The sequence below is a fragment of the Numida meleagris genome, chromosome 2, assembly GCF_002078875.1.
Source record: "Numida meleagris isolate 19003 breed g44 Domestic line chromosome 2, NumMel1.0, whole genome shotgun sequence".
Taxonomy (NCBI): domain Eukaryota; kingdom Metazoa; phylum Chordata; class Aves; order Galliformes; family Numididae; genus Numida; species Numida meleagris.
This window is the reverse complement of record NC_034410.1, coordinates 73,466,322-73,538,410: the sequence shown is the minus strand read 5'-3', so window position 1 is coordinate 73,538,410 and position 72,089 is coordinate 73,466,322. Positions and strand designations below refer to the sequence as shown.

The 72,089-nt window shown below is 42.6% G+C and overlaps 1 protein-coding gene across 4 annotated transcripts; it reads left to right on the top strand.

Annotated features, from left to right (window-relative positions):
• BASP1 (brain abundant membrane attached signal protein 1) lies at positions 12,452-61,197 on the top strand. 4 transcript variants are annotated; one of them, XM_021387308.1, is made up of 2 exons: positions 12,452-12,632; positions 59,588-61,197. In XM_021387308.1, the coding sequence occupies exon 2, from the start codon at positions 59,597-59,599 to the stop codon at positions 60,329-60,331; it is 735 nt and encodes a 244-aa protein (XP_021242983.1). In that variant the 5' UTR covers positions 12,452-12,632; positions 59,588-59,596; the 3' UTR covers positions 60,332-61,197. The 4 variants fall into 4 exon arrangements, with proteins under 4 accessions (XP_021242983.1, XP_021242981.1, XP_021242982.1 ...); XM_021387306.1 differs by lacking the exon at positions 12,452-12,632 and adding an exon at positions 17,661-17,717; XM_021387307.1 differs by lacking the exon at positions 12,452-12,632 and adding an exon at positions 49,363-49,381.

Genomic DNA, 72,089 nt, shown 5'->3' with positions numbered 1-72,089 from the left:
GAATCAGTGAATGTCAGTGGGTGCAATTTTTTCTGCATGGAAGAATTTGATGACACACCTTTGCTTCATATGCACTTCCATGTCAGGTGCCATTCTATCAGACTGCTCCTCTGCTGCCGTGCATCACATGGCAACAAAATGTAATGGAATGTTGGTGGGAAGGTTCAACCTCTACTTCCATACCACCAACATCTGCCTCTGACGTTATGGGCCAAGGCAATAAAACAGGAGGCATTACTTTTGGAGCAGCCCTTGCAAGATATACAATATTTTGATATATCAGTAACAAAACATTTTTAATTTTAAACATTTTTCTAAAACATTAAAGAGGAACAAAAACATAAAACTAGTGGGATGTTTGAGCTTGTTTTTGTGAAACTAACACATCGGTCTGATTTGATGACAGTGGTTGCAATTCTTAGTGAGGTCTCAAGGTGTTCATTGATTTTTGATGAAATTTTACTCTTTCTGTACTTCATCCTTGACAGCAATTGTTCAAGATGTCTGTACATTTTGAAACACGGAGCTCTGTGAGCAATCGGAGTTATTGTAACAAGTGGAAACTTGTTTCCCTGATCCCTGTGGCTGATGTTCAGTGTCTACCACACGTTATGCTACATGTGCACACAGCAACTGCAAAACATGTGTGTAGTAAAATCACACCATCCAACATCTGTGCAGTTCATCTGGCCTCATTCATGTGAAATTTTGATTTAGTATGTACATGTGCCACAAGAAAGACATTCTCAATATGCCCTTCGTAACTTTTTGCCTCATGGTTCCTCACTCTACCTAAAGATGTGGGCAGTGTCCAAAGTTTTTTCCTAAAACCAAAGCATTCATAATGCTTATGCAAGCATTATCTAACATCCCCAGCGTGCAAGCTCACATTGCAACCTTTTCCTAGAGTGATGCAAAAATTGAATCCTTCTACAAAATAGGTCACTTCCTTAATGGACCCACGCACATTTTTCACGTAAGATCTCTATCACTGTTGGGTAAAGCTGCCCAGTAGGTTTAGAGCCGTGGATGAGGTGGAGGGAAGTATTGGAAATGCTGCATTTTCCATGCAAACTTTAATGTGTGCAGAGCATCAGCAGTGACACAGACAATGTTGTCCTGTACCCTAGAGTCCAGAAAGCTGTTTTTATTGTCCCTGTATGAGTTCTTGGGCTTGCCATTGAATAGCACGCACAGAAAACCTGCATTCTCCACAGCTGTCATTCACCCAAAGATTGAGACAATAGTTCCAAGTCATCTAAAATGTATCTTTATTGACATTAGTGATTCTTGTCTGCTCAGGGAAGATGTGCTTTTTCACACAAATATTTGAACATTTTCTACAAGGATGCTGCGTTCTTTTTTGTGGTACTGAGGAAACTGGATGGCGTTCAAGACTGTGTCATCGCAAATTCAAGGGAGATCCAGAAGCCACATACTCCATGACTTGGAGTTTATTGCATAAATAAAAGTATAATTTTCCATGCTTGTAGCTGAAACATACTTTAAACTAGCTTCTTTTGAAATATAACGAAAGCCACATGTGTGCTAACCTGAAAGTGGCTCAAGGGTATCTGGATTCCCTCTCAGAAGCTCTACAGTCCAAAACTACTAAACTTCCCATGTAAGGGGGGATAGTTAGCCCTTCCAAAGGATGTTTTGCCCTTTTTGAGTGCATAGCAATGCACTGGGTTATGAAGAACTGATTCGTTTTGTTCATTAGCATTTCAAACGCATTTAGCAGGGCTGAAGCTCTACATAAGTTTGCTGTGAGCTGTATTGCTATATATATATATGGCCATTACCCATATAAAATAAAATACAATAGGAAATGAGATATATTTACATTTTATTAAGAATTTTTGGAGTTAAAGGAACATGCTCACTACTTGGAAGTTCAGAGCAACGGTTTTTCTGCTCTCCCTCAACCTAAACAGTCCTGTGTGCAATACAGATGTAGCATCCCAGTGCAGGCAAAGTCTTTGCTGTTCTACACCACTCCTGTATTTTCCATGAGTGCAAATGCCTGTGTAGGCAGAAAACTGAATTTGGGTGTTGGGAGTTGTCTGGTGGTTCATTTCACATCCTGATCTGTGCTTTCACAGAATCATAGAATGGCTTGGGCTGGAAGGGACCTCAAGGATCATCAATAGACATAAAGACTGGGCACACTGAGTGAGGATCTTTGATTCTCATATAATATGAGCTCCTGGTGAACAGTCACAGTAGCCTGTGGCCAGGAATTGTACAAAAGGTGTTTAATTAAGGACAAGCAGAGAAGAGGAGGAGGGCTCCTGAAGAATCTGCCTTGTCCTTCAGTATAAACCTGGGTGATGTGCTCATTAAGCACGTACCTGGGTCAAGATTAGAAGGCAGAGGTACAGTGAGGAGGATCTGTAAGAGTGCCCAGCCAGGAGGACACAGTGGATGAGGCCTTCTAGAAACAAGTAAAGATTTTCTGTTTTTAGACTCGTCCCCATGTGGTTTCAACCCACTAGACATTGACAACATAGCATTTTGCAAGAAATCAAGGAAAATCCTCGGTAGTGATGGTGATAATTTCCTAACATAGAAACGTTAGGGCTGCCCATAGATAATGCTCTATTGCTCACAGTGAATTTCTAGTGGAAAGTGTAGTCACTGCTGGCAGCTTGGGTTGCAGTAACTACAGGATGAATGAGCTCAGGTTCTCAAGGATGCTTGGGAGGTAAAGCAGCAGGGTTAGCACTCTGGATTTCAGGAGAGCAGACTTCTAGGTTTATTTTTAGGGAATTGTTAGGCAGAGTGCCCTGGGAAGCAGCCATTAAGGGAAAGAGTGCCCAGGAAAGCTGGCTAATTTTTAAAGAAAACTTTTTGAGAGCTCAGGAACAAACCATCCCATTGTGCAGGAAGACTGGGAATTTTGGCAGAAGGTTTGCTTGACTAAGCCAGGAGCTTGTCAATGAACTAAAATACACTCCAAAAAAAGGAGTGTACATGAGGGGTAAAAAAGAGAGCCCATGAAATAACAGTAAAACAATATTGCTCAGCATAAGGACAAATGCAGTAAGGATGAAGTCAGGATGGTCAAAAGATAAGGTGGGGCTGGAGCTACCACTGCCTAGGGACACAGAGGGTAATGAGAATTCACAAGTATGTTTGCTGGAGAAGGAAGTTTGGGAAAAACTTCCCCCAAAAAAATGTAGTCAGTGGATGAACGAGAACACGGTGTAGTAAAAAGCATGAAAATGGCTGAAGTACTCAAGTTTTGGTTTTTTTTTCTTCAACCTTCACAGACAAATTCAGCTCCTAGAACTCAGTATGGACCAGCACAAATCAAGAAGGAAGGGGAGTAGCAACAGTTTAGGTTCTACCTAGCAAAGCTGGAAGTATTCAGTCCATGGGAAGAGATGGGTGTTGAGAGTTAGCTGATGCGATTGACTTGCCTCTGCCTATGAAAAAGGCAGGAGAGGCTGCTGAGAAGCATGTTCTCTAGTTATCTGCAAACCCCCACAGGAAAAGCAGGTAATGAGAACTATTCAGCACAGACATACAAAGAGCAAGCTGTCCTTGGTGAAATGGATTACCTTCTCTGGCAAAATGGTTATGCAGGCAATGGGAAAGTGGTGAGTATAACATACATGGATTTTAATAAAGCATTTGACACCATTTCCTATCATATCCCAAAGCTCACTCAAAAGCTAAGGAAGTTTGGGCTTGAGAAACAGACAGCTGAGCAGAACAGAAATTGGGGCTCCAAGGGTAGAAATTGATGTCTTGAGGTCTGACTGGTAGGGAGTGGAGTCCCTTGGGGATCAACATTTTGTAATAGTAGTATTTGTATAGTCCAGTGTTTCATTTGCATGACGTGGCAGCATGCATCCTCCACAAATCATCCTACAGATGATGCTAAATCAGGGTGAGGAACAGACACAACAAATAGCAGAATTTTAGCTCACAGTGACCTCAGAAACTTGAGGACTGGGACAACAGAAAACCCATGGGACTCAGTAGGAAGATGTGCAGCTGGGGCAGAACAACCCCATGCACCAGAACTGGCTGCAAAGTGGTTGTCAGAGCAGCAGCCCTACTGGAAAAGACCCAAGTGCTACAGTAGATGTCAAGTGGATGTCAGTGGTGTGCTCCCACCCTGAAAAAATAAACTCATGGTTTACTGTAGGGGTATTCATGCCAGCAGAATGAGGGAGGTTATTTTGTTTTGACCTGTTGCTGAGGGGGCAAAAGTTGATTTCTGTGCTCACTTATGGGAACTCTCCAACTCACCTTTTGAAGAGGATGATAAAATCTGGACAAAGGCCTGTGGAAAGCTGTAAAGATGTCTGGGGACACAGAGCATAAGAGCTATAAGGAGAAGCTATGTGAGCACAGTTTATTTAGCCTGGAAAAAAAGAGGCTGACAGGAGATTGAACAGCAGCCTATGACTACACAGACGAGAGTTACAGAGATGACAGGGCCAGATTTCTCTTCACAGTTCCAAACAAAAAGCGGACAGGAGTAATGAATGTAAGTTGTGACTTGGAAGGTTCATGTTAGACATTAGGAATACATTTTCACTGAGATGGTATTGCAGCACTGCAGGAAGGTATGAGAGACACTGTAGATTTTCCAACCTCAGAAGTTTTCAAGACAACTTGATGAAGCCATGGTGGGCCTAATTTAGTATTAATTACTGCCTTTTTTAAGAAGAAAATTGGACTATAGGCCTCCCAAAGTTCTCTCAAAAAGGCACTCCCTGCAAAACTACCCTCTTGTGGACTCAATATTCCTGTTTTTTACTGATTAACAGAGGTAAATCTAGTTCTGTTTTTTTTTGGTACAGGAAGGCTGAAAGAAGTGGAGGTAAACACTGAGCATCTTTCATGTAGCTCATAGCATCAGGTATGTGTTGTATCAACTAAAAGTGTCTTTGCAGTTTATGTTGAAAGCAGCTTTAAGAATGTGGATGGTTACAGGAAACAGGAGCAGAAGACAACCGTCCTTCATGCTTCCCATTTCTTTACACAGTCGGAGCATTTGGTGGCTCTTGAGAATAAATTACTACATTGCTATGAAATAAATTGCTAGCTATGGGTTAGTTCCTCTTTAAGAAGAGTTTGTGCTGTAGCTGGTAACTTTGGCAAAGGTTTTCAAAACTATGCTATAGAAAAGGTGTTTTTCTATAGAAAACCCTGTTTTTCAACACAGTCGCCACCATTAGCTATGCATTTTTGCCAGCCATGAACAAGAGCCTGCATATCACGCTCAAAATGGGGGCAACAGCACTCAGAATATTTATACTCCTTGTCTGCTAAACACTTTTACTCCCACTATATGGATCTGGTTCATCCTTACAATTTTTGTGATCCTTACACTGCAACAGGAGTCTAGCCAGCACTGTGGTCCTACCAATCTATTTGATTTGGCAAAGACCTACAATGCAGAGGTGTCAGTTTGCTTTAAATGTTTCTGTCCTTCTAAGCCAACATTGCAGCAAGACAGAACACACAGATGGAAATCATATGAAAGACCAAAAAGCAAGGAGACCGTGGCAATTTTGTGTTTTGATTATGACTTGATTTTACTTACATCACAAATTTCTGCAGTTTTCTTGCACAATCCCTTCACTTTGGTGAAATACAGTATGAACCCCTACCATAGCTCTTCTGAGTACTGCAGCTTGTCTGGCTAAGAAACCAAAGGGATGGTATGGAAGGGAGGAAAGGGGAGGATGAGAAGGGAGAATACAAAAAAGAGTGGAAGCATCTCCTAAATTCTAAAACATTCACTTGCAACTGTTTTGTACTATGCCATTGCTGGGTTTACTTTCACAGAATAATGAAATAGCTATTTGAAAGCCCTTCTGCTGGTGTGGTGGCTTTTGTTATTTGCAACAAAAGCTATTTAGTAATTTCTCTTGTAGTCTTTGCATATTGGTATCTCAGTTTCAGGCTTATGGAGCTCACAGAATTCAGGATGCACTTACTAAAGCCTGACTTACCACCAGCTGTGGTATTAGACTTGTTTTCCAGAGTGGTGAATTAAACACACATTTGGTGAGTACAAAATAGCAGCTATCCTGTACTATGACCTTTGCTGATCAGCAGTAACCCATATGCCTCTTCATAGGAGTCCTATGGGACATTTGGGATGTCCCAGCTGTAATGTCGCACCATGGGCTGCTGGTCACAACTCTTCTGTAAGGGGCAAGAGACTTTGACTGTTTTAGGAACTGGGATGTTCCAGAGGCCCTGGAGCATGCCCAGAAAAGGGAAAGGAAGCAGGTGAAGAGCCTCTAGTACAAGCCTAATGGGGAGCAGCTGAGGGAACTGTGATTGTTTAGTCTGGATAAGAGGGGGGGTCAAGGGAAACTGTATTGCTCGCTACAACTCCCTGAGAGGAGGTTCTGGTGAGGTGGGGCTTGGCTTCTTCTCCCAGGTAACCAATGATAGGATGAGAGGGAACGGCCTCAAGTTGCACCGGGGAGGTTCAGGTTGGATATTAGGAAACATTTCTTCTCAGAAAGAGTGGTGAGGCATTGGGCTGCCCAGGGAGGTGGTGGAGTCACCGTCCCCAGAAGTATTCAAGAAACATGGAGATGTGGCACTGAGGGACATGGTTAGTGGGCAGTATTGGTGGGGATAGGTTGACAGTTGGTCTAGATGTTCTTAGTGGCCTTTTCCAACCCCAATGATTCTATGACTTGGGAACGACTCCTTACGCAAAGTTACAACTCCCCAGTCAAGCAGGCTGCTTGTCCTGGGAGCTGTGAGTCATCCCTACTGGCAATGGAGCTTCAATTAGTGATTTTGATGTGAAAAAGAGTATGTTCTGCTTGTCCCACTGGAAGGTTATTCCTCAAACGTTTGAGCTCACTAAATCGAAACCAGAGATGCTTTTTTCACAACTAGATATCAGTTGTTACTGCAATCAACCGATACTCACTGAAGGACAGATTGGTGGTGAGGTGACAGTAGCAGCCTGTGCCCGTCCCCAAGGCTGTCAGCTATCTCTGAACAAATATGAACTGCTGGATAAGTAAAGCAGTGCCTGACTCCATTGCATGAAGTCATCTAGTTTCACCAGTCAGTGACCTGCAGGCAATAAGGCAAGAGGTGTCTGACACTTCTGTGCTGGAGCACAACTTGTTATCAGCTTCTGGATCACCACAGATCTCACTGGCCTTTATCTTTTTCTTTCTAAGTTTTTCAGTAAAGCTTGAATCATTCTCTGTATGTAAGCATTTGATTTATGCACTGTAACAGCCCTGATCTGGCCATATGTCAGGGATCTCTTGAGGTCCTTCCCAACCTCTGCAGTTCTGTGATTCTGTGATATGTCCCCATATGATCTTTTATTAGCATTAGCCACAAAATTCACCCAATAAAGGCAAAAGGTATAACTTGGCTGCAGACCCTCTGTCATTCAGCCATGAACAGCTGGTAGCGCACATTACAAAGCTTATTTAAAGCTCCAGCACTCTCACACTCTGATACTGAAACTCGGTTGGGCACGTAAAAATACAAAAATAAAAATATCAGAGTAGTGTAGTGTTTCAAAGAAGCGTTCAGGAAGCAGACAGCATGTCTTGCTCCAACACAGAGAATCCTGTGGCTAAATCTGTGGTACATGCCTTGAGAACGTGCCCAGTTCTGGTATGGAAGGACAGGTCATCGAAGTGCAGCCACAGAGCGTACCTACATTGCCTGGTCCGAAGCACCGGGTCCCTTCTGCTGCTAACACTTCCATTTCAAAGGAATCGTCATCACTGACTGTAGCTTGGAAGCAGTTGAGTGTTGTGAGCTCAATGGCTCATGCTATTGACATGTCCGGTGGTCTGCTGAGGAGTAATGGTTTTGAGGTATGAGTGCTATCTGGCTCTTATTTTCTGAGAGAGCCACTTCTGTCCAAATGTTTACAAATACTAACAGTTTTAACCACCTCAGATGTACTTATAGAATTTGACTCTCACAAGGCATCTGCAGCTTGTGCTTAGCACAAGCAGTGAGGCACAAGAGGCAGACAGCTTTAAACTTACTGCCACGAAGTGAAAGGCATACAGGGACTAAGAAACATGGCTGTGCAGGACCAAAGCTGCTGTAGTGCATGCAGGTTTAAACTCCCTTCTGTGACAAGAACAGGGCTGCCAGGAAGCATCTGTGACAACCTGGATGCCAGAAACTGCTCCACAACGGAGGAGGACTCAAAGCTAAGGGTGACAAGAGGTGAACCAGGTCTAGGGTCTGTCCACAAGGTCTGGCTGGAAGCAGCAGAAGATGAAGTCAGAGAAAGGGCTGGGAACAAACAGCTATGGCATTGCTGGGGAACGGACTGATGACCCAGCCTGAGCTGAAAAGAGGCCCTGGGCAGGGCTAGGGAGGCAAGCAGGGACAGCGTGGGCAATGTGTCCCCTAGGGCCTTGACCCTCTACTTGCAGCCAGTGGCTCCTTCCCCAGGCAGGAGTCCAGCTTTCATTTCAAACAGAACATGTCCAGTCAGTAACATACCTAAGTCATCCTCAGCACAGAGATTAGACACCAAGTTCTGGAGCAGAGCTTTTCTTTGCTCAATGTATTTAGCATCTGTAGCAATCAGAAAGATTGACACAATGGAAAAGGCATTACAAAATAGGTGGAAGGAGCAGCACAATAGAAAGGTGCTAGAAAGGAAGGGAAGAAGATCACTCACCCGTATCAGAAGATTCTGAGCTCCCAGGGAAAAGCTTCCACTAAGGAGGGATCTCCAGAAAGAGATCCTTCCTCAGGGGCAGTCAGCCTCTAAATGAGGCCTAAGAGGGGTGGTGCCAGGTTTCCAGTCATACAGGTGAATTGCCTTCACCTGTGCTCCCAGGGCTGACTGGGTCTTTCCTCCAGGTGCTCAATCACTGGTTCAGGCCGTGACTCAGCAGTTCCCATATAGCATCCTTTTCCATGCACCCGACTTCTTCTACTTCATGAGTACCCAACAGTGCATTGTAGCTGTCACACTGGTGCATTCAGCCAGTGTGATTTGATTACTGACATTCTGAGTGAGAACAGAAGAAATATTGCACAAAGAAGCCAATTCTGGTCACTATTGTGACACTGATATACTCACTGTAGCTGTGAAATGAAAGATGTTTTTTGGCCATAGAAGCCAAACAGAGAAGCCCTGATTCAGCTGTTGCTGCAGTGAAAAGTGCGCATGAAAGTGGAGAACAGGCTTCAAGATCTGACTTATAGATGGTCATGGAGGGGTCTGGAACACGTAAGTCATAAGGGATGCACACTTGCTTCTTTTGTCCATAAGCAGCTCCAAGGCTTGAGGGTAATTGGGGTAGGAGACAAAAATAACCCAGATAAGCACAAATAAATGGTACTGTCAGAACAGCAACTATATCCATCTTTGGGAAAACTTGCACACGGACTTCTGAGGAGGAGGGAAGCCTCTTAAATCGATGGCTGGAGCAGGACCTCCTGGGAAGCACATGTGCTCCACATTACGGGCTGAGCCGGAGCCAGGAACACTGGGGTAAGGCAGGCTTCAGGGCCCGCACGTCCCACCTGGCTGCGGGTAGGGAGTGCCTCTTTCTGTGCTGCATGCAGCAATGCCCAGGCCAGCAGGGCCAGGCGGAGCAGTGCCTGCCACTACAGAGCTTTGGGCTGGTGTTAAAACTGTTACCAGAGGCTTTCAGCTGTCTTCACTTCCGGACTTACATTTGGATTGAGATGTGCCAGTTGTGGTTTATCAGCGTTGTTATTTTATGCTTTTTTTTTTGTGTCAAAGCTGTTTATTTCACAGGCTCTGCCTGCAAATCTGTGAAACAAAACCTTGTGTCGTGTCTCCCTATACTGCTGCAATCAGCTTTCAGCTACACGCTGTTGGGAGCTGCACTCCTAAGATGAACGATACCCACTGCTACCAGAAAGGGCTGCCTATGCCTCGTGCCAGCACCTGTCATCTTCTCCGGAAAAAAAGCTGCCGTAACCAGGAGGATCAGCAGGGGATTAGACTCGAATTGCATTTTAAACGCTCGTTAAAAACTTACCATAAACGAGCGACACTCTTATGAAATTAAAAAACTGCATCGCACAGTAAAATAAAACCCGCTGTTACGCACATGCCTATCGAGCAAATGGGCTCCGGAAAAACCCTCCGCAGGTGAAGCCGAGCTTCTCCCTTCCCCTCTCGACACGGGGAAGTTGGACTGCGCGGAAAGTGAGCGCGGCGCTCCCTCCCGCGGTGCCCGTGCGAAACGCAGCAGCGGGAGGAGCCGGGCCGCTCAGGCGGCTCCGGGAGCGGCGGTGGCTCCGGGTTTGCTCTCGTTGTGATGGCAGCGAGAGGAGGGAGCGCTTTCTCTCCTGGGCTGGTCGTGAAAGAACAGTGCCGATGGGGTTTTCAGAGTGGGTTTTTTTTTTTTTTTTTGTCAGCGCTCTTGTTTCCTAGAGCACAATGGGGAAGCGATGCTTTCCAGGAGCAGATGCTCCCTGCTGAGGCTCGGGGAGCGGTGGGTGCGGGGAGCGGGGTGTGCGCATCTGGGTTCGTGCCGTGGGGATGGGAGGTGAGGGGCGGTGGCCCCGTGTCACACCGAGCGCACTGCAAGGAGCTGTCGGTCAGAACCTGCTGCGTCCGGATGAAAGAGTCGGGGGATGCTCGGGTTGGGTTTGTTCCCCGGTGGTAAAGATGGAAATGTGACAATCGGTGCCGCCTGGGAGTCAGGGGGGGCTGAAAGGCTGCAGGGAGAGAGAGGTGATGAGAGGTGGCGGGGCTGGGTGAGAGGAGAAGGCTGGGGTTTGCCGTAGTGGCACCGTGGGTTCGGGACACGCAGCTGTGCCACGCGAGAAGACCGCGACAGAGCTACGCGGCCAGAGCTCTCCATCCTTTGTCAGATGTTCCGTGCTTTCCCCCCCTTCCTGATACCGACCTCCTCCTTCATTCCTTGCACACGGGAGGAGAAGCTGCTGATACCCCACACCTTTCCGGTTAGGATAAAGGAATGTCCGAAGGCCGCTTTAAATCCCCGTAGTTTAGTGGGGAAATATTGGTGATAGGTGGACAGTTGGACTGGATGATCTTGGAGGTCTTTTCCAACGTTGGTGGCTCTACGATTCTACGATTTGGGGACCCACATTTGTCTAAATTCAAGGTCAGGCTGGACGGGGCTCTGAGCGACCTGATCTATCGGTGCATGTCCCTGTTCCTCACAGAGGGGTCGGTCTAGAGGACCTTTAAGGGTCCCTTCCAACTCAAACGATTCTCTGATTCTGTGCAATCGATCACGTTCACAGGGTGTGTGAGATACGTTCATGCAGCAAAAGGACCGAAGGGAGCATTGGATGAGTTCTGCATTTGGGCTGTGTGCAATTCAGAGATCGCCGAACCCGCATGTCGCTGTTCCCAGAGGAAACCCCATGTCCCGGAGCCCACGGCCCCGCAGCACAGGAGCACCGCCCGCTTCCCCCCCCGCCTCTGCCGCATTGTTCCACGCCGCTCTCATGGCAGTGGGGCGATGGCACGGCCCCGCCCGCCGGAGCCGGCACGCCTCGGGGCGCTGCTGCCTTTTTTTTTGGTGTGTGTGTGCGCGTCTCCCGTTTCTTCTTTCCTCGATTACCCAACGTCACTCGGCGGAGCACGGGCAGGTGTGGCACACTGCAGGGCAGCGATGCAAAAAAAAAAAACAAGGTTTCGTAACTCCTTTTAATCCCCACCAAGGTTTTTGGAAACTATTTGTGAAAAAAAAAAAAAAAAAAAAAAAAAAAAAAACCACAAAAAAAAGCGCCCCCAAATAAAAATAATTAAAAAAATTTAAAAACATAAAAAGGGATAAAAAGGGCGTGCCGAACCGCACCGCACCGCAAAGCAGCGCAGCGCAGGCGGTGCCGCCCCGACGCCGAGCAGGGGGCGCCCCAGCTCCGCGCATCGCCATACGGGCGGGGGACCGGGGGGGTTAGCGAGGGCGTGTGGGGGGAGCGGTGCGGAGATGCTGCGGTCCCGGGGAGGCTGGGGGCAGCGCACCTCGAGCCTCGGAGAGCTCCGTGCCCCGATACCCGGGCTGCTTCCCTCTGCGTCCTGTCTTTTGTTCTACGGCACACAACCTCTTGTATGGGCTCTCCCTGGAGGGGGGGNCCCGCCGCGGCTCCCAGCTCCGTAGGGGCGGGAGGCCAGCGGAGAGCCCCCGCACCGCCGCGCCGCTCAGGAGAGGAAGAACGGCCGCTCCCTGCCCTTCCTCGACGGCACCCTCCTCCCCGAGATCGCTTTATTTTTTGGGGAGGTGGGATATATAAGGCTGCGAGATGCGTGTGCGGCCCCCCCCGGTGTTTCGCATCCCGGCCCCGTGCGCCCCCTACGCGCGAGCGCGGCGCGGCGCACCCCTCTCTCCCCTACCCCCGCCCGCCGGGCCGGGAAATAAATAAATAAGTGCGTGTGGCTTTTGAACTGCCCACAGACTGTCACAGGGAAGGGGGGAGGGAGCAGAGAGAGGGAGGGGGGAGAGTGAGCGAGAGCGAGAAATGCAGAGGCAGCAGCCGCGGTAGCGGCGGCAGTGCTCCAGCAGCAGCGCGAGGCACTCCGCGCCCGGCGAGCGAGCGGCAGCCGCAGCGCACAGCGGCTCCGGGCTGCGCGGGGCGGGCGGCAGCGCGGCACAGGCACAGCGAGAGCGGCAGCGGCAGCACGCGGGGTAAGGAGCGGCGCGACCCGCGCGTGGCGATGGGCAGCGGCTCGGGGGGCTCCGCGCCCGCCGTGCTTTATCCCTCCCGCGCGGTGCGGGGATGTGGGGAGAGCTGTTCCTCGAGAGAGGGACGGCGCCCGGGAGAGGCTTCGAGGCACAAAGCGGAGCGAGGGCGATGCCGTGGGGTTTAAATGCCCGACGGCGCTTTCTCGAGGGGGGGCAGGAAGAGATGGGTGTGGTGGGAACGAGCGGATTTTGCGCCCCGTTTCTTAACAATGAGCGGAGAAAACCACAGCGCAGCCCCGAACCCCTCGGTGGGAGCGGGGCGCGGGGCGGGGGGGCTCGTTGTGGGGGAGGCAGCGCGACGGTTCCCGGCCGGGCGGGCCCCCCCGGCACCGAGTGCTGGACGCGGTAGCGGGTGGGTGGATGCCCGCGGGGTATCGGGGTGCGGGGGGCTGCGCTGCCCCAGCGCCCGGCTCCCATCCTCGCGTACCATGAATATTCATCGAGCGCCTTCTTCTCCTTCCCCCAGTAGATCCCTTCCCACCGTTTTTCACCCCTCTTCCCCCATCTCGCCCCCCGGGAAGCCGCACACCCCCAGCAGCCCGCTGCCTTCTCCCCTCCATCTCTCCCCACGAACACGCGAGTCCTCGCCCCGCCGCCGGGCACACGCACGACATCCCCCCCCCAGCCTCGACCCACTGCCGCGCGGGGGGGCCGCCAGCGCCCGCTCCTTTGTCTCTGCCCAGCGCATGCGCGGGGCGGGGGCGCGGGGCCCGCCCCGTCGGGGATCGGGCCCGGGGAGGAACAAAGCCGCCCCCCATCGCCCCCCGCCCCTCCTCGAGGGACCTCAGGGGAGCCCCCCGGCCCCTCGCCGCGCAGTGGAGAGATGATGGAGCTCCGCCGCACCCCCCAGCGCGCTCCCCACACGCGGTGCGCATCTCGCGCGGTGCTATTTCTAAAGCAGCGCCGCCCCTTCTCTTCCCCCCGACCCCGCGAAATGGCCCCTCGGCGCCGATGGAAAATGGGGAAGGCCCCCCTCCCTGGACCGAGGGAGCCTGTGTCGTCCGCACTCGGGTCCTTTCGGCGGTGATTTCCGCGCTGCGGTTCCACCCCGCGCAGCGATGCGGCCGCGCCAGGGGGAGCCACCCGTGTGCCCGCAGCCCCCGAGCATCCCCCGCTGCTGGGGGGGAGCTCTCCGCAGGAAGATTTTCTCAGTGCGACATCTTGGAATCTCTTTTGTTCGAATGGTTGCGTCTCGCTATCGGCGCTGCTGCTCGTCCTTCCTCCACCCCACTGGGTGCCCCTGCCCCAAATTGCGACGCGTGTTTCTGTGTGTGGTGGGCACTCTGCAGCCTGCTGTAATGGGTTGATTTTGTCAGCAAATGACTTGTCTGTTTCCGACGAGAGAAGTGATGTGCTCGTCAAGCGCAGAGATGACAAAAGAATGGTGCGAGTGGGATCCTCGTGAGGGTGGCCATGGGTTTGACTGCTTCCCCCATGAGCAGTAGTCAGGTTCTATAGATGCCTGAAGTGCAGAGCAATGAACTACCGGTTCACAGCCCAGCCCTCAGCCTTCCAGGTGGCCATCTGGGTTACCTGCCCTGGGGAACCTGCTTTAGAAGGCTGTTGGACTCTGTGATCGCCGGAGGTCCCTTCCAACTCCCATGGTTCTGTGATTCTCTGATTAGCTGGAATGCACCTGCCCCAAGGCCTCGGGTCACGATCCCTCTGTGTTCCCAGCTGAGGCCACTTCTGGAGCCCTCACACATTCCAGTGCCACCTCTCTGCCTTCCAGGTGCCGCCCAAACTCCGGACACGGGGTTGGGGTTAGGAATGCCATGTGGCAGAGATGCGGCACCAACTGCTGCTGTGGGGCGGTCCCCAGGAGACGCTGCCCTGCAGCCCCTTTGTGTCCAGGGGTGTTGGGTGTTGGGGTGCTGCCCCGAGCTTTCACTGGGGTGGAAGGGAGAGGCAGAGGCGGGGGTGACCAAAGGGCTCGGCACCGCTGTTCCTACTCATTGTCTTGCGGAGTGCCACGCGAGTGAGCAGCGTTGCTTTGTGATCTTTGTGGCGGTGGGATTGTGTGCCATGAGTATTTTCTTTAGCGGGGCTGTTCAGGTTTCACTGAAGAGCACTGATGTTCTCTGGATGGAACAAACCCAAAGAGATGGGAAATTCATGGTGGCTCTGCCTGTTCCTGTGTGCTCCATGTATGAGACAGCCGATTGTGTAATTTTGGGGATTTGCTACACGCCGCTGCCAAGAAGCAATCACGCAGCCCTTTCTTCTGCTGATAGGAATCTCTGAGAGTATCACATCCAGTTAAATGGAATCGGCGTTAGAATGGTTCATCTACCGGTGCTGTTGTTACATGAAGCAATGATTTGGTGTTGGCTTTTCTTTTTTCTTCCTCCTCTCTTTCCATCCTTATTTGCATTTGAAGTACAATAGCCGCTGCTATAGGAACACAGTAGTAAGAGATGGGTTTGTCTCAGAGCGGGCACACCTTTGGAGCACACTCCTCCATGAGATTCCAGAATCTCTCCATAATTTCAAAGCTGCCTCCAGACCTGTCCTTAAACATTTGTCTGTTTTGATCCTTCCACATGAGGTCTCTGCAATAAATTGTATTTTCCGAGTGAGCCCTCTTGTGTGTGTGCTGTGTTCCACTGAGAGCTTTGCCCAATGCAGTGAACCACAAACCATGAAAGGGCATCTTGATGCTGAACGAGGCTCAGTCCTTGCCTTGTGCTGGCATCCGCACGTGGATGGGGCACTCGGAGCTGGCACAGCGAAGGGGCTGCAGGGCAGAACCAGGCATTGCCATGGCATCGTGGGAGAACTCTTGTGTGGCTGCATTTGCAAGAGTCTGGCTACCATTCAGCTGCTAATGATTCGGAAACTTGATGGAAACAGAAATTGTGGAGTATTTCTTTCTGGGAATGCTGTGTCTGTATGTACAGATTTGTATTAAAACCCCCGGTGTAGACTTAGGTCTGTAGGTGTGAGTGTAGTGTCCTTGGGCACGCTACAGATTTGATGGTTAATGCCTCAGTTCTGCAAGTAAGAAAAATGGATGCTATTCAAATGTAACAGATTTATCGACCCATAATTGAGGCCCCACCTTCCTTCCTACAAAGGCCATTTTGAACTTCTACATCTATCAAGACAGCTTCATAAGTAAAGAGACAAAGCTTAGGAGGGGCTCGGGTTGTTGCTTCTGTGTCAATCAGGAATGACAAGAATGAGGTAACAACTAGAGAAATCAAAGAAATTCCTGAAATCATTAGAGACTTGAAAATAGAAACCATATGTGGCATAATAGAGGTTTCATGCATTAGTAGGAAATGCTTTCAAGATTAACAAAAGTGCAGGGGGAAGGAGGGGGGAAACACCTCGTGCAGAATGGAGAGAGCTTCAAAGTCTTCTCTGCAGCATCTCGCATCCCACAGCTGTCCTTAAAGCGTGATGCCAGCTAAGCTTCTTACTTCAAGATGGAGGGATGTGGTTATTATAAAAATGTAACCATTGGTTATGTGATATGAAAATTCCCAAGTTCAAAATAGAAACCCGTTGATAACAACATGATTCCTCAGACATGAAAGATTCCCAACTTGCCACAGTCTGAAAAAGAAATCCTTTGACTTTTTTTCAACACACCAATAAATGTAAAGAGATACTGATTTTTACCACATGTGGAATGGTCAGGTTTCGCCTGGGGGCAAGATGTGTAGTAACTCCCTCTTAAGTTCGGTTAATGGAATTTAAGTCTGAGGAAACAGTTTTATTAATAAAACCCTTCTGTCTTAGGATATAAATCGGAGGCAGATCTCTTTTGATGTGCTTGGCGTTGTGTTCTGCAGAGAAGAACTGAAGCAGCCTGCATTGCTGACCCAGCTTGCGGGGTGTTGGCTGCCAAGCACAATGTGGTAGTGCTGGGAAAGACACATGCTTTGGGGTCATGTGTTGCATAGTTTTGGGTTTAGCCTGGTAATAGTGCCACAGGGATTTATTTTATTTTATTTTTTACCCTGTAAGAATTTGAATGTATTTTCAAAAGATACAATTTTATGAGCAATTCCCTAACTGCTCTTCAGAGTGGCATCCACTTGGCACTTGGTGTAAATTGCTGGGCTGATGGTAAGAGCTTCGCTTTGATGAACGACTTGCTGAACGTGCAATAAGACTGGGCGTTAACCTGCTACCTTTTACTGCTTGCAGAAGTATGTTGATGCAGGCTTGCTCATGAGGTCATGGTGCTGGTTGTAGTACCTACTATGCAATGCCGTCAAGAGGTCATGAACACAACATTGAAACGTAACTTTTTACTCCAGGCAAAAACGAAACAACTGCTGTGGCAAACCTTCCCATAGGGTTACTTTTAATGGCAGAAGTGTCTGCCCTCATGACTTTTTATAACAAAGGGAAGCTGCTCCTGTTCAAGTAGTAAAAAGAGAAAGCTGCTGGCCATCTTCTGTTCCAGTGGTCCTGAAGTGTTCAATGGGATACAAAGGCTAAAGCCTGTTTTGTCAGATTATTTTCTTCCCTTACTGTTTTCCTTAAGGGATTGGCTGCTGAAGGAGGGGCTTACACTCAAAATTACAGCATGCCTTTATTAACTGTTTTAGGATAAAGCTGATGGTCGCATAGCAGAATGCCGTACAAATGCATCTGCCAGACATTTAAGATGGTTGCCGAACTGTGGAGAAGAAACGAAGCAGTGTTAGACAAAACAAAGAACACATCAACAATAATAGAAATGCTACATGTCTCGCTATCTTACTACCTTAGAGAAGCACGCACAAAACAAGACCAAATAACCATGGGGAAACTAGTGAGAACCCACAGTTACAAAAGAACATGGGAGAGTAGAGTCATGACAAAACACTTTGGTACAGCTGTTTATCCAAGATAGGCTGGAGCCTGAGAAATGCTGCATCAGCTTCCTGTAATCACAATTACTCAAATCAGTTAAGCATGTCATCCTAGGAGAAAACCAAAACAAGTGAAAAAACAGGCTGAAGGTGGTACAAAACCAGGAGTCTGCAAATGGAGAGGGTGAATCTTGTCACTGCTAGACATGGTGCTCAGGTAACGGTGGCGTTCCTCACCAGTATGCAGTTTCCTGTTGGTTGTACTTTGGCCAGCACTGGTAAGTGCATGACTGACTGCTATTACCGGTTGCACTAAGCTGGTCGGAGGAAGCAAATTCAGTGAGCTCTGGTATGGCGAATGCAGCTCTTCTGGGTTTCTTGCCTTCACAGCAAAGAGAAATAAGGAGGACTTTCTAGCTGCTCTAAACAACAGGTTTCTCCAGCAGATAGGCCAATAAAGTGGAGCAGTACCATTCAGCTTGGTGTGCGTGCTGTGAACCCCTGAGTGTGCGGCCCACTGGGAGCAGCTGGTCTCACTGAGGGGTTTGCAGGAGAGCTGCTTGCTGACTTCTGCTTTCCTTTCCAGATCTATGAGTCCTGTGAGGGGAGGGACACAACAGGTTCCCAGAGAGTGAAAATGAAAATCTGGCCAGATTTCCCAGTTTCTTCCATTCCATCCTTTGCTTGAGTGGGAGTAGAACACAGTGGGGTTCATAGCTTTATTTCGCTTGGAGCTTTCACTAGGAGCACGTATAGTCAGTGAGGACTCCACAGTGTACCTGAGTACTTGGGATAATCTCTGAGCCTCTACTTCAAGTACATAAATTAATGGAGTGAAGAGAATGTGGTGACTTTTCCCTTATCTGATGCAGCTGGTATATACTCTGCATAACTCCAGCATTCGTAGCCAAGAGCATCCTGATGTCTATAGGATGTAAGAGGTCAAGGAATGTGTGAAGGTTTTCTGTTGGATCTGATGCTGTTGATGGGTACAGATTTTGGTAGGAACGATGTATTCGTTTTCTGTTCCTGTACTGTGCATTTCTCCTTTCCTGCCCTCAGAGATACTCATCTTGAAGAAAACCATTCTACAGTGCAGATGTATTAGCAGAACCCTTTTTAAGCTGCTTGTGGATATGTGATGTTCCATCAGTATCCTAATTGCTAAAATAACCATTTTAGTGTTAGACTCCGTGCCCATCTCCCTAGGTGATGTTTAGTAGAGCATTCAGCTTTCTGTGTAGTGGCCCAAGCTTTACCTCCAGTTGCTTTGAACTGATGACACTGCCTTTGTGAATGGCACTTTCAGAACCAAACTAAGCCAGTGCTGCCCTATGCACTTAAGTACAATAGCTCACCTGCATGTACTCTTTACTGGTGTGTGTAATATTAAAATCTACAACAATGCTCAAGAAAGTGAACATTACAGTAGTTTTTCTGTAAGCACAAGAATAATTAGTATGTCACTGGAAGTTCAACTCTCATCCTCTTCTCTGGACAAGCCAGCTAAGGATGGATTCACGAACAAACTATTGACAGCAATGGCAACAAAAGAGTGGCACTCCTCGTGGCCTCTCATTCCTGGCCAAACAGTGCAGTGTATTGGCAAACCACAAAGCCATAATGTCTTGAAAGTGTCTTCAGTTCTGAGGTAGTTCCTGTTACTAAGGGTTCAAACTACACTGCAAATCACCTACAGGTATTTGTTCCTGTAAACATCTCTTGAAACAATGCTGTTACCAAGGCGTTATGGAGAAAAGCAAACATATCGAATCAACAAATGACGAATATAATGGATCCCCCTTGCTCGAAACAGGCTAAACATTATGACATTTTAGACTTGCCACCTCCATTCTGCTATGGAGCTGGTGCATGGAGGATGGTATTGAGGGAAATGAAGTGGCTTTGTGTGCCCTCTCGCAGCCATTGACTACGTGAGCCCTTCACAATCTAAAACACAGATATAAGAGGGAGAAAAGAAGGAGTGAAACATCTCACCGGTCCTGTACTAACAGATTTGTGGTTAAGAAAAAAGTGAATCCAAGACTTTGCTTTGAAACAATGGCAGCAAATTTAGGGTCTGAGAACAGAAATATTTATCTAGCAGCTTTTATTTCTACTTCAAATAAGAAGCTCTTTTGCACACTTGCTTCTGGTCAAAGAAGCTACTCCATATATTTTCTTATAGAAACATTGCATTATCCCTTATGTATCTCAGTGCATACCACATCCTTCTAAGTGTGTTGCAGTAAAAAAAAATCAAATGTCTTCAAGCTAGTACTTCTAATTAATATTTTTTTCAGCAAACTTTGTCTCTGTCCTTCCTTGTATTCTTGGGGTAGATAACGTTTTTTTTCTATTATTTCAGTTAATCATCATTCCAGTTATGTCGGTGTTTCCCTTGACTGTCCTCTCTAGAAGTCCGTATTTTCAGCTGTGAACTAACACAACGTGCTTCACAGAACATCTTGTTAATCACACGCTAACATGAAACATGTGCATTAGCAGGTGTACAGAATGCAGTATGATCTATGCCGTAAGATTAAGTGTAGTCTCATTCCCTGTCATAAGCAGGAATATGTGTACAGAATGACTTATTGAAAACTTTAATTTTAAACTCTTAAACTCATAATGTTAGCAGACCCCAACTTTTTGCATGGATATGGCTGCTAAATGTAGATTTCCAGTAGAATGAGATCATATCAACATGAGAACTTGATCTTAAACAACGCTTTATGCAAATCTTATGGAATATAGACAGCTTGGAGCTCTTCCAGCCCAAAGCATTCAACGCTTTTAACTTTTTATCACTTGAAAAACATATTCATGTGGTTTCTCCTGCTGACTGGAAGGGAATTAGATTCTTTTTTTTCTTTTTACTTGATACTTTAGTTTTAAGCAAAATGGGCTCAAGACTAAATGAAAAAAAATCTGTTGGCTTGCCTTGTCGGTCTTGTTTTCTAGAGGAACTAGACTTGTTTGATTCCTGTAGGACATTAAACAAATTGCCGCAAGATCACAATTAAACTACATTAGTGAGTTGCAAAACCTTCCAAAGCACATATTCAGGGGAAATGTTTGCTATTACAATAGGCAAAACTCATCTGTCAAGTTGTGGCTTTGCTGGGCTACATATTGCGTGAAGGCCAGTAGCTGGCCTGAGTTTCTTACATAGAGAAACCTTTCTTTGGATCCACTTCTTATTGCTGGAAATTTCCATTGTGCCTCGATAAAGCATCACATCTATAAATAATAGAGACAACAACACAATTGCTGTGCAAATTCATTATGAATGCCATCAAGATGAGTACCATGTTCAGGCCAAATGAATTAATGATGGCAAATGTATACACCTGTTTTTTCCTAAAGTATAGCTTTGGTTACAAGGACCCTGGTTTTTTTGGGTTGGTTTGCTGGTTTTTTTTTTTTTTTTTTTTTTTTTTTTTTTTTTTTTTTTTTTTTTGAGTCATAGCAAATTTCTGCAGTACTTCCTGATCCTGAAGTTCCTTTCCAACACCTCTGGGGTCTGGCTGCAGGCCCACAGCGGGTCCCTCACAGCATTATGGCCATTCTGCTCCTGAACTGCAGGATCTCTTGCCTGTCCCACCCTGCTTGTCCAGAAACCCCTCCTCTGAGTAGCCTCAGGGACTCCCCCAGGGAAGAAAGACCTCTGGCCAATTGAGTTGCCTTCTTAAAGCAAACACATGGAATGAGACTCATTTGGAGTTTTCTGTGCTGTGTTGCAAACACAGTGGCTTTGGTGGGACTATCTCTAGGGCACACTTGGTCTGAAGTACCAGCTGTCGGCTGCTGTGCTTGCAATGATCATTGTCTCTCTACACTGGAAAGGAGACCGAACACCTAACTTAATTATTACAAATGCCCTGTTTCATCTTAATTAATCTAGTGGTATGATTCTGCTTCCCCGATCTAATTAGCTAGGGAGACAGTTAAATATAACTTCGTGTCTCTCTGAACATTTAGCTGTTCATGGTTAAATCTGCCCACAGTTCCTAAGAGACTGTTCACACAGCTGGGAATACCTCCCGGTCACCCTTCATCTGAAATGAAAAATAGAAGGAGCTCATCTTAATTAATATGGGGGAATAAGTTTTTATGTTAACAGTACATCTCATAACTTCCAGTCACCTTCAAATCTCTCATGAAGACAAGGAGGCATCTCTCTGTTCTACCACAAAGGACTGGCAAGCGATTGTGCTCTATGTAAGAAATGTGGTAACCGATGTTCAAGCAGATAAACATGACTTTAGGCTGTGTGTGGAAAATATTTGTCCTTTGCTCTGTAACAGATGGAAGATGGCCAGTAACCTAGATTAAAATGACAAGAATAATTTGAAATTAATAAATCACTGTAAAAATAATTTTCTATGGAAACATTTCTAAGAAATACTAGTCTGTAGCCACATGGTTAGAATAACCATAAAGAAGATTTTGTTGACCAGTGATATGCAAAAATACTTCATGTTGTGCTAAATGTTTGCTACCAAAGTAAGAATAAATTGATTTGTCACTATCCAAAAATGGACAGTTAAGAATTTCCTTTCATGTACTATGCATTGGACATTTAAACATATTACTTTCATGGGTCATGTGCAACATAAAAGACACCATTCAAATGAGTGTCCGTGTAAACAATGTGAATGATCAATGGAATCTGTGAAAGGAAAAAATGAACAGGTTGGCTTTGAGCGGTGTAAAGAAGATAATAATTATTTTAAGACCAGGTAAGTTTCACCAGCAAAACATCACTTCAGTGTAAGTCATTGTGCCCTGAGGTAAGAAGGGGGATTGTTCACACTGCTTTTGAGGTCCCTGCCAGCCCTGCAGTTTGTGGGATGAGGCACATGAGGGACCTTTGGAGTGAGCTTGTTCTGGAGTGCAGGGAAATTAGTTCCATTGAAAGAAAGCCATTCCCAAATGTACCAATTCATTAGCAATCTGTCTGAGCTCTCTTAAAATAGAGATCAAAGATAAACTGCTAATATGAAATGCACAAATAAAGCTTTTCTGAAGCTGGTACAAAGAAATTTAATTTATTGATTCTGGACAGCACAGGCTGTTAGATCTCTGTTGAGTAGTTCTGACAGAATGCTTGAAATGTGCTGTATGTTTGAGGCCACTCTTCAAATTGGGGCTGATGTAAAAGAATGGGAGTAAAGCTTGCGAAAATTACTGAGGCTTTTCAGTTCCTAAATTTTATTTCAAGATGATGATATGTAGTCACGTGGGTACACTTGAAACTTCTGCTGTGTAAGTCCAGAATGAAATGTTGTAACTGTAGCTGAGAACGGCTGCAATGCTGACTGGTATGACACTAGTACGTCCTTTGTTACTTAATCTATAGGCTGCAGAAACGTTTGTGGGGTTGTTCCACAGATGAGTGGAGGATCTAGCTGCGTAACAAAGGCTATACACACACTTTCACCACATGGCTGCTCAAACTTAATGGCATAATAACAATAGCTTTGAAGGTTAAGCCTGATATAAATTAGGCTCATTTCTAAAGAAATCCTTGGTGTGTATTCATAAATGGTTTTGAATAGACCTAATGTTTAGCTGAACAAACACCTCTGCATTCTGTTATGTGTGCAGGTGGGCAGCTGCAGTTGAAGTTCCTGAATCAATACAGGGGCTGCCCATTCTGCGGCTATTTGGGACTGAGTTTGAAATGAGTCTGCCTTTTGTACCTGAGGGCAACCTGAGATTTGTTTAGTTCCCATATGTGCTTACTGAAAATAATGCTGTGCTCTTTAGAAGCACTTGCAGGATTTGTGTGTATGCTTCTGCCTGATGAATCAGACTCTTGGCTTGTTGCCCATATCTTGGTGTTACTAGAGACGAGGAAATGCTCACCTTTGTTCGGCTGCTAATTGCCAGACTGCTCAGCTCGGTATGGATTTCGAGCCTCACACAACACTGTGTTGGCACCTCCGAGATGAATCTCTCATGGAAGGAGGCGTGTCTGAAAGCAGAGCTGGAGCTGTGGGCTTGATTCCACTTCTGGTACTTACCTTGTAGATCATGGAGCCCCTCCTTTAAATGTGATTGAGTTGTGCTAATAAAGTTGGACCTGTGAGCTGCTGGAATTGCAGGTTAATTGGGATGGTTTGGGTGGGCAGCACTGGTTGGGTCTTATGCTCTCGTGGGACACAGCAACACTTGTGTTTGCAATCATAATACACAAGCATTTCCCAAAACATTAAGCATTCTGTCATCTGCTTGCCTTTCTTCCTGAGTTCCTTTAAGAATAGTATTGATGTTGAAGGCAAGTTTCATGCTGCCTGAAGAGGAAGAAGAATTATCTTTTTAATCTGCAGAAGTACAATTTTCATGTTGAGTAGATAACTCAGAAAAGAAAAAAAAAAAAAGCCTTAGGTTAAGATTCCTTTAGTCAGAGACAAAATCCCTGGCATTAGATCTCACTAATATTAATAAGCTCATATAAACTGGCACAAAGGGCTGAGCAGACTATTTTTTTCCTCTACATGACAAACCAGCCTAGTATAAGGCAGCATGAGGGAAGGGAGAGTGGACTAGATGTACCAGGCCATCCTGCTATGTCAGGGTTTGGGACAGGGTAGGTAGAGGAGCACATTCTGGTGTGTGGTGGGCAGTGCTCTCTTGCTTCTCTACAGCAGAGCTCCCTGCAGGAGCTGCTGAATGAGTACGGTGGGCTAGGACGGTCATGGGGCTATGCTGCTCAAGGTGGGTTGGAGGCAACATCCTGCGTTGGAGTTTGCTGTAGTTCAGGGATGAGTCTGGTGTGAGTAAAACTGCTTTTTAGTACAAGCAGTCAGTACAAAAGATGAAGTGCTAAAAATGACCATATTGGAACCTAATTCAGGGAATATGCTCTAGAAAATCTGTGGATTATCTTCAAGTATTGTGCATATGCCAGTGTTTAAACTCCAGAGCTGGACTGGTTTGTTATAGAGAAATATCTGACATATATAAACCAGATATGGCTGGTGTAATTAATGCACTTCTACAAAAACCTGTTCTACTTAAGAGACAGGCCAGTGAAAATAAACATGAACTTTAAAATCAACACTCACATTTGTATTCCAGGACTGGAGTTTGCTTTTGAGACTAGTATCTGCCACAGTAGAATAGTGAACATTTCCATTTTCTACCATAATGTAACTACCCACAGTTCATAGAGGTTTGAGGTTTATGACCTAAAGTTTGCAATAGCATACAAAGCCTATGGACAAGGGAGTGTTAATTAAAGAAAGGCATATATCACATGCCTATAGGTAATACACCTTGATGATGTGCTGCAGTAAGAAAACTTGTCACGAAAAAAGGTAGTGTGAACTACTTGAAATTTGGATATATTTTAGTAGATTTTGTAGATTCCTGTGAAGTGCCACATCCAATGCATTTTTTTTTCACCAAATGAGAAGTATAATACTGATAGGAAGAAGGTTTAAATTAAATCCTATCAGCACTTCCTCATCAAGTGAAGAATGGTTTTGACTTTTTTTTTAAGAGATTTTATTTAAAAAATCTGAAATTTGAACAGGATAATGGAGCTGGCTGGGAATCTTCCAGTGAAATGTTTGCTGCTGGAAAATGTTTGAATTTTTACAGCTCAGCTTCTGTAGGAATAATCATATATATCTAGCTGATATAAAGGTCAGACTTACCCATTTTGGGCTAGTTAATCATTTAACATATAAGTAACCCATCTAGACAGCCAAGGTTCAAATTTTTGTTACTCATTCCAGGTGGTTGTTTAGATTTGTCTTCATGCAGCCAATGAGCAGCATATTCAGCAGACTGTTGTCCAGTCTTTGTTGGGTCAGTCTGAGCCTCTGCTGATGGAACTGACTGCTCCGTGCTCTATAAACTACTGACTGGCAGGAGAACATCTGTGGTCTGAGGTGTTGGTTGCTGAGGTTCAGTCTGAACCAGACAGAGGAAAGAGCTGAAATATCCACTCTTATAGATGAAGTGGTTCTATATAAGCAGAGGGCTTACACCCATGACTGTTTTTGCTTGTCCAACTGCAAAAGGTCATAAAAAAATGCCTCAAATACTGATCTTCTGGGGGACTGGAGAGCTTTTTGCTATGTAGCTGTAGTGCAAAACCAGTGTCTTTGTTTGAATTCATAAATTAAACATGCAGCCCTTCGGTTATTTTGCAGTGCTTGATTTGTAGAAGTTTCCAGGAAGATGTTCAAGTCCCCAAGTGCCAATTGAGTGCCTGGCACTCATCTTAACCAAGGAGCTGGTCCCACTACTTTACGCCGGGGCAAAACTCACAGGGTAGAAGTTTGAAATTTACGCTGCAAACTGCGAGATTTTTTACTTAAACGAGATCTAATTCCATCTGTGCTGTTAGATGCTTCCAGCAGCTCTTTTGGGTGTCGTGCTGCATGCTCCTCTGCTGGCTGTTTGTTCTTTCTGGCTGGACTCCTTCACTCCCAGCTGGGTGAGTGGGATCACCTCAGCCAGGGCTAAGCCAAGAGCCAGGCCAGCTGCAAGGGAAGGGAGTGGGCAGCCGGCCCGTCCCACTGGAAACAGCGAGCTGTTTGATTTGGCTTGGTTGTATCACCTAACTGCACATTCATCCCAAGGTTTTAATCATTTTTGACAACGTTCCACTAAGCATGTTTCTCATCTAAACCCACATTTTTAAGCGTACCTCTCTTATGAATGGAACATGGAAACATTAAATAATGGGTCTTAAAAAATTGCATAAACTTCTGCAAATTAAAAGCAATTGTGAAATTTTCCAGTAAAGTGCCTTTTGGTTTAAATTCTAATGAGTGAATTTCTGCAGTGCCAGAGATCTCAATCTGCCCCGTGATCACTGTATGTCCAAGCTGACAGCACAGTTCAGAGGTGATTTAACTATGGTCTGCAGTGACTGTCTACATCTCACACGTCAGTTTATGTTTTGCATAAAGTAGGACCAACTCAAGTCTTAGGCATCCTTTTTTTTTTTTTTTTTTTTTTAACCTTTAAAAGTTGTTTTGATTCAGGTCAAGCAAGCAATAACCCTTATGGTTTATATGGTAATTCTTTTGTTTACATTTGAGTTGAAACTAATGTGTGAAGCTCAGGTGTGAACAGTGTGGTAGCAGTTAGGAAAGAAATGCCTGGGAGCACCTGACACTTCTGGCCTTGGGCAGGAGCCAAACCACTGAAGGGATATTGCGATCCTGGCACTGCAGGAGAGCTACAGGAGGCTCACTAAATTCTTGCTTTAATGTTGTCTTTTGATTCACATATTAAAAGTAGCAAGTAGGTTGTAATGATAAAACCATCACATCAGGCTGACAGCTTGGGTTCATACTTTCAAGTGTTTCTTAACGTTCATTTAATGCTGACTGGGGGGAGTTGGGGGGATTTCCATCAGTTTTAATAAAGGGGACTAAAAAATTAATACTTAATACATAATTATAATCCCTTCAAAGGAGCTTTATATATATACATATATATAAGCCACTCATAGCTTTCTTCACAAGGTAAAGGGTTATTTAGTTCAGCTGTTTCATCTGTAATTCCTGATGCCCACTACAAACCAGGTCATTGAGGCTACAGATTATACTCCTCGATAGAGCAGCAAGGCAGCAATCGAGCTGTGTTGCACGTAGCAGATTGCTACACTAGTGGTGGGGTAGGAAATCCTTGCCATTGTAAAAGGGAACTTAGCGTTGTTTATGAAAAGTCTTATCCCGAAGATAGCTCATCAGCATAATTTATGAATGCGTGTAGTTTTGTCACTTAGCTCACTTCGATGATGGCCATAAAACTGAGCTTCAGTTTGTGCAGATTTTTGGAGTGATGTCTGCCGTGTCAGCCATTTGGCTGCAGGAGAGCTGTAACACTTGCTGGATGGAGGCGAGTCAGCTCTGCTGGCCAAACACGAGACTGTTTGTCAGGGCAGTGAGGGAAGTGCGCTGCTCTTGTGTAAAGCTCTGTTTTACGAGGAGACACTAGCTACTACATTAACTTTTTGTACAGTAGACACTAGCTACTACATTAACTTTTCGTACAGTAATCTGTCAGGTAATTCCTGCCTGCTAAAACTCCCTAAGAATTGTTTTCCACCATGTCCTGAGGCAATAGAGTAAGAGAGGATTATTGATGGGATTTTTGAGAAACTAACTGCAAGTGCATTTCTTTCCCAATTTTATCCTGAAATGGAGAGTTGTTGGACCTGTTTTAATCCGTCAGATCTACAGCTCTGGACCAGCACATTTCTGTTGGCTTATGCAGCAGCCATGAAAGTGGGGATATGCATGTAGTATGTCTGGTAGATTTACAAGTGCCAGAGTTAGCTCTGTTCCCGGCAGAACCACAGCCGTGCTCATGTGGAAGCTCTGTGCGAGCTAATTTTATCCTTCTGAGAATGTTTAGCAGCCCCTTGTAGAATTTCACATGTATTTTACCCTGCTACTTCCTCTAATGTGAGCACCAATATATTAGCATGCCTTGTGCCCCATGATTCTGCCTTGCAACTAGCTGTCTCAGTACTAATTTCAATGTTGCATTGCGTGGAGTATTAAGTATCCTTGTTCCATTCTTTTAAATTGAATTAAATTTAATAAAGATAGCATTTAAGAAAACAGTATTAAATATATGAGTTTCATTATAAAGTTAGATTTTGTGCATATGACTCTTCAGAAATGCTTGTAAAATCTAACAGTTCCTCTTAACTTCAGCTGTAGGTAATTGAATAGATACAATTACAACATGGAAACATGAAAAATGACAGCAACCATGGAAATCCCACTACCTTACATTCACACCCTTTTACAAATGGGTAACATTATAGGGACTGAATCTATCATACAAATGTGAATAGGCCTGGTGTCAGCCCTTCAGCACCGACAGACGGTACAAACTCCATTTATAGCAAAACAGTGTTTCCTCTGTTGCAAGGAACAGGACACTAACCCCTGTTTTCTACTAGTTTTACATCCATAAAACAAACTTGCATTGAACAAAGGAACTTAAGCTTGTAAAAAATGTGACGTAACTTAGATATCAAGTATAAGGCTCAGCATATCATCCCTGGAATGAATGCCAAAAGCCATCAGGAGAACAGGCTAACGGAAGCACTTGTCTGTAAGCAGCATTCTGGAGCAAAGCTGGGGGCTCACAAAGCTTTGAGGCCCAGGGCAGTGCCACGCTCCCCTTGGTGAGGGAGTTACACCCAGTGAGGTGTAGGAGCATGCCAGCTTCTCGCTTAATGCAAGTTTGATGGAAAACCCCTTCATTAAGAGGGCTCAGAGGGCTCTAGCATCTGTGAAAACTGCTGCCTCTGAGAGGAAGAAAGGTGCATCTTTGAGAAGAACTTTTTGAGATGAGGAAGAAACTATATTCCCTTCAAGCAGAAACTCAAGTGCTAATGATATCTAATCACTACAGTAATCTATCTGAATGCTAACAGTCCCCTGTGCTCTTTTGCAAGGACAAACATTTCTTTCTAAATCTCAACAAAGCGAGCTTCTAATGTGGGTCAAATGGAAATCCTGTTTATTAAAAAGCTGCTAAGGACAACTGAATTTTTAATTTCAATGGAAGAGTCTTCTCTGTGACCCTTGAAGGCATGCCAGTGGACTCTTCCAGCACATGCCTCACTAAACAACAAATGGATCACTGAGGTGCTTTAACAAGGATTGATGTGTCCACCCAATTAGAGGGATGTAAAGAGCAGTCCCTTGAAATTCTGGGTTCATTTGAGTTGCTCTGCAGTTTCCACAGTCTAGTACTAAAACATCACTTGATGGGTATTGCTGGCCTCAACAATTGGCTTGTGTGCATTGTCCTCACTCACAAGTACAAATTTTGTACAAATATTTCTCTTAGGAAGCATAAACAATAAAATGAAAAAACAAAACAAAACAATCCAGCAAGCATGAATATGAATAAGAAAGTCCAATCTGTCATTAGTGTCTGTATGCTGATTGAGGTCTTCTCCAAACCTAGAACTGCTACAAGCCTGATGGAGAAGACTGAAAGACTGATGACTTTCAGAAAACTGAAAACAGCTGTTTTCAGGGGCTTACATTTTCTCACTTCTACTTGAGGTAAATTTCTTCATGTCTAAAATATGTACAGTTTGGGGAGGTGAGAAGGTGTAATGCACCTTGTATAGCGAAATTAATGCAACTTGTCAGATGAAGCAGCGAATGGAAAATTCATTAAGTATTTTGAGACTGTTTCCTTTCTCTCTTGGAACATTGTTCCTAGTTTCCATTTTAACTGTACATGGAACTCGTGCTGCTTCAGAAATTATTTCCTCATGGCATTTTAAAGAAAACTAAAAATTTGGCTATGTTCTCACTATCTAGACTATTTACATTTCCAGGCAGATAATCCAGTTGTTTGCACAGAACAACATGAAGTAGCCAAACAAGGGACAATATGCAGATCAACAATAAAGCAAAGATCAGCATCTGTTTTGTTTTTCAACCAGCTGCCACTTCAAAAATCGTGGAATGCTTCAAGACTTCAGAGGGTGTCTTGCAGGTAATATTAAAGACTCACTCTGATAACATGTGGTTGCAATTTGAAACTCCTTGACCAGGCTTCCGGGAAAACTGTATTATGTTATTATGTTTTAAGATAGTTAGATACTGGCAAGTTAAATTTTATTTCTTAGAAAACAAATGAAACGCTGACTCATGAAAGAAATTGCCTAGGCCAAGCAATAAATCCTTACAAAACAGCCAGTTGAGATATTCAGCCTACTCTTACAGAGGGTGCCCTAACTCCTCCCCTCCTGCTGCTTCTTATCCCTTCAGCGTGATGTGAGTCTGAATAGGGAACTGTAACTTAACTGTGCCTGGTAACTATTTGCATTCAACAACAGTTATCTGTCCAGGTTGTATGGCATTTTGAAGCCTAACTCATCATGCGTGAAGCTCCTTACACTGAAGAGTTAGCAGTGCTCTAAAACATGTTGTCATAATGTAAAAGATTTTGCTTAGTTCTGTACATTTTATAAAAATTAGGCATTTGGTGTTACCATTCTCACTGAATAGCTTAAGAAACTTCGTAAAAAGCCTAATTTAAAAACCCTGACATATTCTGATGATGGAGAAAGCCAAACTCCTCAGTGTTCGTAATTACCCGCTGAGGATAATTAGCTGACCGTACTTGGGCATAGTTATCATACCTCAGATGCCGTAGAGATTAAAACAATCCGAGGATTTCTTTGAAGCCAAGTAAAACGAGAAGTGTGAGTTAGAAACAGACTGTGTAAGGTATTGCCTTCCCTCCTTGTATAACAGGAATTCAAATATATCATGTGTGCAGTGAAGCAGCGCATGATATTTCAAAATGCAGTAGATATTGAAGATTGATTTAAGCCACATTTACTGGAGCCAGTAACTTCAAGCTCAGATTTGTCTTTTAGCCAGGGAATATTCTTAGCTCATCTTTAGCCAATTCTTGATTTTTCTTACCCAGCATGACTTTATTTTATTAATAGATCCCTTGTGCTGGGGATGATTTGATCTCTTACTCTCACTGTTTATGTAATTGAGTCACTGACCCATTGTGGAAATTCGGTAGCATGCAGCTGTGATACGGAGTGTATGTGCCTTGTGTCACTGGCCTTTGTGTCCATAAACTCAAAAGCTGCTGCCTGGCCGTGATGCTGCTTGCCAAATCTGCCTGTTGCCAAGACCTTGAGAACAAAAATAATTGACACGTTTTCTTAAAATTTAGGCTTTTTTTTGTGTGTGTGTGCACGTGTATGTGTGTATGTCTGTTAGGCTTTCCCATTAGAGTGGGGAAAACGAAAAGCACAGCAAAATATTCTGGAATGACTTCAAAAAATATGCCGCTGCAGCAGTGACCAAGATCTCCATCTTTAAAATAACTGTAACAGAGTTAAATGCAGGAGTGAATGGAAAAGCAGATGAACCCTGTTCCTGTATTTAATCCATTCCTCTCTTCCAGTATGTGCTGTTTTTTGTAGTATTGGGGACTGTTTCACCTCTGCTCCTCTTGGGCAGCTGCTTCAGGGCTGAACCAACATAATGGGCAATTATTTGTTAGCTCTGATTACAGAATGCTCAAGTAATGAGAAAGGATAAACACTGATGAGGTAGGTTTAATAGAGAATAATGTGGATTTTTGTGTGTATTGTTTGTTGTTGTTGTTGTTTGCTTGTTTTTTGAACTGGAAAACTCCTTAACTGTTGAACAGAGTTCAGTGTTGGACCCAATCTAGCTGCCCCAGAGCCCTCCTGAATCTTGACCCAGCCTTTGTCAGGCCCTTTGGAGGCAGCATGCAGTACAGACCCTTCATCTAGTTCATTATGGAGACTGAAAAAAAGGACTGAAATCTAGCTGTATGAATTCAAGAGCACTGTGCTGCCCTGAACAATCTCCTTTTATCTTTCTCCTCCCATCCCCTTACTCCCTAAACCCCAAACTAAAATCCAGTAGCAGAGATCATTTCCAGCCGGGGCGCCCAGCACATCCTCTCTCCCAGTCCCCTCCAGGCTGATATCTCCCTGTCTGGCACTGCACTTCTGTGTTCCTCCTCGGAGGACGTTGTCCTTGTAGTTTGGCACTGACTGTCCTACCCCTTATCGCAGTAATGGGCTCCAACTAAAACATACAGAGCTCTCTCTAGTTAATTATTGGCACAGACACTTCTGCCGTTGAGCACCTCCCTTCCTCACTCTTCCCCTGAATTCTTGTCTTTGGGATGCAGGAGTTTTCTTGCAGCTCTTTTCCATCCCAGCTCTACTTCTTGTGCTACCCTGTGCTTCAGGTAGTCCCATTCCCTGCCTCGCCACATGCTCCCTATCACCCTCAGCTTCTCTTTTCGGTCCCTCCCTTTCCCTGAGTTTGCTCTTGGCTGAGCACAGTTCAGGTGAGACCCTGGCAGTGCTGCCAGCCCTCTTGGAAATATAGCTCCAGCAGACACAGCAAAGCATGCCAAAGCCTTCTGCCAGGGCAGAGGATAGTTTGTTCTGGCATGCTATCTGCCCTGCAGTCTGCCAGCTGGCTGCAGTATTTTTATGCGCTTGCAATATCTCCAAATGTACTGGTCTTTCCTTGCTTTGGGTTTATTTTAAATTGCTGCTTACATAGCCTAAATTTTATTGCATCAGTTTTTCCATTGAGGGATGCAGGAATGAATGGAACCCAGTAGGCACACACACTGAGTGCTGAAACATCCTTGAACATGCAGCTCCTTTTGTTCATTGACCATTAGCCACTTCTTCAGTTGCATGTAGATGAAATTCTCTTATGGGTTAAGAAATTCTTTGAGACAGTTCACCCCCACCCCCAACAAGACAGTTAGGTCCCGTGTAAGTGGACACCTCAAAGCAGAAATCTCAGTTCTCTAGATTACCTCATTTGGTGGAGGCATCATTTAACAGTAACATTTTAACTGTCAAATACTGGCACTTAAATTCTTAGAAAATTTCCTCTCCACTTCATCCTTTGGAAGTGGTGAGTAATTTAGGTATGTAAAATGGAAGGCACATCCATAACTGAAGTTTCACAGGCCTGTGGGGAGATCTGAATTTACTCGATCCTGCTTTGCTCTGTGAAGCTTCTAGGCCTTAACCTTCCAAATACAGATGAACACATTGAAAGTGTCACCTCCTGGCCATGTGCAAATCCGTTGTTAACTTCTCCCAGTGTCATTTCTTAGGATATTTTTCACTCCTAAATGGACATTTTTAATTATCATATTGGCATCTTGTTGTTCAGAATACATCTTTAGAAATGAATGACCTCACCCACATCAGAAACTCCTATTTTCCTTCCCATTCCTAATCTCTTCACCACTGTCAGTGCTGAGTAATAACGAGTTTCCCTGCAGTTACTTAAGACCACTTGCTGTAAACAGCTTCAAGTTGGATCCATTTGATTCTTTAAGGACTTTCTATTCTATTCTACTAGTGCACACAAACAAAAGAATTCTAAAAATGGACCTAAGTAAAGTGTTTTTGGTCACAATGGCATGGCTGATTCTCCAAAATAACATTAAGTATTGTCCACATCACTGTTGTAATTTTTTACTTTATGTTTCTTTATTGAACACACGGGAAAGCTGAATTACTTAAAATTGCAAGTTTCTTCTAAATGACTGAGCACCTGCTGAGATAAATATTGCCGGCATGATCTTCCATGCTGCACCTTTCATTTGCAGGTTCCTTACTGAAATACCAGACTATTCTCTTGCTAAGTGCTAATTTAATGGATGGGTGCAGATCATCTGCTCTTTATACCTGAATCTTTGCTATCACCTATCATTTCTGACACAGTTAACAGAACATGACAGTTGCTTGCTTGAGAAGCTCTGGAAATGTTCCTCCCATAATACTGTGGCACTGATGTCATAAAACGCTCTCTCCTAGCTTTGGGAGGCTAGAACAAGTTGATGCATTTCTTATAATAAATGCAGGATGGAAGTCATAAGGTTGGCTCTGTCTGAGAGTGTTGCTTGCTCTCTTTCAGATTGCTGTGCTAAGTCGGTGTTACCGAAATGCACATCCATAGTGTCTCTGGGAGGAAGAACTGCTTATGCTGAATGCAGCAGAAGGCAGCATTTGGGTGGGTGGGAGGAGGCCTTTGTCAAATTGTGGCAGGGATCACAGTGTAAAATTTAAGGAGTAGGTTTAATGAAGAATGGAGGGAATGTAATCTTGGATTTGGTGTTTTTATTGTGCACAGGACTGGTGCCCATACAATAGTGACTGTTTAAGTTTCTTGAATTTAGAAGATATCTTTTTTAAAATATAGGTTGTATTTCACAAAACTAGCGTCTTGGAAATGCTGAGTTTTGAGGACTCTCATTGCTTATGATTTATTCCCCATTGTTAGCCTTCAGCCTGCCTTTCTGGCACTGGAATCCAATTCGCCAAGCTGATTTCCATCTCTCTTTCAGGAAGAAATAATAATGACACTCCTTTCCCTTAACATGCCTGGGGCAATACCACATCAAATCATTTTCCAGCTTTGTACTTCATTTTCACAGAGCTCCTCAATGCAATTTAAATAGTCAGACTCATTTGGAGTCTGTGTCTTTATCTGGCTGCAATGGCCAGCATGCAAGGAAGAAGCCTATGTTTCTCTGGAACAATGGCTTGTTTTCTGCCATATGGGGACTAGTCATTTTGAAGTCTTTCTCGGTTCAGTAGGGGAAGCTCAGTGCAGATGAGGTAGAGGGGCAGTTCCTTGTAATGCTTTGTGGCCAGTCTCATTGAATAGGCGCAGCTTGAAGAAAAGCTACTCCTGCTCTCCCAGTTAATTCATTCATATCAGAGCTGATGCAAAAATCTATGTGAGAACTAATTTGTGCTTGGTGCTGGAAGCATTCCCTCTGAATTCACATTTTTCCTTGCTTGGGCTTGTACCAAACTTATTTAACGTGGTCCTGGTATGCAGGTGGAATCTCAGGTGTTTAATGGTATGGTTTTGATGATACTGTATTCTTTTTACCTCAGAACTGTTACTTGTAGGGCTATGACAAACATTTCTGGGCAGCCTTTATGAAGTCTTTCCTGGTTCTGTTTGAAATTACAGCAGTGCCCATGCATGCATTTGTCTGCGAAGCTTATAGAGAGCAGCCTGTCTGCTGTTTTGCTCTTCAATCATTCAGAGCCTGTAGTCACCCCAAATGTGTAGATGACAGAATCACAGCATCATTAAGGTTGGAGAAAACCTCTAATATCAAGTCCAACCATCAACCTACCACCACCATGCCCACTAAACCATGCCCCTCAGTCCCACATCCACCCTTTTCCTTCAACACCTCCAGGGACAGTGACTCCACCACCTCCCAGGGCAGTCTATTCCAGTACCTCACCACTCTTACATGGATATGGAGGACTCTGGCAGTGTGGCATGATAGATCGCCTCAGACCTACTATGTTCCACTGCAGTACTCCAGAGGTAGTGCAACACCAAGGTGAATGATGGCTTATGAGAGTATTATTTTGTTAGATTGCCCAGAGCTGAGGCAGGCTTTAAGATAAAAAAAAAGGTGATTTTCAAATTTGCCTTAGTTATTTTAATACATATGAAGTATCAACCTGAGCTTTTCTCACTCTCCCTGCATTGCATGAACCACATCGACTCTACTTTGCTTCCACTTTTCAGCTAGCTTGTGTCTATATTCAGCTATGTACATGAAAACTTGTGAAGTTACGGTAGTTTCATTTCCTGCACCATTTCTGCTGTCCCTGGCTGGTGTGTGGTGTTTGCACATGCTCTGCATGGTGCCGTGTTGTGAAACTTTCCTCTTGCAAAAGCTACATTCTGGGGAGCAGGAAAGACATGTTTCAGTGACAGGAGGGGAGAGGAAAGAACCAAGGTACTCTCTAAAATGATCATTTTTCATTATCTGAGTGGTCACATTCTCTGAAAAAAAAAAGTGGAACCTGGGACTGTGCTTGTGCTTTTTTTTTTCCCACTTATTTTTAATGGACAGCTGTTGACTAATGACACTTGCTGCAGAACTACCTCTGCATACATGCTACCTGTGCTGTAACTCTCCTGGACAGGAAGAAAAAAATGCCACTGTTGACTGAATGTCTCTGCAAGCCTTAGAAATTCTGAACAGACAGAAGAAGACAGGGTCTGGAAAAACAATTCTCTGCTATATTTACTTGAGCCTTCCTTCTGTCCACGCAAGCCAAAATTAGCAATGTCAGTATAAATGTTGGGTAGTTATGCCACACACGGATTTATGAGCTCGCATAAACATCTTGTTATTAAAACTTTAAATATTTACGCTGAGATTCAGCTGCCTTCTGGACTCCTATGAGAATACTTCTGAGCATTAGGGTTGTTTTTTTTTTTTCAATTGAGAATATTCTAGGGTTGGCTTTTTAACATAGAGCTGTGCTCCACTGGTTTTCTAATCAACGGTTACAGATTAATTTACACTGTATCAGGATTTAAGTGTTGCTTAATCCTTTTATAGTTCAAGTGAAGACTGACCATTTGAGTAATCCATGTAGCTTTGAAAATGAGCAGTTTTAAGTAGGACACTGAGGAAAAAAAAAAAAGAAAGTAGAGCTCAGAGTACTGACTTCTGCTGGTATCTCCATGTTTGGATTCTTCAACGGCAGGGCTTAGTTCCGTGCTGGGCCCTCAGGAAATCAAGGCTTGTGCTGATTGTTCCTCCTAAGGGCCAGCATAAATCCCTGAGTGAGACTTCTTTTGTTTTTTGGTGAGACATGAATTGGGGCATTAAAACAGAAATCATTCTAGCGGGTTAAACTTTAAACTCTTTTCTGTTTAGCAGCATATACATGTAACAAAACATGCCCTTGGGTTGCCAAACATTATCCAATTGGCAATTACATGGCAAACAACATGCTGAAGATTAAAATGCTTTGTGATCTAGACTGCACTTTCTGTGCTTGATGCAGTGTTTCCATTTTAATTATGTAGGGAACTAGCATGGTACTAAGCAGTGGCAAATAATTGCCATGAAAATTTGCAGATTTTCTGAGTAGAGGCATTACTTCAAAGTAGCAGTGAGGTAGACATGGAGGGAGGTGGGAGGTAAGAAACAGGCACATACAACAGATGGGAAAATCATCTTACACATGAACGGGCACTGCGCTTGAATCCAGCATGACCTGGAGGAGCTGCAGTCTGCCAAACATCACCCATCGAGCAGTGTAGTGACAGTTTGCTTTTTAGCAAAACAGTAATGGCTCTCAGTCAGTGTTGACAGGGAAGTCACAGGATGGGGCAGTATGTCTGTGCCAGGGGAGCAAGCTCTAGCTCCAGTCATCTGTTCAGTGGATCTGTTCACTTTAATACTTTTAGCTTAGTTTCAGTTCATTCAAAGAACAAGCCAGCCTCACTTTTTTCCTCTTTTAGAAGTTTGGAAGGAGGTAACAGAAGGAGTAAGTAATAACTTAGGAATTTTACAGTGAACATGAACGTTGGCTCTCTGTTGCTGTAGCTACATCATCCGACTCAACATACAGTAGCTATGGGAACAGAGCTATTCGACGTTGCAGAAGGAATGCAAACCTTTCACCCCTGACTTGCCATTTGTCAGAGTCCTTTTCTGAGAAGTCTTAACATAATTTCCTTTCTGGTCTTAGCTCTTTCAAGGCTCTAACCGTGGCATTTCCCTCCTACAGAGATCTTGGTCTCAAGGCAAACAGGTTTCTTTTCTCCATATTCTTGAAGACTATCAAATTCTACTTTGTTCTCATAGCTCTGTGCATGGCAGTTTTCTTCGGTTTTCTTCCTTCTTGACTGAGCAAGGACTGAGTAAAACACTGATGTAGAAAACGAAACGAAATGGAACGTGGTGTAATCTCTCTAGCATCACAAATAGCTTCACCTCTCAGGACACACCAGTGCTGGGGCAGCTAAGCTGCAGAATCCCATGGGTGATGCTAGCATGAGTGCTTTGTTTAACATGGATCTCAGGTGATACCCTGGTGGAAAGCAGTTTAAAAAAGCTTGATTAAATCACTTAGTAAAAGGAACAGAAACAATGAAACTCTTGTGTTGCTATGTTCAGAAAACACAGCAGTCAGCTGCAAGAAGTAGAGGGCATTAAGTAGTTGATCCATGAAGGTGCTTTGTGACAAGGAATGTTCATACTCAGCAAAACCTGTATCTGTATATATACATATAAATATGTCTATATAGATGTATACAAATACTTAAAGATAATGTACATTTAATACAGGTACAAATGAAAACTGTAGCTGTTTAGTTCTCCTTTCTGCATGACATCCTGACATACCCTTCAAAATCCCTGTCCTTTTCTAGCTGGAGGATTCACAAAATTTGGTTTTTATATTCTATTCTCTGAGAGTAGAATATAGCTGAGTTTGAGTCTCAAGAATTTGATCCAGGCTTACCATTTTTGGCTAGAAGTCAAGCCAGTAACATCCTAGTTCCTAGAAGATGAATTAAAATAAATCACCCATGAAGCCTGATTCTGTTTCTTGCTTCTATCTATTCTACTGCAAATAAGACTTCTTATTAAAAATCACCATGGATACATGATCCTTATAATCCTGCGAGTCTTATTCTGATTGTCTGCTCAGCTGCAGAAAGTTAACTAATACGGTGCCCAAACTTGGAGAAATTGTTATGGAGCTAAAAATGAGATTAATATCTTCAAAGCTTCAGGAGAGGAAGAGAACAAGTGTGCTTATGAGATTTCGAATGCTCTGCCAGAGACTAGATAACAAGTTGGCATCAAGGTAGAATGAGATATTTGGACTGGTGCCATTGGTTTTAATACTTGCAAGACTGGGGGGGTCTCTCCTGAGAGCTATGAAATTGCTGTACAGTTTTGCAGATTTCCTCCTATTCTTCCTCCCCTCAGAGTACTGAGCAGAGATGGCTGTTCTGCTTCAAGTTAAGTTTAATTGTGCTGTCTCTCTGTGGAAAAATATCTGTTTTTACAGAGTTTTCCATCTGGATCCACGTGTTGTCCAGGGGACCCCATGGCTGTGGGAAGAGAGAAGTCTGCCTTGCACATGTTGTTCATGCTTGCTGAAGGACAGATTAGGCTGCAAGAGATCCAAAGTTCAAAGTGTTCGTTCAGATAGCATTCTTGTATTCTTCCTCCTGAGCTGGGCAAGGCAGGGACTTGAAACCAAACCTCACATCTCCCATGATGCTGCCTTCTCAGACCCCTCAGCGGGGACTGTGGCAAGAACTGCTGCTTCTCTCCCTAGGTTCCACAGCAAAGAATCGTGGAATCATAGAATATCCTGAGTTGGAAGGGGCCCATAAGGATCATCGAGTCCAGCTCCTGGCTCAACACAAGACCACCCAAAAGGCAAACCATAAGAAGATCACCTTTAAATCAAGCACAACTGTTTTGACCCAATCCCTCTGCGGCAGACAGAGGGGCAGTGGGCTGCTTTCTCCCCAGTGAGATCTGCAGTGCTTGGGGGCATTTCGCAATTTTGCAATAGTAGAGGGAAAAAAAGCCAAACGTGAGAACTTCCTGGTCGTTGAAAGGGTGGAGAAACAGTTCAGAATCAATTGCCGTGGTGCAGAGCTTTTTCACAGAGGCCTGTGCATATCTCAACAAAAGCCTTTATTCAGCAATTAGTATAATTGCTGAGGATCATCTTGTTTTTACTGTAAAGTGGTCAAATCAGTACTCTGATTTGTATCAGCATGTCCTTGCAGTGACAATATGAATGTAGTCTCTGCTTTTCAATCCAGTTTATAAGCTTGGATTTGACCCACTGAAACTTGGTGGCATTCAGTACTTTGAGTGCCTCATATGCTGTTGAGTGCATCTCCTGAGCTGCCTGGCTGTAGATATTCAGTGATCAGAAAGGAAGGATGAGGCCACAGAGTCTTCACTTAAGTAACCAGAGCAACATTACATACAGGCCTGTACCACTGCCACCACCTTTTACTGATATGAGCTTTCAGTAGAAGGTAGCACAAATGATTGATGCTGTGTGTGTCCTTCCTAGGTTTCTCATTAGCAGCACAGATGGGGTATCATTATGAGCTTTTCCATGAAAAAGACTGGATTAAAAATGACTTCTGGTACTGTTTAACATACTGCAGCAAATGCTGCGTAGATCTGCAAATCAAGACATTTGTTCTTCATTTTCAGCAATGCCCTTTCCCTGAACTCTTTTAATGAGGCTGAGTTGTAAGATGTTTGTATGTTATCCAGCTGGACTGGGTGCGCGATGCTCAAGCTCTAGCTCTTACTGCTTTCTTGTTTTAAAACATTCTATGTCAATGGATGGTGGCAGCTATACTCTTAAGGCAGCCTTGTTTCATACAATACCACTCTAGTGTTGCAAGCAGTGTAATAGACAGGAAAATGCCTAAGCCTGGGAGTATTTCGGAATTTCTTTGTTACTGGAGTCCTTGACAGCTGTGTTTCATAAAAGTGAAGGGGCACTGAAAGTACAGCTCATACATAAAAGGTAATGTATGAGCTAAAATGGCACACACAGCAAAATGTGACAGTGAACAGAAGACTGCATGCTTTATTATACTTGTTTGTCCAGTATCAGATCTCACAGGAAACATGCCCAGAAATCAGTTCTAGCATATAAATGCAGTTTATGCAGTTCCAGCAATATAAACAGTTGCAAAAGTAGTTACAGAGGTATCAGATCATCACTCTAATTTCAGATATGTGTTAAGGTAACAAAAATAAAAATCGCATTTTCTGTTGCTGAGTAACTAAATTTCATGTTTTCTAACTGCTCTGGATGAAACGCAAGGTGTGAATGTTTTAGAGCTCTTTCATAATTTTATGCCCCTTTTCCACTGAACGTAGTGGCCAATGTAGGTTGTTCAGACTGCTAGGTCAGCTATACATCTTGACCCAGTGACCCTGAATGGCTATTTACAAAGAATGAGTTAAGTATATTACTCTTTTTGTACACTTTCCTGTTAAATTTAATCTGATGCTTTGCTTAGTCCTCATCTCACTCATTCAGACTGTACCCAGCTGCAGTGATGCTGGGCCCTTGGAGCATGGCAGTACTGGCCTGAGAGAGAAGGATCACTTCTCTTGTTTGTTTGCAGCTTTGCGACTTGGTCTCAGTGTTTTGCTGATGCTGCACACTTCTTATCGGGCCCAGGAGAACGTCTTACATCAGTGTGCAACAGCCAGCGTCATGGGACATTACCTGGCTTACAGCTGTGGATGGGGAGGACTTGCTGCCTGCAAGGGCCCCATGAAAAAGGAGATCAAGTCTGGTCTTGTGACAGCATATCCTTACTTGTTTTGAACAAAGAGAGGGATAGATTTCCCATATGTCCTTTTATTAAGTTTTCTGCCCTCTCTTCCCCTCCATCGAAGTGTAAAAGCGAACCTCCTCCTTACGTGTGTTTTCACTGAGAAACTCTAGATTCTTTTGTGAGGTCTTTTGTTTACTGCAAGGGGAAAGGGAAAATGATGCTAACTGTTGCCAGGAAAACAGGGCACTTGACACACTCAACTTGCACAGGACAGCTTGGAGCTGAGGTGCTGTCATGGTGATAGACAGCTAAGCAGCAATGTGGACCATACTGACCCTGTATTGAAGTTGCTTGGAACAGACAACTTACCTTCTGTTTGTAATGGTCCACACTGCCCTGCTCACTGGAATAATTTCTGTGAGGATATTCCTTCCATAAGGAACACAGTAAAACACAGAGGAAACCAAATGGGAGGGAGCGATCTGCCATGCATCAGGAGCAGATGAGAGACATCCTTTTTTCAGAAATGCTGAAGGGAAAGAGTTACCCTATTGTCCTTTCCCCTTCTCTTGCAAACACTGGTGGCCATAAATGCAGTTTCATTTTTTAACTTTTAGAGATTGACTTCAAAAATATCAACAGCATCTTAAAAAGACTGCTAATCCTGGAGGCTGCAAAGATTTGTCAGATGCTTACACAACATTTGAATAATCAGAAGAGCATAAGGACCAATTTAGTAACCTTTTCCTGGCATTTCTTATTATGCTTTTGCTGTTAGACTGTGCTCAGTGTGGACAATGGCACTAAGTCACCTCATTTTCTGAATTACTGTAATTCCTCACACTTAGGTGTTTCGAATACCTTAAATCTGTGTTTAGCTTTTTTTGGTAACTTCAACTCTCAGATTCTAAATGCGCCTTTCTTGGTAACTCTGCTTAGAGTGCTCAGCTCGGTCCCTTAGTGCTTTAGTCTTTCTGAGATCTGAAACACTGCTGCAGAAAAAAAAGTGTAGCCTAGAATGAAAACAAAGAAACAAACATTTTTATGCCCCTTTTCCACCATACATCAGTGGAAATAGAAATTATTCAGATTCGTAGGTTAGATATACACCTTGACCCAAATATACAGCATAGCTATTTGCAGCTGAGATGCAAAATCCTGTAGCTTCTCAGTAGTACATATTTACCTTGCATGTGAAGTTGTGTTGAAACCTTACAGTTTGCAGTGATTTAGGTGGGTAGGATTAATAACCCCCAGGAAACTACTGCACCTACTTATGCTAGTATCTGATCAGAAAGTGGGTCCTGCTAATGCCTCAGACATCTCTCAGCAATATTGTGCAAAAGTAAGGGTTGTAGGTGTCTGTACAATAATTTTCAAGATCAGCAATGGAGTATGGAGCCTTTCAGAGATGTAAGGCTGCTGAACTTAACAGGCAGGATGGAAAATAACAGCTCTGCAATGCACTCCCATTGGCTGTGGATAACTATCCATTGAGAATAGGCACAGATAAACAGGCTGAAGACATATCTGAATGGGAATGCCAGGTAGTACAGAGAATGCAGAATGCCATTTTCTCTTTCTTTTGTGTGTGTGGGGGGGTGTGCATATGTGTGCATGTGCCTATGTGTGCCTTTCCAGTAGTAAATAAGAAATAGAAAGAACACCCTTTTCTGAGATCTCATTACCTCTTAACGGACTCCAGACTTTGTTTCCTGGTCTAACATCTGTCTTTTTAGCAGAAGAAAGTTTATGTGCCCAGAGTCACTCTCCTCTTGCTCCCCTGTCCTGCCTATTTATTATCAGAACTGTCAACTGCTTGATAACAGCACATGAGGAAAGACAGGGCTTGGTATTTTCTTAGGCATTAGTCTGAAGCTGATGTACAAAGTGCTGATTGAAAGTCAAGTTGTAATTTTATCCTGCTGTAATCAAATATTTAAATAATGTTGCAAGTTTTGTGGCTGAGTAGTAAGAATTTTATTCCATATGCTTAATGACAAGCACTGAATCTTTGTGAGCCCAGTGGTGTATTCTGCTCCATAGCGTTGTGCTGAGGTGCTAGTTATGGGAGGCTGTAAACCTCAGAGATTTACAGAGGGGCGGCGGTGTTGTGAATATAAAGATCATGCTTTCAATAACCTTCTAAACAATATTTAAAGTTGTTAAAGCAATCTGAGGAGGGTAATGCTCAGCTAAGCAGAATTAATTGCTCTCAGTCTGTATAGGCAGGTGGCCATTTACAACTGCACAACTTCTTTCCTCTGGCCATTAGATGTTGATATCCATCCAGGTCTACCACTGACACTAATGTTTTCTATCTGCTGCTTGGTAGAATGAGCATATTTCTGATTACTGAGGATCATAATGGAATAATTGTAGATGTCACGCAGTTGAGCTGCATATGAAACACATGATTTTTGAAGAAAAAAATGTTAAATAGGAGGTTCAACAAACCCTAGCTCAGCATTCTGTGATCCAACTGCTAACCTCATTTGTAATTCTAGCAAACTCTCTCTATTTTTCTTGTTTTATTGGAAGGGAATTGTATTGGCAAATACTGGAGATGTAGTTGAAAGTCCCAGCTAAACTTCACTCTTCTAAGTACAAAATTTAGTACTTAATACTGATTTGAAAATATAGAACTAGAGGCAGATGCTAAAGATTAACTTTTGTTGAGCATTTGTAAGCATTACTGTGTAGTTCTTTGAGTGAAACTGCAAAATTATGCTTAGTGCTGTTGGCATTTTGTAAGGACTGAGCTCTGGCTTAGCACTGCTTTTTGTAATTATCTTTAAAGGAAAAATCAGAGGGAAAAACATTAGCTGAATTTTGAAAATGGCACACGTGAAAATGAAATTTGGAACTTAAAATTTGAGGTGAGGGAACTCCTGTTCAGTAATACTGCAATTAAACATTGATGTCTATCTGTATTACTTGGTGCAACAGATAATATCACGAAATTATTCTGAACAAATTTTAGAACTACTCATGTTCTCATCTATCATGATAGCAAATAGTTGTTTGCTAATCACTAAAAATAGGAACAAGATTGAAACAAATATCCAGGCGAAACAGTAGAAATGGTCTAACAGGCAGTAAGTTTCAGTTTCTGAGGTTTTCATTTGTGGATTTGTTCTATGCTATAAATAACGTAAATAAAATCAAATGATTGTTATAGTGCTCCAGCTGGAAAATTACTCAGAACACCCAAAATATCAGTTAATTGCAAATGAGCTAAAGAATTTATGGGAAAACACTCCAGAAGCTCAGTAGATGAAGAGCTAATAGCACAGATCATCTTGCAGTGATGCACTGCGGCAAGCTTGTGGACAACCTTCTCAGCATTAAAAAAAAATCCATAAAGATTTTTCAACAATTTTTCTTATTTAAACAAAATTACTCTTGGCCTTTTGTTTTATTATTTTTTTTTAAGAAAATTTTGGATTCTCCATGTTTTTGCTATGGAAAAAAAATGTTGGGAGTTGCTCTTTTCTCTACCAGAGCTGATTCTGACTCCCAGCTCCTATTGCTGACATACTGATTACAAGAGACTCAGTTCTTGCCTCTCCCATCCACAACTCTTCTGTCCTCTTTATGGCCACACTGCAGGGTACTTTGTCAGGTTAGTAACTAATGGCAGTTTCTTAACTGCTGAATGCGCAAGGTAAATTTGTCAAAATAAAGCATGCTAACTAGAAACATTTAAACGAATACTAAAATAAATTTAAAGAACATTCATTATCCTGAATACCAGGACAATGCATAAAATAAGTTGGCATTCAGATTCAATGAATGTTTCTGATACTTTTTGCTCCTTGCAAGCATTCTGTGTTCCTAGCCTTAAGCATCTGAAATCAATGATGTCTTAAGAAGCCAGGAGGCAAAAATTTGTATATTGTTTTAGGACTCTTTCAGGGCTTTTCTTGCTAAAATGAGGATTCAAAAATGGAAGGATAGATTATTTTTGTAATAAATTCTAGCACTGGTGCTTTAAATAAATCCAAACACTTTGAGGTTATGATTAAATTGTGAGCTGACAACTTATGAAAATGAGAATTCTTAGAAAATGAATTCACTTGAAACTGAACATCATGTCGTAATGATCTCATATGATTTAATTTCTTTGACCTCACTTCTTGCTCAGTCAGGGACCTCCAGGATTTTTTCCACACCTGATATTTTTTCCTAAGTAACTGGCCTCTGCAAAAGTAATAATGAAAGCAGTCTTCCTTCAGTTAATAAAATAAGACCTCTCAATCAAAGGACCCGCAGTGGTCCTTTGTAGTCATGTGCCCCTTGGTGCAGATGCTAAGAATGGAGACCTCCATGAGCATTCTTCATTCCCATTGGTATTATTTATTCACTTGGCCAAATTTGTGCTCTTGGTCTTATTTTACAAGGTTCTGAAACTCCTGAATACAGGCTGGCTTGAGTAGACTTTTAAAGGTGTTGTAGCCAATTTACACAAATTTGTCATCCTTCAAATTCCCAAATCCTGCTAGTCCCTGCAGAAGAGCCTTCTGTTTCCTGCCCTATTGAGCACCACCTCCAGCAGCACTGTGTTGCAATCTCTATTTGATATTTAATCACAACTTAAAGGAAAATATTTTTGATTTTCACGACTTTCCATTGTTGTAATGCTATAGTTGCTAAACACAGAACTATAGATAGGAAAGGCGGCTTCTGCCGCCTTTCTCTTTCCAAATATAACTGAGAATTTTCAAACTTTCATAGTCTTTAAAAAGGTCTTGGAAAGTTAGTGAACCAGTTTAGAGCTTCCTCTTACATCTGTTCATATTTGAATGGTTGTTCCAAAAAGGAAGGCCCTTTTAAGAAAGACATGCATTTAATTAATAAATGTAGCATAAATGCAGCACTGGCTATGATGTCTCAGCCCAATGCCTGAAAACTAAGTGCAAGCAGGCTCAAAGGGTTTTGCTGTAGTTTTTCAGGCATTTGAAATGTTCTATTTAATCAAAATTTTCTTACATCTGTAATAAAGTTCTAAGATGGCTGCCGAGCAGAAGCTTTATCTTTATCCAGCTGGATACACCTGAACTTTCTTAGCTTGAGCAAAAAATCCTTCTCATCATGTGAACCAGAACTGACTGAAAAGTGTGCATTTGGAACTATAAATCAAAATGTCCATGTACAGATGTTCTCAGCCTAGAGGCATAATTACAAAGGAGCTTGATTCCAGGAGGAGCTTTCAGTTATACTTGAAAATGTTCAGAGATGGTTTACATCTCCATACTATATTAACACAGCACCATAAAATCTGAATGAGTGACTTGTTCATTACAATATTCTAATATGCTTCAGAGATAGTAATTTAGTACAATGCCAGTATGTAGAACAGCCTTCTTTAATGAAAAGACTTGGGGTGAAGAAGTTGTATGAAAAGAGTTTATGTTTTAAAACACAGAAAATTCTCTGTTGGGAATTCACCTGTTGGGAGCAGCCAGAGCTTTTCTGAGGAAGAAATGTGATGTTACCTGTTTTCCGAAAGAGAAAGTTAGATTCAGATGAGCCGAATTTCCAGAAGCAGCTGGAAGAGATGGAGTAGGTTCTGAGCTCTTGCCTCCTCTGTTTCCAGGTTGCTGTGGACCCCTGAAAACAGAGAGAGGGAGATATTCTCATGATTTTGTATTACATTACAGTTTTATTGCAGTGATACTTGTCTACGTTTGGGCTTTGGAAGGTAAGAGCTCATCTGCCATTTTTACCATGTTGAGCTTTGTACTATGACAGCTGCCAGGAGCTTGCTACAAGGGATTTTGTCTCACTATTCCAGAATGGCACATTTCATCTTAAAAAGATGAGTCCTTTCCCACATGAACATGATGTGATTTTAGGGATGACTGGAAGGTGAGGTTGGTTCTTTAGACTTGAAAAAAGAGGCAGAGCTGAGATTGGCCTCACATACAAAGATGAGCATGAATGGCAGACTATGACAAAATATAATGGTGTGATGGTAGTTTTGCATAATTTCTCTAAGTTGCTATGAATAAAGAGAATAATTCTGTCACTGTTTGATTTCTATATTTGAATAAAGTGTCTCGTGTCAGATTTTGCAAGAAGAGTGTGTGACATGAGAGATATTTGCACTTACTAGCAACCAGAATAAAAGGACCCCTATTTTTACCCTCATATATTCACACAGAAATTTGAGGGGATATTAGTCTAGACTTTGAAAAGAAATAATTGTTAATATTTCCTTTCCTAAAGCTAATGAGTAATTAAATTGAAGCCTTGTCCATGGGTAATGAATAATTGCTGAACTGAAAGTGGGCAGTGAAATTGGCCCTTTATGAAAAAAAAAAGAAATTTATTCTGTTTAAGAATAAATAACAGAATAGACTGTATTGTGGTATTGTTTACCAGTTACTCATGATTGAAAAATAGAAATACCACAGTCAAAGGTTATGATAGATAAGAGACCTATGTGAAGATTTTGGGTTACAAGTACTGTTAAGACCAGTCACATGTTTCTTCATAAGTGTTTCTTGATATTACCTCACTTAGCATTTTCTAAAGTAGTACAAGATCTATGAGATTAATATTTCTAAGTACAGATATGAGACTTATCCACTTGAATCATCCTCCTGTCCTGGGACATGTGAATTTATTGCTCGCCTTGTGAACGTGAGGGGGTTACCCAGAAAACTGCAGTGTGCAAACTGTGTATAGTTTCTGCAGAGCTGAATGCCTCTTGCGTTGTAACAGACAACATCTTGAAGTTCATGAAGCACAGCTCCCTTTTGCCACCCTGCCCTAAGCAAATGAATTGCAAAAACCCTGGTAGCCAGAGCTGAGGTAGCAGGGCAGAGGGACTCACTGGGATCCAGTTCCTCAATGAGAGTTTGTAGAGGAACACAGGGACTCTGTACCACCATCTAAACTTCTAGTGGGAGAAGAAAAAAACACTGACTACTCCTACAATGCCAGCCAGGAGAACTGATGAGAAAAACCTTTAGAAAAGCCAGTTATTGTTGGGAGTCTTGGCAACTGTGTGCCGCTCTCAACATTAAAATGACTTGATATCCTGTCACTCCTTTTAAAACCTGGACATCCTGGGGCACAGGTGAATTCCATGTATGTGCTAGTATGAGGGGCAGCAAAATGGGACCCAGTGCTGATTTAAATCACAGGCTACTCATGAAATGTTTTAGTGATGAAAGTGCTAATAGAAATGTTCGAATGGTACTTACAGCTGTCTTGAAAATTGATCTTCCATGCTTCTCACGACCTCATTGCACTGAAAGATTTTTCTCATTTTAATCATGAAATAGCTTAGTTATATTTTATACTGTTTGCTTGTCTTCTTTGGTTAGAATAGGTAATTTTCAAATAGCCATGAACAGAAAGCTCCTTAATGTGAAGGAATGACTGTCAGAGCTCTACAGTTTTCTGTACAGCATGTGGGACTTCAAAGGTAAGGTCTTTTCTGTTACATGGTCTGAGCTGACCAAAGCTGTAAATTGGCACATATACAACATTGATGGAGAGCCAGCCTGCTTCAGGAGTAATATAATCTAAAGCAATTTTGAACTGCAAAAATTGAAATGTGGCCACATTAATTTATTAATTACATTTGTAGTCACAAAATGCAAGTCAGTGCTCAGATGACATGGAGAAAAAGGGACAACGTCCAACCCCACAACTATCCCTACAAAGCTATTTTTGTTTTGCTTTCATTTTGTAAGTTTAAATCTGATATCTCTAAGATGGTCAGATTTCCTACTGGTATTTAAATGCAAAATAAAAATGAGCTATTTTATTTAAAGGAAATATACACCTGATCACTTTTCATGATTTCTGGTTTTCCTTGGATTCTTTGTGCATTGTATTTTCTTCTCTTTTTTCTATAGTCACTAGCTTGGGAAGATTCTGGCTGAGTAATTATTAAATTGGGTTTCTGTCTTACTTGGTTTGAACGTAAATCCCTTAGTACAATTCAGGGTTTGAACTAGCTACTGACTTTAAGTCTTGCCAAAGAAACTTGTTAGCCTTCAGTCTTATGCAGCCTTCCCCCTCATAGAGCTGATCTGCCATCCGTGTATAAGCCGAACCAAAACGACACCAAGGAAAAGAAAAAAGATACAGTCAGTGAAGAGGTCAGAAAGAAACCGAGGCAATCAACCTACATCTGGAGTCTCAAATCCAAGCTGACGTGTCTAACAGCCTAACACATGACATGGTATGGCTTATTTCCTGGCATAGCTCTTATGATGGGATTCCAAGAAACACTTTATGTTTTCAAAGTGGATTTCTCAAAGCAAACCGTTGTCATGTTGAGACACAAGACAAAGCTCTCTAATAGACAATGTTTAGATTCTGCAGTGCCCTGTGTCAGCTTGTGCTGCTGAAACTTAAAAGCAAACTCTGCCTTCTTCCTCATAGTCACCTATGGCACTCTCTAAACACATATAGGTTACAAGCAAAACGTGGTATCATAGGGGTGTACTAGGCTCCGCAGGACAGCGTTTGCTGATATATACCTATGATTCTTCATCTGGTTCAAGAAATGCAACTCTAATTTCTGAAGGTTTGGAGAGCATTGCTGGTCTTAATAAAAAGATTGCTTAAGGCATCCTGTTATTTTGAACAGCCATTAGAGGAATGCAAATGAGTAGTGGTGAAAATGATGGAGAGAGACATTTGCAAGAAAAAAACAAATCAGATGCTTGTTGCTCTTTGCTTGCCAGTGATTGTTCTATGCACGTTCCATGTTATCTTGATAATCTTCCCTCAGTGACTAGAATAAAACCAGTAAGTTGGGTAGTTTGAATGCAATGTTTTGTTTAAAAAAGAAAAAAAAAAGATAAAGATTAAAAAAAAGATAAAATCCAGCATAAACATGCATTCCAAATAGAATCAAAATAAAGAAAGTTTGGAACATAAGATTTTCTTTTGTATTATATGTATGCTGTTAAAAAATATTGCGCAAATGTGAGAACCAGGAAACGAGAAGGACCGAAGTAACAAACTTTGTGTAGTAGAGAAAGCTACAGCAAGGTAGATAATGTAAATGGCGCAAAAGAGTGTCCAGGTATATGAATGCAAAAGGTTTTCCAGAATGCTAAGCACACTGGCTTGCATTTCCGCTATTTCTTTTGAGCACATCTTCATTATTATGACAGAGCTGTGAGAAGCTGAGATCTGATATGGTGCTGACATTGATACTGTGCTCATCCGGGGGAGGTTTTTCTTAACATCATGAAGTATACTTGTAATTCAGCCCAAAGTCTTGCAGAGTTTAATTACAGGTAGTTTTAATGTTTTGTGAAGCATGACTGAACTTGTGTACATTGACTTCAGTACAGAAGTTTTCATTTAAAATGAAATTTCGTGCACAGGATGAAAAGGCAAAAATTATTACTGCAAGGAGAAATGCGGCAGCTCTTCAGGAAGTCAGTGCAAAATCCCCTGTAAGTACTGCTGAGGGTGAAGCAGGTGTTGTGCTGACCACCTCCAGATGGTTAGTTTCTACCAGAGGGGCCTGCTGTGTAGCTCTGTTCCACAGCCACAAGTGTCCTCGGCTTTCTAGTGCAATGTTAAACTTGCAGGTAAGTTCAGAACAATGTTGCAACGGCTAATTTAACAGTCATTAGCAGTTGTGAAATCACTGGAGGATGGAATGGGCTTAAGTCCGCGATTCTTCCATAAACCTTCATTTCTGAGGAACGCCATTGTGTTGTTCAAGGCCAGGGTTAGCAGGAAGGCGGGAACGTTGCCACCACCTGAAGCAGCTGCATGCTCTGTGACTCACATTTGGGAGAAGAGAACTGTGGGTGCTTTATTTAAATCAAGCAACTTCTTCCAAAGTCTGAGCCTAAAGCTGTGGTATCTGCTGGAGTACCCTGTGGATCTGCAATTGTTTCTTTTGGAAGAATATGGACAAAAGCTAGTGGTGCAGCTTACTATCAAGCTGATACTTACAAAAGAGGATCAGGAATGTGTTAACTAGGTCCTAGACATTACAATACTTTAATACTTAAATAATGGAATAAAGGAGTCAACAATAAATGCTTCATTTAAATTCCTAATCTTCTATTTTGCCAAGTAAACTATACTCTGTGTGTTTTGGAAGGAAGGGCATGAAGTGCCCTCATGAACAATGAGACAGGCATTGCAGCAGAGAGTGCTGCACTGACTGGGTGGTGGCTGACCTTGGCTCCCTGCTCCTCTGCTCTGTGGTGTGATGGGGTGGTCATGTGCTGTGGTCAGGAATGGCAGACTGTGTTTTAAAAGATAAACAAAACTGGAACTCATAGAATCACAGAATCATAGAATATCTTGAGTTGGAAGGGACCAACAAGGATCATGATGTTGCAACCCCAGCTCCACACAGCACCACCCAAAATCCAAACCCTGTATCTGAGAGCACTGTCCAAACACACGTTGAACTCCTTTCCTATCTTCATAGCCCTCCTTTGGACAGTCTCTCATAGTTTTATGTCCTTCCTATACTGTGGCACCCAAAGGCACGCAGTGCTGCAGGTGAGGCCGCACAGCTCAGAGCAGAGGGGACAGCCAACCCCCCACCCAGCTGGCAGTGATGGGCCTGGCGCACCCCAGGGTACGGTTGGCCCTTTGGGCTGCCTGGGCATGCTGCTGCCTCAGAATCAATGAGATTTGGTTCATGATTATAAATGTGGTTTCACTCACTGCCTGTAGTAAGGGTGTTATGCAAACATAAGAAGGAAAACGCATGGCCTGAGGTTTGTTGTGACCCATCACTGGTTTGCTGTATCTGTTAAGAACTCTGATGTTTTCTTACAGCTGGGGCATATATCCAGCACTCTTTTCTATGACCAGCCTAGAGATAGGAAAGAAAAATTCCAAAGAATTTAGCAATCGCACTGGAGAATCCATTTTCAAAGTAAAAATGGTAGTTTGAAGATTTCAAAATTAATGTATTTGTTTCTTCTAAGTATACTGCAACTTATATTCTAAGGACTGTCCCCAGTTTGAATGAGACTAGTTTGACCAGTTATATGGGCAATAAAGTAATAAAGTTTTTAAAAGTAGGGAATATTAAACAGATATAATATAAATGTAGAGCCCCATAAAAGTCTCTGGTACATTAAGTTCAGTGTAAGACCGCACTTTCCTTTTTAAGGATGAAGCTGGAGAAATACAGATGATAGATGTTAATACTTGAAAAAAATCCTTTTCCCACTGTACAGTCCCTCCAGGATGGAAGTCTTTGCACTTCTGTTCACCAAGATTGTAGTGCAGAGGAGGAGAATATTTTCATTGCTTACTAGCATCTGACTGCTGCAATTTTGGAGTGACTCTTTTGGAAGCACTCAAAATGGCTCAGGGGTCTGCAGGCTAAGCACAGCAATATATTTGTGGTATGAAGATCGGTGACAGAGACAGTGCTGGAGGGACAAAAGCTGAGTAAAATGTAAATTAGAAGGAAATCCTTCTGTTACCTAGGATTTTATCACCTTCCATTTTTTTGTAGTTAGATGTGGTAGTGATGTCTAAAGTATTTGAAGGAGACAAAAAGTGGCTCACCATAATTGGAATAATATGTATGGAAGCTCACCTCTCTGCCGTGGGTATTCTTGGGAACTGAACAGTTTGAAAGATGTGGGTAATGAGCACCTCTGAAATTTGCAAAATTTCCTATTTAGGAACTTAATTCTAGGATGCAGATTAGAAAGCTTTGGCTAATGTAAAATATTTTTTTAAAATGCTTTTTGAGGAGTCACACATACGAAAACCAAGGCAATGCTACAACTTCGAATAGTCAGAAGGCACAGACTTATATTTTTGGCTGATTACGTCAGGTTAGTTTTGAAGACTGCAAACTACTTCTACAGAAGGTTTTCTTGTAAAATTAGTCCTAGTCTCTGCAAAACAGGTGTTTACCACAGGGTTCCCCCTTCCAGCCATGTGCCTAACAAGACTGCGATTAGGATCTCAATCTGGGGCAGGCTGACTTTTGGCTGTGTGTTTGTATCTGCATGAGCATGTCCGTATGCTGCTTTTATTGCTTGACAGAAAGAATATAGGCAGGTAATCTGAAGAGAAGAGAAATGCTTTGGATGTGAGGTAGGACTCCAGCCTGTAGGATGGCTGGTAGACTGAATGGGGGAGATGAGGGAAATTAAAGTGGATGGAAGCATTTTTAATTTCAGCAGTCAGAACACTGAACAAACTGAATGCAAGGCTGAGAAGCACATGCAGCACCCTTTACGTTTCCTCTGTGCTGGTCAGTTTTTAATATGACTTTTATTTTTGTACAAACAGTGCAAAACAGCCTTAGAAGAGCTGCCAGAGATGAAACTAGAGGCACTGGCAGTTCTATCTACGCTACTGGGCAAGGCAGCGTTGTTTTGGCTCACTGAAGAAAGAGATGTGGCAAAACCAGTACCAGTACTCCAACAGAGCAGCTCTGCAGCATGTCCTCATACAGCACACACTTCAGCACTGCACAAGAGTGGCTTTAAAGAGGGTAACACGCACAAAGATTATTTAATACAGCATCTTGATATATTTATGCAGCAGCTCCTAAAGCTAAAGTAGTGCTGGTGTCTGACCAGCCAGACTGAGTGGTGGGCCTTCCATGGCTCTGTGCCTCTGATCTCAGCTGAACAATCCTCCAAGTGAGGAGGACAAAGTCCGAAGCCTTTGATAGCTGCTATCAATGCAACCCAAAAAATCTTCATTGCTTCTTGATCAAATAATGGATATGTTTTATTTTTACTTAGGAATTCTGCATAGCTAACTAGCAAAGATGAATAATGCATGTGTAGTACTTGTGGTTTCAGCTTGATGTTATAATATGAGTGGATAATTTTGGCAAAGCCTTTGCCTGTGATGAACCTGCTGATCTTCATTCCTATTTTGTTTCTGGAAAAATAGGTTCCTTACCAATGAATTAATATATATCTTAGAGGTTAAGTATTTCACTTGGATCTTAGTCATTCTCAGGTATAAATTTTTAATTTTCTTTCAAAATAATTATCACGTGTTCATTAACTTTTGTGATAACTCATTATACTTCTCAAATGAACCACTTACTCATGTATGAACTGCTAGATAGCCAGACACAATTTCATGTCTGCCTGCAGTGTGTTTAAATTATTATAACCCTCATAATGGCAATCTATTATAAATTGTCATCATTTACATGTGTTAATGACAAATGGCTTATATGAAAAAAGTACAGTGTCCTTCCCATTTTTGTGTGGTATGTGTCCCCAAGAATTTTAAAATAACCTGAAAATAAAAGTTCCTCTTTAAATAAAGAAAAAGAAAAAAAGGGAAATTCATCAAATTAAACCCTTTGACTGGCAATACTACTTCTTAGAGGTCTTCTACTGCCTGCATATTAAAGATAATGGGACAGTAATAAAACTGGCATTGTCCAGCAATAAACACAGTAAACATACTGGATTGTTAAGTTTTAAGGATTCAGCTTGAACAACCAGAAATTCAAAGACCACGGGATGTTTTTTACTGTGTGCATCTAATGAACCAGCATCTTGTTATGTTCACGTACATGCAGCTGCCATCACAAAGCTGCAGGTGAGGCATTGCATCAGCTGCCCTGCCCCTGGAGGGGCCAGCTGTATAACCCCTGAGACAGGTCTCCAGATGAGAGATGGTCAGGGTCCTGCTTCCCACTGCCTCCCTCCCACCAGCACTACAACCTACCTGACCATGGGAGATTGTTCCCATCCCTCTTCTAGAACATGAGAGAGGTGAGGAGAGGGGAAGAGAGGAGAGGAGAGGAAAAAGTCACTGCTACTGAAATGCTACTGAAGTGTGATGAAGCTTGAACCTGACTGAGACCTAGCATTTCTGCTCTGTTAATTCCATGTAATAGCAGAGGAAAAGGAAGATGTGTGAGCATAATTGAGAGACAACAGAGAAGCAGGTCTTTGTGGCTAAAAGACAGAGCTAGAACCAAATTCTATATAGGAGGTTGCTATAGACATCTTCTAAAATTAACCTGGTAAACTGTCGGGGTTGGTGAGATAGGAGCGTTTGTGTATGTGTAAGGGGAAGCATGAAATTGTATTGCATATCTTAAGAAGTAGTAAGTTCTTCTTTTTCTTTCACAAAAGTTTCAGAAAATCTTTTGAAAATTATGTTTGGAAATCCCTTTTTTCCCCTAAGTTCCTATGTACACGCTTTTATGAAAATGTCCGCTCATTTTTCAAAACAGCGACATAAAAGATGATCAATGAAGTGTAGAGATGCAAAGCTTTCTTCAGGATTTTTTTTTTTTTTTTAGTTTATTTTGAGCAGCTGGGACAGGGGCAGCTTCTGGGATCGGCATTTCCTTTGATTTGGGGTGTTGAAATCCTGCTTTGGGAGGAATGTGAATTTTACTGCTCCAGTCTGCAGGTGATGTGAGATAACTCATGCCTGGGAAGTGCCTTGCTCCAGGGCTATTTGAGACCAACCCATCATAAGGGCCTGCATTGCACTTTTGGCAGACGGATTTCAGAAGGTACCTATTGCCTTCCTGAACTCTGTGTTTTTAGAGGTGGACTGAGGTCCTCACACTCCATGTGAAGTTGAACAGGAGCTTTTGAAATTTAGCTATGGCAACCAGATGATGGTCATTTAAAGGTGCTCATCTGTAACTTTCATCCTTTCCTGATGCACTGTTTTCTGTGCTGAGGATGGGGGTGACAGCAAGTCCTCGCTTGTCCATTCTTGTGAGAGCCAGACCCTTTCATAGGAAATGAAAGTGTTTGCTAAATGAAACTTTTAGAAAGTTATGTACACTTAAGAAAACTAATTGGCCAGACAAACCATTACTGACAGAAGAGAGAAAGGGATTAATTATAGGAACTTGTCCATTACAGAAGAACAATTGAAATATAGAACTTGGAAATAATATTTTCTTTCCCAAACTGTGTAATTGCATGCTTCCTCTGTTCCTGGGACCCACTGCTATCCTGTTGCTTCAGTCTTCAAACAGTCTTCTATGAATTTTTTTTACTGCTATATTATGGTCTTATGGACATTAAGTCCTTTTCTGACTTTTTTATCCCAGAAAATCCTGATTATCATGAACATTCAATTTTCAAAATACTTAACATGCTCTAGGTGAGATGTAGACGTGGTATTTTGTAATGCAAATACTGCCAGATTATTTCTTCTCTGCAGTAAGAGAGATACCTGTGCCAACTCTCCATTCTCTTCTTGCTTTCTGGAGGAGAATGGAAACTTCAGGATAAGCAAAATGACCGGCAGCTCTAAGGAACTTGAGAAATCTTTGTTCCTCTGTAGACGCCCTCTGTACTGCTCACTGGGTCTGTTTCTTCCTCCTTGAAGAGAGCGCTGCAGATAAAGCATACTAAGCACACTGAAAAGTAGATGAAGTCTTTTATAACTTTGGAGTGTGGTATTTAACCTCGATTTTCAGAAGTTCTGCCAGCTGGTTCATCACAGGTCCCTGAAATAACTGATATATTGCTACTTCTTATATCAAAACTTCTAGATTGTCTCTAGACATTTTTCTGTCAAACAGCGAAGAGACACAGCTGCCAAACTCTGTTCCATTTTGCAGGAATGGTGCTCGGCACCAACATTTCTGAGAACCATCCTTTTGAATGTACTTATTACAAAGTGCTTAGCTGGTAGCTGCTGTAGCTAAGAACGACTACGGGACAGTGGCAGTGCAAGTAACTGAAGACATGCTAGGCTATAGCTTGTAAAAATAAGTAGTTGTAGACAAGTTTTCTTCAAGGCCTGTCATTCACATTTATTTAAATATTGTCGTTCTCCTTTCTGTTAGATTTTATCTCTTCTGCAGGGGAAGCAAAGAAGTCCTCACTCTTGCAAGTGTTAGTATGTAGGTAGTAATGCCGGGTGGGTTTAACAGCATATGCATAGAGGCCTTACTGATTTAATGCAGTTTGCCATTTCACTTGTGAGACATTTCACTGAGATATTTTCTCAAGGAGTTTTATTTGAATAAATGTCACTGTGGCAGTTTCCTTTCTCCCTGCCTCCTTTTCTCTCTCTCTCTGCTTCTTTTACTTTGAATGCCTGGTTTCATAAACCCACCACTGCTTAGACAACAAAGTGACCTGATTGGCAGCAAAGCCAAGTGACTGGGATGAAGGGATTGAAACTAGTGTTGTACACTTGAGGCAGGACAATAATTCCTTGTGAATGGTTTCAAGAAGGATGCTGGCATCCAGCCTTCATATGGCACCGGGCAGGATTATCCCTGCAGTGCCTTGGTCTATGTGCTAGGCTTCTTCCAGGTACAGATGGTTTTCTGAACGCTTTGTAAGGTCTGCTTTCTACCTGCTGCACCCAGAGACTCTTGCTCTGGACAGTGCAGAGCTGTCCTTCAGGCAGTGATAAGGTGGGACAAGGACCAGAGCAGCATCTGTCTGTGACAGTGGAGTATGTGGGGCTCTGTCCGGAGAACGTGCTGGGGAGCTCCTTTATGCCACTGGGGTTGCATGGTGGCCCAGTATAGCTATGATGAAGGCTATTAAATAGGGAAATTCAGGATTTGGTGTCACAAGGAGCGAATCTATTCTGTTGTAAAGTCCATTATGTTCTGTTACGGCAGTCCATTTGTAACTGTAAATATTTACTAATAGAGCATAATGATAGTCTCCATCTTCTCCAGTCTCTCTAGCCAGCTGGCTGTGATGCAAATTGAGACTCAGCAATTTCGCATCTTACCTCCGAGCAAAGATAGCGCATGTTTCTGTTCATAGGTTGGGAGCACTTTTCTCATATGAATGCTTCTCTGCTTATTAAAGGTCCTTTGGCATACGCATTCTGTAGCTAGCTTTATCTGCAGTTAAAAGCTTTTTTTCTGTGCAGGAAAAAATAAAATCGTGGTGAGTTACTGTACACAGAATAGCAAAATCTGGAAAAATACAGAAGATGCAGCAAATAAAATTAGGCTTTGCTGGGAAACAAATACAGGCTTAATTAGGGATTGCAAATTGGGATACACACATGAATTCAGTATAAAGCTCTGGTCCTGCTGACTTGCAAAAGCCCTTTCAAATATTTTGGCTTTAACTATACATAAACAGTAAGCTGGAATAATATTTATGGAGTATCAAGAAGTCTAGATGACAACTGATATCCATATTCTTCCCCTAAATAGCTAAAGACTTGGTATGTCTGCCTTGAAGGTAGAGATTAGGTTGCTCAACTGCATCTCTGTGGAAGTTAATCCTTTTAGTGGCGTTACCCATAAAACCTCAGACAATAAAGTAGTGTTTTAGCATCATTAGATTACCACTTTACAGGGCTGTGTGCTAACTCTTCAACAATATTGGCAAATTCTTCTTGAGAAAGGTCTCTGCTGACCGACATGTGGAAGGTATGCTGTGCCTGTATCCATGGTAGCAGGAAAACTATTGAGAGGTGGATGGTTCTCAGTGATATTTAAAGTAATTTACTGCATAGCATTCTATGAGCTCTTGTCTGTATTCACAATTTTGGAAAGTGTGTGAAAAAGATAAGGCCTACAAGACTGTCTACTTTTGAAAAACAGAGAATGAGAATGATTCATTTCCACCTTGAGAAGCGCTTAAATATTTGTTTAGCATTATTGTGAAAAAATTTCCTTTTCAATTGTTTTCAAATAGCATGAAACAAGGAAATTATGGTTTTGTTAACCTTTTGTTGAGGATGAACAATACATTTGTTTTAGTATGAAGGGACTATCTTTCAGGCAATTGTAGGGATTTTCAGATCTATGAGGGAAGTAATGTATCTGTAAGCATTTCCTGTTTTAATAGATTTAATTTGCTTCCAGGAACCGTGGAAGATTTTAAATATTCTTAGTGAAGACTCCCACACACAGGGTATATAAATACCAGTATAGTTACACGTGCTCGACAATTGTAACCATATCAAGTCTTCTAAGCGGCTGAACTGCATACCGATCACTTCTGGTGCTTGAAAATACGGGTCAAGCATGCACCCCTCTTTTTCCTCTCTTTTATTGTGTTGTGTAGTACGCGTCATTCAGAAGCGCCTGTATTACTTCAGCTGCCTTGCTGAGGGGCAGCAATCTTGCTGTAGTTTGTGCATTTCAGCAATTCTGGTCTGTATCCATTCTGCTGTGTGGGACCATGAGGCGTGACGTGGCCAGGGTCCTTGGTTTGTGTGACGCCCTTCTCTGGTGGGTCTTGGAGCAGGACTGTCCATAAGGGATGTGGCAGTGGTCCTGACACTACAGTGCTGTGGGGCTGAGCGGGATGGCAGTCTGGCAGCAGTGGTGCTCATCACATTCAGTGTGCATGGCTGCTAGCAGCCAACCCAGTGGTTGTAGTCCCTTCTTCAGGAGAGTGAATTGTTCTTCCTGTGCCTCAGATGATCTGCTTTTGATTCTCTTGGTGATAAACACTCTGAGTAACCACCTCTTTCTTTTTTTCTGTTACAGAGCTCCATCATGGGAGGCAAACTGAGCAAGAAGAAGAAGGGATACAGTGTCAATGATGAAAAAGCTAAAGACAAAGACAAGAAGGCTGAAGGAGCAGCAACTGAGGAAGAGGAGACTCCAAAGGAGGCTGAGGATGCCCAGCAAACCACAGAGACCACAGAAGTGAAGGAGAACAACAAAGAGGAGAAGGTCGAGAAGGATGCTCAGGTTGCTGCCAATAAGACAGAAGAAAAAGAAGGAGAGAAAGAGAAAACAGTGACCCAAGAAGAAACCCAGAAAGCAGAACCAGAGAAGTCAGAGGCTGTTGTTGATGCGAAAGTAGAGCCACAGAAGAACACCGAACAGGCACCCAAGCAAGAGGAGCCAGCTGCAGCCTCTGCTCCTGCTGCCAGTAGCGAAGCACCCAAAACTTCTGAGCCTAGCAGCGATGCAAAAGCTTCCCAGCCTTCAGAAGCCACAGCTCCCAGCAAAGCAGATGACAAGAGCAAAGAGGAAGGGGAAGCCAAAAAGACTGAGGCTCCCGCAACGCCTGCAGCCCAAGAAACTAAAAGCGAAGTGGCCCCAGCTTCAGACTCAAAACCTAGCAGCAGCGAGGCTGCACCTTCTTCCAAGGAGACCGTAGCAGCCACAGCAGCACCTAGTTCCACTGCCAAGGCCTCGGACCCGTCAGCCCCACCAGAGGAAGCGAAACCTTCTGAAGCCCCAGCGACTAATTCGGATCAAACCATAGCAGTGCAAGATTAAATTGGACAGCCTGTTGAAACAACCACTTAAAACAACCTGTGTCTTTTTTTTATTTTTTCAGCTATACTAACTCGTTTCAGATCTGAAATAACAAAAAGTATTGCCCAGAAAGAGAAGGAAAAAAAGGAAAAAATGAAAAGGATGTCCCATCAAGTTGGGAGGGAGGGAGGGGGGAGAATCCAAATAGTATTTTTGTGGGGAAATATCTAATATACTTTCTGCCAACTTGACACAAGTTCTGGATTAAAAAAAAAAAAAGTAAAATAGATGGATGTCTGAAAGTACAGCACATCTTTTGTATCTGAACTGCTGTAAATGCACTCCACCAATGTATCAAAATCTTCTTTTTGTTCTGTAATGGGGTTTGGGAGTGATGCGTTTGATTCTGCCCACTGGGTTTGTGCCAAGGCAATCAGATCTTTATGAAAGCAGTATTTTCTGTGGTTTTTTTATTTACAGCCTTTCTTATTTTGATATTTTTTTTATGCAGTGGATGAATGCCAACTTTCAGACAAAACCCACTTAGCTGTCCACATATTTCTCAATGCCAATCCTCCAATTCTTCCTCTCCAAATATTTTTTGGGAGTAAAAAGCATTCTCATCCTACTTAGCCTTCCTAGATTTCTCATGACGAGTTAATGCATGTCCGTGGTTGGGTGCACCTGTAGTTCTGTTTATTGGTCAGTGGAAATGAAAAGTCTGCGTTCATTGCAGTTCCAGTTTCTCTTCCATTCTGTGTCACAGACACCAACACACACTCATTGGAAAACAAATGAAAAAACAAAATGTACAATGGATGCATTGAAATTATATGTAATTGTATAAATGGTGCAACAGTAATAAAAGTTAAATAATTTAAAAAATACAAAAGTGTAAAGACTGATTCAATCTCCACTTTCACCTTAGGAATTTGGCAAAGGAAATCCTTACACCCAGAGCAGAGGTGTTACATCTGGGGCTGCTGACTCTCCTATTTATAGAAAAGTAGAGGTCATCAAAGTAACCTCAGCCTCACAATCCTAGAATCATGCTGCCATAAACTTCTGCTTCAGCAGCCACAAGCATTCACAGGTGAGGCTGGAAGTGACAAACGGACAGCACCTCTCAGACGTGTTTCATTCCAGGCAGAGTTGAGATGCCTCATTCTTTCCTTAACATGCAAAAAACTCTTGCTGTTTCAAAGAGCCAGAGGCATGCTGGCTGGGTTTTAACTGCAAGTAAGACAGTGGATTTGATAAACTGATCTCTTAAGACAAGGCAATTACATTTAATCCTAGTCCAATTAAAATATTCCTAGTGCTGATACACTTTGTTCTTTTTCCCATCGCCATTGTGGAGGAGATGAAATGCAGCTGTCAAAAGAGGCTGAATCTGGTGATTTCAAACACAGTTAACCTGGTGTAGCTCAGCAGAGTTTAGCCTAGCAGAAACAATATTCTTCAATAGTTAACTTTTTGCCCCATTTTACTCAGCAATTTCTTCTGAGTGGCGTCCTTGCAGGACACAGATGAGGTGCAGAACCCAGAATTCACAGTACTGGTTAAAGCAGCATATTCAGTCTGTCTACCAGCAAGCCCTTAGACTGAGCACAGATTCTGAGAGAAGCGGCCAATGGAAAACAGAAACGCAGCTTGTACACATCCCAGAGGGATACGTGGACTTGTATTCAGTGAAGAAGGCAAACAGTGCTTTAAAATTAAATACATTATTTCACATATTCTCCCTCAATACAGTGAGGATATTTCTCTTTACAGAGAATATGCTTTACAATTCTCATCCTTTATTTTGCTGAGAAATTTGGGGTTCTTATTTTGTGCCGGGGATCGTCGTGTGCCTTGGTGCACCCATGAAAAGCTTACTGGAACAGACAGCAGCAGTCCTCTTGTTTTCATATTGGGCCAAATACTTGCGTGAATCTGGCACCACCAAGTTTTTGCATCCTTAATGTAAAGGAGTCAATTTCCTGCATAACATATCAAAATAGATTCTTTTGCACAAAGATCAGTACTCTGGCTTAAAAAGAAGGCAGAGCTCTCAGATGAAAGAGCTGAAGCACTGCATGGATTAGGCAGATTAAAACCTTCATGGTAGTCCGCCAAACTTTGTGCTCATACAGCTGACATGATCTACAGCATTCTCATGAGGTCAAGTCTGTGGTTTTCTTGCAAACCTGTAAGAGCCCTCTGCCATTTTTCCCCAGTGTAGATGTGTCCTGGAGAGGGAAGACTTCTGCCCAGGACTCCTCCATGAATTTAATGAGAGGTCCAGGACGAAGAGGAGGCGTGCAGAGATCCTGCAGTACTTCGTGGTGACGCAGTAGAGAACCAACGCAGTGCTGGTGGGACTAAGCTGATGCTCTGCCTTCAGGCTGGAAGTACTTGCCAGTGGAGTACAGGTACGTAAACTGTTTACTGGGATGGCTGCAAACATACCTACTGACAATAACGCACCTCATCTGATACCACACCCATTCACTTTCAATACAATTTTCAAAGTAGCACTTAATCTCTGTTATTAAAAGAGATGACAATCAATTTGACAATGCCTTGTTTTCTCTTGAAATGTCTTCAGTTAGCATGCTTAGACCTGCTGAGAAGGTCTTAAAAGTAGTCTTACTTCAATTCTTTGAGGCAATTAAAAGTACCCCTGTACTCCACAGCTGTGTCCAAACCAAGCAGTTTTTGCAGCTGTTGACAGAAAACTCTTAACATACATGCTGCAGTTCTCACAACCTTCTTGTTGAAGGAAGATTTTTCCTGATGCTGTCAGTAGTGCAAGGGAATGTCGTTCCATTTGACTGGAAATCACTAACATACAGGCATAGAAGTAGGCATGTGTCATCGGGAAGCTGAGAGGCAGTGCTACCAAAAACTGATGCATTTCAATGCTCGATCTTCTCAAAAACTTAAAAGTTGCCATACAATGTTTTTAATTCTTTTATTCACAGTCTTACCAAAATATTTAAAACACTGTGCAAGTGGTAGTGCAGAAGCATTCTTGCTTGGATCATTACTCCACAGAGTTGCTGCACCTAGATACACAAGGAAAGATACCACCTCTGCTCAAAGAGCTCACGAAGTAATTATGTATGATGAGGATAATAGAAACATGAAGCATGTTCCTTTCCTGAAGTGTCATGTAAGGGGGCTAGAGCCTTGTTTTTCTTCACCTCAGTCCAGTAGCTCATCTCCAAGATCCTCCTCTTCTGAGCTATAATCGCTCTTTAACAAAAGAAAAAGTTTGTAAGGGGTACTAAACCAACAGGCATGTTAATGGTTTGAGTGTAAGCACATTGCAGATAACCTCAAAGACCCAGCCCTTTCTTGAAAGTGTGCCAAAGTAACAGAGAAACTCAACCCTGGGAAAAAAACCTTTGCTATTGTTTAAAGCCCCTACAGAGAGATGTTTGCAAAGTCTCCCTTGTTTTTCCTTGGAGATCATCAAGAATTTGTTTCTGTCCCTTCAACAACAGGAAGGTCAGTGCCATTGGCTTCACTCACACTTCAACAGCAGCCACTGTTGAACGAGTAGCAACTTAACCTTTACTTATTTTTATTACTGTATATGAAATATACATGATGGCATTTTAATAATGGCATTTTGAGATGGAAAAGCAACTAAAATTGTGTTACAATACTCATAATGAAATAGCCATGTCAGAGCCACACTTGCCACTTCCCTGAAGCTGGCTTCTATCTATATGGGATAGACACCTCCGTGAAGCAAGTTTAAAATAAAACATTGCAGGATGCATTGATGTCTAATGTGACAGGACTTCTAGGTATGAGATTACACAACTGTATGTGTCTAAGGTCACTGGCTTCCCAGTTTGTTCCCTTTGTTCCAGCTCCTAACTCATGGAGGCATTGTCCAGCCTTTTGGCTTGCCTGGGCCATGTTGAGTGAACAGAAATTATCTCGGGCCTCATATACAAAGGTCACTTTGAAAGTAATGCTTCCTATTTATTTCCATGGAAATTATGATTGATAATAAGAGCATAGTAATACTATTTGATAGAGCAAAATCTCAGCTACAAAACACTATTTTTGTGCAGTCACCATCATTAACCATGAATTTTTGCCAGCGATGAACAAGAGCATGCATGGCATGCTCATAAAAATCTGTACCAGAGGAGGTGACCTGCTTTCTCTGCAGCCACTGCTGAAATGCACCATCCACCCCTCACTGTGCTCACATCCGTGGTTTGGTTTCCATAAACATCCACAAAGTGTCAATGAATGTCAATGGGTGCCATTTTTTCCACATGGAGGAATTCAATTCCACACCTTTGCTTCATATGCACTTCCATGTCAGACACCATTTTGTCAAATTGCCCCTCTGCTGCCATCTGTTGCACTGCAACAAAATGTAATGGAATATTGGTGGGAAGGTTCAGCCTCTACTGCCGTAGCACCAACATCCGCTGCTGATATCACAGGCCAACATCATAAAATAAGAGGCATTACTTTCAGAGTAGCCCTCATAAAATATAAAATATAGTTCATGTATATAGGTAACAAATCTTATTTTAATCTTTAGTATTTTTATTAAAACAAAAAAAAGCAACAAAAATACAGAACTAGTGGGATGCATGACCTTGTTTTTGCGAAACAAATGTGTCATTATCTGGTTTGATGTCAGTGGCTGCAGTTCTTAGTGAGGTCTCAAGGTGTTCATTGGAGATATTTTTGATGAAATTTTACTCTTCCTGTGCTTCATCCTTGACAATATTTGTTCACGAATGTGCCTACTGCCAAAAAGTGATGGCATGATTAAGACATGATTGTGAAGTGAGGAATGTTTTTCACTGGTAAGAGAGGGCTTATAAAAGTAAAGAGACATGGTCAGAGTTTTGAGCTGAACATCTGATTGCAACTCTAGACACTCCATTCGAAAATTCCCAGGTAATGTATTTATGTCAACTGAAAGTGGAGTTGCAAATATACAAAAAATAGGATGATTTTTTTGCAATCTTGAAACCGGTTCTCAAATTCCTTTATCAAAACAGAAAACACAGCTGCGTATTCTTCACTGTTCACAGGATTGTGTTTAGACAGTTAATCAAAATGCACACATTTATTTGCTATAACTTGAGCTGGCACTGCACTGCACCCTCCCCATGCCCTGGTTGCAGCTCAGACAGAGTTAATAGCACGCTGATGTTTGGCTGTTGGTGAGTGGTGGGTGTGCTCCAAAGGCCAGGCTAGGCTGCTTGGTCGGGCAAAGCTGCAGTGGCAGAGGGGAGTAGGTGCAGCAGCCAGGCCGCAGTTCCAGCTGTGCCAGGCCACATGCAGACTGTGGGCTATGGTTTGGACATGCCTGTCCTAACTGGAAGGTGTATCAGTTCTCTGTCTCACCTAGCCAGTTGCCTTCTCTGGATCGGTTTGAACTCCTCTTCATTCCAATGAAGAGGAACTGAAATTGAAGAAGTGGAGGAATCAAGCCCTCAGTCTTTCTTCAGAAGCTGGGGAATGTGTCAGAGAAGTAGCTCAGATTTTTGTTGTTGTTGAGCAGGGGGAAGGTAGGGGATATTTTGAAAGATGGGCCTGGGACACATGGCTTGTGACACAATCTTTTTGTTTCCAGAGACAGCATTATTATATCTTAACTGGTCACTATAAGGTTACCAAGTCTCCCTCAACTTCTTGTTGCCGGCATACATGTCCCTCTTTTAGCATACTTATTTTTGTTGGCAATAAATATTAATTCCAGCACTTCCTCTCACAGCTATCTAAATGCATTCCCTCCATCTTCAGCTGCTCTTTCCTCCACACTGTGAGTCTTATATCTCTGAGTATCTCTCGGTGCATCAGGAAGCTGGCTGAGCTTCTTGATGACTTAAGTGCATCACAGACATGGCTTCATCATGATGACTTTGAGATTGCTCAGTCAAGTGAGGTGCAGATCTGATTGAGTTACAACTTTGTTCTATTTACTAAGAAAAAATTCAAAGGCTTTACATGATGTTTATGGTGAGGACAAGGTGAGATCTTCTCACAGGATCCCACAAGCCTACCAGTCTGTTATTTGGGATGTTGTCAGGTTGCTGCAAAATGAATGACTTACTAAACATCACTGGCAGTTCCACAAGCCAGTGATGTTAAATTAACACTTGGGAAAATTCAACATTCAGTCTCATGTGAAAAGTAAACACATCATACTGGGCTCACAAGGACAGAACAGAGCCGTTCACATTAGGATGAGGAGAAGAAATAGTATTCAGCTATTTTTTTCTCCACTCAGTTCCAGGCAGTTCAGAAAAACAGTGTGGCACAGGAGTCTCTCCCTAGATGTTCTTTTCAGTTCGGAAATGGGACAGGCATAGCAAAGCTCATAGCTGCCAGGCTAAGCCATACTATCCACAAACCAGAGAAAGTCTTTAAAACTTAGCCATTAGTACTTGAAAACTTCAACCTGGTTGGTGTTTTAATCACAGGCTACACAGCTCCCCTGAGAATCTAGGCTACTGGAGATACCCTGTGTGGCACGAAGCCAGTTGCTGGTTTTGTGGTCTGTCTGTTCCAGTGGCTGTCATTTTTAGCACTCTTTTTCCCCTATCCCTCTTTTATTGGCTTTCTATCAGGTTTTGGTTTATTATGTGTTAATGAGAATAGTGTGCTGTAGCAGCAGACCATACTGGTGCCCAATTAATATTTTTCTGTGTTTTTTTTCTTTTTTTTTTTGATGGAGTTCTGGCATTACTGTCAGAATTCTGGACTGAGTATGTAAATCTTTATGTATTTCCCAAGTAGAATATGAACTGACTTGGTGGAAAGGAGAAGTTGAAAAAATAATTATATTGATAGAAATTGATGCAAGCCTGAAAGAGCAAACCCTTTATTCTCGAACAGTCCAGGATTCTGAAATGGCTCACTGTAAGCTAAAAGACCTTACGGAGATTTCAAAAGATATCACGTCTGTGCACTAAATGAATTGTTGGTTTAAGCTGTGCTGCTCCAATTATCTGAACTTTGTCAGTTGCACTCCATTTTATTTATTCTTAAATAAAAGGAAGCAAACAACAGTAGCTGATAATGACAATATTGTAAAGGAAATTTTCAGTCCTATTAAACATTGAATAACTTTTCCCAGTAGAAGAAGTTCTGACACTACTTAGGAATATTTTCCAACATTTTATTTAAAATAAAAGTTTTCCTAATTGGCAGTTTTTCAAAGACATTCATGAAAGCAAATCTTTATAGTTTAATTTTTGAAGATAAGCTAAATGGCCAATCTAGTTTAGCCTGACCACACACCTCAGCCTAAAAAGGAGAGAAAATCTGGAACAGGGGAGGCTATTCCATCAGCTGGCAAAATCAACAAATCTCCACTGAACTGAATGGAACTCCTTTTATTTACAGTTATTTCATATAGATCTGAAAAAAAGCAACAGAATATCACACTATAGCAGGTAGCATTGCATGATTGGATGTGAGACAAGCTGTCAGCGTTAGTGATAAACTGATAGCAGACAGATTTGGATTTGAATTGAGGCGGACTGTGAATACTAATTAGGAATGTAATGTAACTTCTAAAACAGTAGATTTGAAATATTTATCAAAGACTTTGGGTAGTCAGTTTTTATGAATGTGTCACAATGTTTATGTGACAAGACGGACAGTGTAAAGATCAGCAAATTTCTATATATGCACTTGAAGAAGGAATGGAGAAAAATTATAATGGTATAAGGGAGAAGTGCTGTGTACTTTTTAATAGGTGTAAAATTTAAACTAGTGCATCAGGCTGCTTTTAAATACAGTAGGCTTGAATTTTGCCTTACTCCAAGTTTTGATACTCTAGCTTAGCAGTGTCACACACGTGTTAGACCATTTTTGGGTGAGATTTGAAGAGAAGCTCTGTTTTCACTACACTACCACTGCCCATGCAGCCATGTCTGACCTCACTTCTCTGGCTTAATCTGCCAGGACCAGTGGGGCTTGGAACACGTGATGACCCAATCCCTCAAATGGGCCTTTAGTATCCAACTTGAGCTCTGTTTCATTTGAGAAACTTACCTCTGGCTTTGGCATGTCCATGCCAATGGCAGGGCCTATGAAAAAACTGACATTGTGTTTCAATGGGCATTGGATGTCCCACATCGCCCTCATCTCCATCATGTTGAAAAAGTAGGGGCAGTTGGTACATGCCAGCATGCTGAGCTTGAGAGTTCTGCTCTGGGTCATATGAAAGGCTGAAAACCAGGATGTAACTAAAACAAGGATGAAGATAAACAGTTCTTTGGTCAAGATAAGCAATAAAGGGAGAACAAGTCTTTGAAAGTAAGATAAGTGATGTTTAACCTCATGGTAGAGTTAAGGTGGCAATGATACAGGCTGCATCCTGGGGAGAGCTAAATTTTACAAATGGAATCACATACAGTATTGCAGAGGAGGAGGCAGAGTACAAAAACATACGTGAGGATAAATATTGTTTTTCTCTAAAAGCAACAATTATGATGACTGGAAGGACACTGGGGGTTGGCCTCAATGATCTCTTGAGGTCCCTTCCAACCCCTGCAATTTTGTGATTCTGTGATTCTCTGACATCCAGGTCTAGCAGTAAGACATGCCCCCATTGCAGTCACTTTTAGAGAAAGGATCCATATATGAAAGCTATTGACAGATTTTTTTCTGTAATGCTGATTTTTCTGAGCAAGAAAATCCAAGCAAATTTAAATTGCAAATACACAAACATATATTTTGGTGTACTCAATAGCATTTTGTGACAGAGTAGAAAAGTCTTACCCCAGTAGTATGTAAAAATGTAAAATGAAATGAACTATGGTCTCAGTGAAGTACAAGTTCATAGCTACTGCCCTCTAATGTAATACATAATATTTCCAATAAAAATGTGAGGATGTGATAGAAGATTTGGTCACAGTTAAGAGGGGATTGTCAGAAGATTGCAGTCAGTGTGTAAGGCCAAGATGGTGACTTTTGCAGCACTATTTTGTGTGGGTATGGAGATAAGGTCCCATCTGAGAATCTGGACAAGGCACCATGGGTTGTAGGCTGGTGAGGCTATGCAGAAAGAATAAGATTTTTGCCTGCATCTGAAAGCATGGAGAAAGTTGCAGTCTGCTATTCTTTTCTCTTTCACTCCAGATCTCCCACCTTGATATCTGTTTCTTTCTGCTACTCTAACCATACCCTCAAGAATTATCTTCTTCTCTTCCCCAGGTTATGCTTTAGGCGTTTGAAGTAACATTTTCCTGTAGTGGCCAAAGTATTCATTGAAGACGAACACGTGACACATCCCAGATACTTTCCAGAGAGTTCCTGTACTTCTGAAGAGGCACCACGTTCAGCCTTCTCCTTAGAAGCATCTTGTAGTAACTGAGGGCATGAAAGAGTTACAGCCCTGTTCATCCTCTAAGAGATCACTTTATAAGCAACTTCTCCTGGCTGCCATGTGTGCTGCCAGGTCTGGGCTGACCATGTGGGTGAGGGCAGCTGCGTGCCTTGGCCTTGTCAGGCCTACCTGTGGTGGGCTTCAGGGCTGCCTCTCACCTGGGAAGGCCATGGAATTGCTACAGGGAGTCTAAAGATCTGAGAAGAAATATTGGTCAGGAGTTACGTGGATATAAGTGTAGCTCCCTGAAGGTGAGGGAATGGGAAGCTTTGTCAAAGACTTAGAAGTTTTCTGTGGTTCCACGATGACTTCAGATTGTCCCAGTGAGAACTCTCTTCCTTCAGGTGAATAAGTAAGAGTTAGACTATGTCTGCTTTCACGAAATAATAATTCACTTTAGACTGCCTTTAGCAGGTCCAAGGGCAGTACAAGGTACAGTTCAGTCTCAAATAAATTCCTTGGTGCTGTAGTTCAATAGCTGCATACTGTTACTCTGGGATACTGAGTAAACCCTTTTAAAATATTTTTTTTGAAGTATTGTCTGAGTGCCCAGAATGAAATGTTTCTTCCCCTCCCCCTTACATGATTTGATTTAGCCATTCTTTTGTGTTTCAGACCATCAATAGGCAAAGCTGTTTACTTTTTTCCTGTATACATCAATCAAACTACAAATGAGAAACAATAGCATGTGTTTGGGTCACAGTCTTCTCTTGGATGTATATTTGTAGTGCTTCAGTTCATGTCTCAGCCTGCGATAAGCAGGTAATATATTGCTATTTCAACTGGGCAACATCATCAGCTGTTATAAATGATGTTGGGGATATGTAGATGTCCAGCAGTGGTGAGAATTTTCTAATCTTTGTGGGCTTTAGTTAAAAGTGCAATTCACAATGGACCTCTGATGAAAAGTTCTAGTAACCCTGCAAACTCTCAGAGTGCTGCCTGTGCAAAACTGGATGAGGCTTTCTTTTAAGAAGTACATCTGCTGATGTGGCTGAATTGGACCAGCAAATTGCAGTGATCAACTGGATAAAAATGACCTGGAAAATCCCTGCCCCACGTACAGTGCTGACTGCTGAGCAATCATTGCTATTCTATGCTTTTTCCTTTGTGCTGGCCTGTGCATAACTATGCTAGTACTGGGTTAATTTAAAGCTGGGGTAGGTGTAGGAGAAACCACAAAATCTTAAGCTCCTTTTTCCCCCCTAAGAGAGGATTATTTTCTAACCCTTTTATTTTTGGCGCAGGGAGGGAATGATGAGGTTAGAGACTTCAAGCTCAGTCAGACTTTCTTGAGTCCATGTGCATTTCCACACGGCTACAATGAACACCAGAAACTCCTTAGAAATGACTCAGCCATATGCAGAAGAGTAATTAGATCCATTTGAAATTCAGGAAATGACAATTCTGAGGATTCTTTCAAAGCCTTTCCAGTCGAAAATTCTGTGTGTTCATCTCCTTCCTTACTTTTTCTTGGCTCCTGGCATCTGTTAATTCCTAAAACTCATCACACACTATCTGCAAAACTGCTGGGCTTTGTGTCAATAGTCTTGGAAACCACCATTGTTTCCATCTCCCTACACTCCTTCAGTTTTAGTTTAGCCAAGTTAATCCAAAGATCAATGAATTGAAAGACCAGACTGCGTGAACAACTTGCCACGATTTTAGCCAGAGTAATTATCCTGTTCAAATAATCATTAAAGCTATCAAAATGAAGGAAGAAAGAAAATAAAAGATTTGTTCATCTGGAGCAACTACATCTAGCCAAGATGCTTGAGCTTCTTTTCTGTCATTAAAACTGGAACTGAGGAGTTTGCTGTGTCCTTCCACAAAATCTGGACAGTTTGTACATCAGTGGTGCCCAAAGTATCTGGTATCCGAAACTAGATGGCATCTTACCCTGCTAATGGGTAGAATTTCTCCACCGTTTTATCACAGTGCAGATACAGGCAGGTATTTTAGTGCCTGCCTGTCACTACTTGTAATACTCCCCCAAAGTCCCTAATCTTTATTGAACAGCTTTATCTTTTTCAAGTAAGAAACATTAATTTCCTACGGAGTGTGCAATTGGGCCAGTCAGCAGAAGTTACTGAATAACTAAGGAGTTCCTTGAGCGATTGTATTAAACCTAAACACGGTAATAAAAAAAGAGAGCTCATCTTCTCTTCTTTGATACAGTTAATAAAGATCTTGGAGAGTGGAAACGGAAGTATGGTTTAAATTTATTTTTCCATTTGAAAAGTCACAATTCTTTCAGTTCTCATAATTTGCTTCTAGGGAAATACTCTAAATTTCTCCAGTATGTGAAGTACTTGGCATAACTATTTCAACTGTCCATAATACTCATCATCTTTTGTTCTGCAGAAATGATACAATTTTGAATCATTAAATGGATTAAATCATTAA

Coding starts and splice junctions, on each gene's coding strand:
- BASP1 (XM_021387306.1), top strand. CDS start 17,676: ATGGAGAGGGTGAATCTTGTCACTGCTAGACATGGTGCTCAG. Junction 17,718..59,587: donor CTGCTAGACATGGTGCTCAG/GTAACGGTGGCG, acceptor TTTCTGTTACAG/AGCTCCATCATGGGAGGCAA.